Genomic DNA, 72,089 nt, shown 5'->3' with positions numbered 1-72,089 from the left:
GGTCTTTATCTAGTTAACTGCAAAACTTGGAAGTCTAAAAAAAATAAAAAGAGAGAGAGAGATTTTTTTTTTTCTCTCTTTAGAGCAACACGGCAAGAATATCAGTTGGGAGAATCCAGCCCCTCAGAGCTTCTCATCTTACCATGCCAGAGTTCTAACAGATCCCCCTCTTCATCCTGACCATGAATACCTCGGTCAGCCTCCCACCAGAGGAAAAAAAAAAAGCAAGGAGAAAAAAGATCAGGGAAAGCCCACACTCCTGCAAGTAGAAACTGAAGCTGCTCTGAGTGCGTGCTAAGTGAGTGAGCACAGTGACAGCACGGGATGCGATGCCTCGTGGCTCCATCCCAGACCTGGAGACAAGCAGAGCTCCAGGCATCTTCACATCCCTGGGTCCTCGCCTCCATGGGTGAGACATTCCATCTTTCCACAATGAAGTGCTTGCTCTCCAGGGAGGCCCCTGCTCTGCCCTGCACGTAACTAGACACTTCGATTAGACAGTTCTCAGTTTCGCTGGCGCAACAGTGTAGACTTTATGAGAAATCAAAATATAATTTTAAAAGGAATGTGGCAAAGACAACCAGATGCAGCCAGATTTAAAGTATTCAAACTAGATTTAAAATAAATCATTTGTAAATAACTCCAAAGAAACAATGTCCTAAATGAAGACACTTCTAAATATTCCTCAATTCCTTTTTCCCTCCAAAGGACGAAAGGGATAAACTCCAGCTACCCTAAAAAGGAGTTACTCAAGATGCCCAATTAATGGGTGAATTAAAACTAAGCATAGCTATTATTTATTGCTCTCAGTTCCAGGCACTGTGTCAAGAAGTTTACAGGCATCCTTTTATTTAATCTTCACACCAGTCTCATAAGATCCTTATTGCCCCCATTTTACAGATGAAGGACTAGGCTGAGGGACATGAGTGACTTATCACACATCAAGACTAGACTAGGGTAAGGGAAGTTCAGTTCCGTTCAGTTGCTCAGTCTTGTCCAACTCTTTGCAACCCCATGAACCACAGCATGCCAGGCCTCCCTGTCCATCCCCAACTCCCAGAGTTCACCCAAACGCATGTCCATTAAGTCAGTGATGCCATCCAACCGTCTCATCCTCTGTTGTCCCCTTCGCCTCCTGCCCTCAATCTTTCCCAGCATCAGGGTCTTTTCCAATGAGTCAGTTCTTCTCATCAGGTGGCCAAAGGATTGGAGTTTCAGCTTCAGCATCAGTCCTTCCAATGAATAGTCAGGACTGATTTCCTCTGGGATGAACTGGTTGGATCTCCTTGCAGTCCAAGGGACTCTCAAGAGTCTTCTCCAACACCACAGTTCAAAAGCATCAATTCTTCAGCACTCAGCTTTCTTTATAATCCAACTCTCACATCCATACATGACTACTGGAAAAACCATAACCTTGACTAGATGGACCTTTGTTGACAAAGTAATGTCTCTGCTTTTTAATGTGCTGTCTAGGTTGGTCATAACTTTCCTTCCAAGGAGTAAGTGTAAGGGAAGAGAGGGACCTAAGTGCAGAATTTAAGGAGGCACTCAATTTCAAGGTTTTACAAGTGCAAGGGTCATCGTCTGAGTGTGAGTGCCACCTTAAATTTAGATTCTGGAATCTTCCCTCACTCTCCTCTAACCCTGTCATCCATGAGCAATGCAACAGTGCTACACCTGAGATTCAAACTCATGGCTATCTGGTTCCAAAGCCCTCGCTTATATCATCCATCCCCTTGTAGAGACAAGCAACTCTACCCGTGATACTTTGTTCCAAAACACAAGTCTCTGCACAACCGTCTCTGAGAGCTGAGGTCAGCAACAAGCAGCAGGAGCCACAGGAGCCCAGTGGGGTCGCACAGTGGCGGGGCAGGGTCACAGCTGCCCCAGCCTTTAGTCATGTCGTAATCACGGGGCACCTCAATATCCTAAAAGACCGATCTACTTTGTAAGTATCCTTGATATGAAACGCTAGAGTACAAGCAGTCTGCTCTGTTTTAAACCTACGTCAAGTGACCGATTTGTTCTGGGACAGAGAACACAGCACATATTTTTCATCAATGCACAAACCAAAACCAGAGCTCTGATTAAATCCCATGACCAGTTCCCAGCCCAGGCTCTACCTTGCTCATGGCTTAAGCCGTATAACTTCTAACTGCTCACTAGGGGTGGAATAAACTCGTTTCTTGAGAGCAATAAGCTTGATGGCCATGAAGAGTACCATCATTTCTACCGGCTGGAAAGGGGAGACTAGCTCAGGCTTTTACCTTGTAGAAGCTCTCTTTACGGACCTGCCGGTGGTGGGGAGGATGCATGGGAATTCTACAATGCCTGCATTTGACAAAATTACCCCCAATTATGAGAGATATTACCCCAAATGACTCTTTTCCCTTGTCAGCCACGATTTCCCATCGTAATTGTCGTTTTCATCTGAAAAGCATTTTTACCGGAAATAAAATGGTATATTTTAGTTTGAAAATGGGTAGCTGCCAAGTGTTGGCCATGTGACCTGCCCATCCTAACTGAGTTGCTCTAACATGGTCTTATTTTTAAAAACATTATTTTTTCAGATCAGTTTTTTAAAATTTGCAACAAAATTGAAAGGAAGGTACAGAGAGTTTGCATAAATCTCTCTACCCCGCTTCACACACACAGCCTCACCCATTATCAACATCCCCCAACCAGAGTGGTACATTTGTCACCATTGATAAATTTACGCCAGTACATTATAACCACCCCAAATCCACAGTTGTATTCGGGTCCACTCCGGGTGTTGTACACTCTAAGGGTTCGAACAAATGTATAATGACTTGTACCCACCACCACTGTCATATAGAATAGTTTCACAGGCATAAAACGCCCCGCTGTGTTCTGTCCATTCATCCCAGCAGCTCTCCCACAGGATCCATTGGATAATATTGAGCTACCATAGGATCCAGCAATCCCACTCTTGGGCACACACCCAGAGAAAATCATAATTCAAAAAGATACACGCACTCCAATGTTCATTTCAGTGCTATTTACAATAGCCAGGACATGGAAGCAACCTAAATGTCCATGGACAGAGGAATGGATAAAAAAAGACTGTGACAGTGGAATGGGACATTCCATTGGAACATGACTCAGCCACAAAAAGGAAGGAAATAATATCATTTGCAGTAACACGATGGATCTAGGGATGATCATACTAAGTGAACTAAGCCAGACAGAGAAAGACAAATATGATATCACTAATATGTGGAATCTAAAGATAATGATACATGTGAACTTATGTACAAAACAGAAATAGACCCACAGACATCGAAAAAAACTTAGGTTACCTCCTTAGATGAATTAGGAGTCTAGGATTAACATATACATACTACTATATATAAAAAGATAAACAACAAGGACCCACTGCAAAGCACAGCAAGCTATACTCACTATTCTGTAATAATCTATTAGGGCAAAGAATCTAAAAAAGAATACACACACAGAATCAGTTTACCCATGCATCTGAAACTAACAACTTTGTTACTCAACTATACTGAAATTTTGCAAAAAAGAAAAAAAAAAAAAAGGCCAGTTCCCCCCTCACCCAGAATAATTAGGCCTTTTGTTCTACACATAGAGAAAGCTCAGAGTGCCTTTGGCCTCGGTGGAGGAACAAAGGTGGCTGCCTTCTGCAGGATGGAGGAAGAAAGGACTAGTCCCTCCCCTCTCCACCCAGCCCTTGAAGCCCGCATTCAGGCACAGATGAACGGATGGCAACCAAACCCATGAGACCCAGTGAGGACCACACGGGGTGAGCAGCCCCCTCCCTTGAGGAGCTGTCTGTCTCAAGTGAAAAATCTCACCTTTCCTACCACGGGGCACAGGAAAAATGGGGGTGTGCTGGAGTGTGAGCCGGAGAGGACAGCGGGCCTGGAGGCTGATGGAATGATGCCTTGCGGATTTCCTGCCTTGGAAACCAAAAGGCCATTGCGGGTTTAACGTCCTCCTCTCTGTAGCCATTGGTGGCTTAACATAAATGGGAAAGGGCAGATCTTTACTGACCTCAGGTGAAAGGCTGAACTCCAGATCTTCAGCTCTTGGCTTACTTATAAAGCCTTTCCTGCCTCTCGAGGGGGCACTTCTGTCCCTCCCTCCTTGATGTCCCTGCTGTACCCACAGTGGCGGCAAGTCTGTCACGTCATTGTACTCATTTTTGTTGCAAGTACAGATCTCATGAGAGTTACGGATGCCTATGTGCAGGAAACATGCCTTTCTTTTCTGGAATCTGATCTAATTCCTATTCTGAGCCCCTGTTCTCACCATGAGGCTCAGGTTAGTCAATATAAGGTTTCCCCACCCTCTCTGCCTGGCATAGAACCTGAGGCTGACATAGAACCAAGGCTATGAGAGCTATGTAGGGCTGGGAGAATGGCAGGGTGTTTGGTCTTCAAGTGTCACCTATATTTGCCTTCCTAGATGGCACACGAGGAGCATCCAGGACAACCCCCAGCAACTGGTTCTTGCAGGACTCTCCTGGCTTCATCACACGCTCCACCCTGAAAGTGATTTTCCTCTCCATCTGTGTTGCTCTATGCACACCGAAGCATCTTGTAATTGGTCAGCCTTGCCTCTGTAGGATCCTTCAGAGCCATCCCAGATCCCTCTGTCCAGGTATCCCACATGGCCATTTATTGCTGCTGTTTTTTTATCTGCTAAGTCCTGTTGGACTCTTCTGTGATCCCACAGACCGTAGCCCATCAGGCTCCTCTGTCCATGGGATTTCCCAGGCAAGAACACTGGAGTGGGTATAGATTTCCTCCTCCTGGGGATCTTCCTGACCCAGGGATCGAACTCGGATGTCCTGCATTGGCAGGCGGATTCTTCACGCCTGAGCCACCTGGGAAGCCCATAGCCATTTATACTCAACTTATAAAGCTTTTCCTGGAAATAATCTCCCGGCACAGGTATACACATGCATGCAGCCCTCAACACCTTTTACTTCTTCTCCAGTCAGGGTACAGCCAGCCAAGCCTGCCCCCTCCCAGGCCAGAAAAGTGAGTGCGTCCAGACAGGTCACATGGATAATCATTTAAAACTAATTACTTACTTGTGTCACAGAGATGGCCCCCTAACATCTGGTTCAGATAATTTTCTCCTCCTCTCCCCACCCTCGCCTGAAACGTTCTACCAAATGTTGCAGGAAAAAATACAACCTGCGCAGCATCGCAGCTGGTCGATGACCCAGCTCTGCAGGCTGACACCCGGGAACAAATTTGCACCCGGCAGAGAAGATCTGATTTCAGTGTGGTCATGTTCCATGATTCAGGGGTGAGCTCTATGACTTCCTCCCTCTCCATCACCCCAAGGGAAAAATTTCACCCTGAAATCAGACCCCAAACCCTAAAGAACTGCCCCAAGGGAGGCTGGCTCAGAGCCTTGTGGTACAGGCAGGTTTACACTTTTCATGTGATCCTTCCAAGGCACCCTGCTCCATCCGTTCGTTTATCCAGTAAACTTTTATTAGCATTCCCAATGCATGCCAGGCTTCCCTGGTGGCTCGGTGGTAGAGAATTCGCCTGCCAATGCAGAAGACATGGGTTCGATCCCTGGGTCGGGAAGATCCCCTGGAGGAGGACCTGGCAACCCACTCCAGTATTCTTGCCATGGGAAATCCCATGGACAGAGAAGCCTGGTGGGCTACAGTCCATGGAGTCACAAAAGAATCCAACATGACTTGGCAACTAAACAACAACAACAACGCATGCCAAGCTAATCCCAGAGCGACAGTAAAAATTTCAGGAAAGGTCTGAAAGATCACCTATTACAACCCTCTCTTGCCAAAGAGTAGTCCTGGAGAAGTCAGGTAGCATCCACGGCAACACAGCTACTTGGCAATATAGCCAGGACTCGTCCCTGGTGTAGCTGACCACTTTTGTTCACACTCATAGAAAACTGAGGCTCGCAAGCACAGCTGCCTGAGGAGGTCAGCTCCACTACACAGGCCTTCTCTCTGTCCTCTCTGAAGTTAACATTAGCCCATAAGACTAAGGAGAAAGCATCCACTTTATTTTGTGCTATTGCTGTTGCCATAGCAACTCCATTCATGCCAGCAAAGAGATCCTGGTGATTAATTTGGTTGCTCTTCAAAGGAATTTAAAATTTTCTAGAACTTCCAGGGCATCTACCACACTGAGACTGGTCTACAACTTCTCAGCCATTGTTACTTTGCTTCTTCCAATAAGATGATATCTGTCCACTAGGAATGGACTTGAAGACCACCCCAGTATTAGGGAGGACTGTGCCTTGTGCCTTCATTGTAATTCTGTGTGGCTTCTCCAAACTCTCTTATGTTTCATCATATTTACATCTATTCCCCCTCTGGGCCCAGAGTGCCATCCCTTTTCAGGTCTTGTTTCACACTCACAACCTCTTTACTCACACACCGTTGTGCTTCAGTTGCTAAGTCTTGTCCCACTTTTGGGGACCTCATGGACTGCAGCATGCCAGGTTTCCCTGTCCTTCACCATTTCCTGGAGCTTGCTCAAACTCATGTCCATTGAGTCAGTAATGCTATCCAACCAACTCATCCTCTGTTGTCCCCTTCTCCTCCCACCTTCAATCTTTCCCAGCATCAGGATCTTTTCCAATGAGTCAGTGCTTCACATCAGGTGGTCAAGGTATTGGAGCTTCAGCTTCAGCCTCAGTCCTTCCAATGAAAACTCAGGGTTGATTTCCTTTAGGATTGACTGGTTTGATCTCCTTGCAGTCCAAGGGATGCTCAAGCATCTTCTTCAGCACCCCAGTATCACAACAGTTTTCTAACTGATATCTTAGCTTCCATCTACCACTGGAATAATCTTTATAAAATGCCAGTCTAATCAGGACCTTTGCCCACACACACCCCACTTAAGTCATCCTCCTTATGGCTTCCTACAGCTGGGAATGTTTCTTTTTACAGTTTTACTATGTATTTATTTGCTTATTCACTTGTGGCTGTTAGTTCTTTGCCGCTGCTGGCTTTTCTCTCTGTGGCTAGTGGGGTCTACTCTCCAGTTGCGGTGCATGGGCTTCTCTTGTTGTGAAGCATGGGCTCCAGGGTGTGTGGGCTCAGTAGTTGTGGTTTCTGAGCTCCAGAGCACAGCCTCAATAGTTGTTGGGCAGGGGCCTAGTTGCTCCAAGGCATGTGGGATAAACCCCAGATCAGGGACCAAACCTATGTTTCTGTCATTGGCAGGCTGATTCTTTACCACTGAGTCGCCAGGGAAGTTCCTAGAAATAATTCTGAAGAACTTCATTGGCAAGACCTTCCATGTGAAGTGAAAAAGTGAAAGTGTTAGTCGGTCAATCGTGTCCGACTCTTTGCGACCCCATGGACTGTAGCCCACCAGACTCCTCTGTCCATGGGATTCTCCAGGCAAGTATACTGGAGTGGATTGTCATTCCCTTCTTCAGGGGATCTTCCCAACCCAGGGATTGAACATGGGTCTCCGGCACTGCAGGCAGATTCTCTACCCCCTGGGCCATTAGGGCTTTCCTTATGATGGTGCAAGACCTTCCATGATCTTGCACCAACTGCCCTTACCAATGTCATCTCTCCATCTGTCCTTCTTCTCAGCCCTATGATCCAGTAAACTGAATGCCATAGTGTTCCCCAAAACCCCTGTCCTGTTTTCTGTGTTTACACCCTTCCACATACCAGAAAAGCTTCCTCCCACACTTTCACTTGGAAATCTCCAAGTCACCCTCACTCAGTTGATTAACTATTCACCACTGTCCTAAGAAAGTGAATTATGACTTTCTCTAGTCCTGTGATACTGTACCCCTTTATCTATCAGACTGTGCACTTATGGAACTAGGTGTTAGGTATTGCTCATCATTCATTATTTAGTTTCCTAATATAGCAGTTGTAACAAATCAGTGACAAGACTTACATTTTTAATATCTCCATTTCTAATTTCTAACATAGTGCCATGGCATATAGTAAACACTCAAATTATATCTAAGAGAGTGAGAGAAAGAAGAAGATGAAGAAAGGAAAGAGGCAGAAGAGGAGGGGAAAAGAGGGGGAAGGGGAGGGAGAAGAACAGAAGGAGAGGGGGAGGATGGGGAGGAAAAAAGAAGAAGAGGAAAAGGGGAAAAAGAAAGAAATGCTAGCAGCCAAGCTCAGCTATACTGCCTCCATTTCCTATCCTTACCTGCATCTGACAGCAACCATACGTATTCATTGGGCCATTTCTTTACTTTGAGGTCTTCCAGATGAAGGGGCTGGAGTGATATTTGCAGTGCAAGGCAAAAAAAAATTTTTTTTTCCTATACACTCCCATTAAAGCCATCAATAAATTAGATTAGTGGTTTTGACATTTTCTGCCTACTTGCTGACCTAAGCCTCTAAATAGAGCCGCTATAGTCTTTTCTTACAGCCCATCTCAGTGTTTATAAGGTGGCAGAAGTTGTGGGACTTACCTGTCGCTGAGCCAAGGTCAGAGGGAGCAAAGCACAGCTTTATTACACTTTGGAAAATTTCCCAATAGGAGGCTCTTTCTCACACGTATATGTCGTAGCTGGTAAAATACCTTCCAGCAGCGTCCAACCCCGCTGAAAGCGTGGGCGGTGGCCAGTAACCCTCACCTAATATATCAACGTAAATCTTATTCCGATCACATTTTATTCCTTACTCTTTCTCTCTGCAGCGGAGCTGTATGAGGTCACTAGGAAATTGTTAGAGTTCCCTTCCCATGGGACCTAAGAACACATTTTACATTTCAGTTCTTGCTACTCAGATTCACTGCGAGAGGGGGTTGGGGGTTTATGTCAATGTTATAGCAGAATCAGAAGCTCCTAGAACCAGGGGTATCTTAAAAAAAAATCATCTATCTGGGTTTCTCACTTTGCAATGGAGGAAGGAGAGGGGTCTATAGGGGAATGACCTCTGCGCTGTCATTAAGCAGAAGTAAACTGGTTTAAAAAGCATCAGAAAGATTCTACCCACCTGGTTTTTCTTCCCCTGGACACCAGAGTCTTGACTGAAATATACAACTCCATTGGCAGAGTCAGGCACGTCTAGGGAATAATACCTGTGAAGATTTTTAATTCAGGACCTTGTGACATTAATTCACGGACTACGTGCTCTAAAACAAAAACAAGCTGCATTTGTCTCGAGTGATAATCTGAACTTGTATTCCTACAATACGAAAATAATCAACTTCTAGTTCTTGCTAAGAGATGGAGGAAAGTACTGAGCTACAAAGAGAAATGAAAGGCTCCCTGCTTTCGCCTGCCCTGGATTCTTTGCCTTCTTTCGGACGATGTCCACCCTCTTGGGGGCCCATACTGTTCTCCTCTCCTATTATTTTTACTTCCTTTCCTAAGTCAAGGTCATGCTTTTCAGCTTCACCTTGGGCTTTTCCCTAAACTTCTTTGCTATAGCAATAAAAGTCTAGTTTTCTATTTGACAACATTTTACATTGATGAGGCGGGGGTGGGGGGCAGGGGGCTGTCCAACATACAAATAGATTTGCTCCATGGGCTGGAAGCGGGGTGACTTGATATTTCCTGTGTAATATTAATAAACATTCTCTTTAAGTAGAGCAGACCAGGGTTTTCCTGATTAACCATTTCATGACTCTGTTCCACAGACATTGGCGGGGAGCAGTGAGTCCTTGGGGAGCTGTTGGGATTTCTTTTTTTAATATAGCTTGATTTGGTGCAATAATTTTCTGGAAAATAACTTACCTCAATTAAAAGACTGATTTTTCCCTGAACAGTGCTCTAACTCCAAGCCTAATGAGATTTGGTCCCTTTGAAAAATATCCAGTCTACCAAGTATTAGACTCCCAAAGCACTGAGCTAGAGATTTAGCATTATTTCATTTAATTCTCATGGCAATCCTGTGAGATGAATGCTGTTATCATTACTATCTTACAGTAAAGATGCTAAGACTTAAAGAAGTTAAGTTGTGTAGCATTAGGCACATATTAAGTGGCAGAATGAGATCCAGCTGATGTTATAGCCAAAGCAGAGTATTGAACCTCTGTGTCAAAACGCTCGGGTACCCATAGCTGTGGACAGTGCCCTGGGCTGTCTTGTTAGGTTCGCTTTTCAGGCACCCCATGTTCATAGCGGCATTATTTACAGGAGCCAAGTTCTGGAAATAACCAAAACCTTTTTGTCTTTGCAACCATGAGAGGACCTATGCTGTAAATACAAGCTAGTTTTCTTAGATGGCACTCTTCCTTGACCACCATTCAAGTACTATCCTCTTCAGAATTGACCTGTAATGTCAAGCATCCTTTCATCTCTACTATCTCTCAAACTTCTGTCTTCAGTCTTCCAAAGGCTCAACACCTTGGCAAATCCATTTCTTGGCAAAGCTGGAGATGACAGTAGACTGTATTAAGCCCAAGGGTTTACCTATGACATGGAAGGAGAGATCATGACTTGAATGACTGAGTGAGGATTAGATTTTGAATAAAGAGATTTATGCTGCAAACTCAACAGAGTGTCCTTAAAGTCTGATGCAGGCATGCGAATCCACTTGGCCTTTGTCATCTACCTTCGAGCTTAAGTGCACCTTGGTTTTCTGGTTCACACTGTCTATTCCCAATACCAGCTCTTTCTACCTTTTCTAATTCTGTACGTCAGACTTATTTTATTCTGCTGTTGTAGAGTGGAGTGTTCTTTAGTTGTCTGTTAGATCTAGTTGACTTGTAGTGTCACTCAAGTCTCCTATTTCCTTGGTAACCTTCATCTCCAACTATTATTGTTGACTTGCTTGTACCCTCCTTCTATTCTGTCAGTTTTTGCTTCTTGTGTTTTGGGCTCCCTTGTTAGGTTTACTTTACAAGCACCCCATGTTCATAGCAACATTATTTATAGTAGCCAAGATATGGAAGTAGCCTAATCACCCATCACCAGATCAATGGATAAAGAAGATGTGACGTATATATATAATATTCCACTGTATGCAATGGAAAGTTATACAGTCATAATAAAGAATAAAATTCTGCCATTTGTGACACTGTGGACAAACCTAGAGACTATTATGCTTAGTAAAATGTCACACAGAGAAAGACTCTATATTATCATTTATATGAAGAATCTTAAAAAAAAAGGAATGTATATAATTAAAAAAAAAACAAACAGAAACAGACTCACAGATATAGAAAACAAATTAGTAGTTACCAGTAAGGAGAGGAAAGAGGGGAGGAGCAAGCTAGAGTAATAAGATTGAAAAAGAAACTACTATGTGTAAAACAAATAAGCAAAAATGGTATTGTACAGCACAGGAAAATATAGCCAGTATTTTGTAATAATTTTAAATGGAATATAATCTATAAAAATATTGAATCACTATGTTGCACTCTTGAACCTAATATAATATTTTAAGTCAACTATGTGTCTATAAGTAAATAAATAAATAATCATCAGTATCAGTTCAGTCACTCATTCATGTCTGACTCTTTGCGGCCCCATGGACTGTAGCACGCCAGGCCTCCCTGTCCATCACCAACTCCTGGAGTTTACTTAAACTCATGTCCATTGAGTCAGTGATGCCATCCACCTGTCTCATCCTCTGTTGTCCATAGGCTTAATTTAATTATATGTTTATAATTGTTATATCTTCTTGAGAAACTGGCCCTTTATCTACATATAATACTGCTATTTGTCTCTTGTAGCATTTTTTTTAATTGAAGTCTATTTTGTCTAATATAGCGTAACCACTGAGCTCTCTTTTTGGTTACTATTTGCCTGATGTCATATTTTCAATCCTTTTACTTTCAACCTATTTTCTCTTTAAAGTGTGTCTCTTGTAAACAGCATATAGTTGAATTTTTTAATCTATTCTGTCCATCTCTAGCTTTTAGTTGGGTGTTTAATACACTTATACTTAACGTAATGACTGATGAGATAGTCTGTTATGTTGCTACTTGTTTTCTGTATGTCTTATGTCTTTTTTTATTTCTCCATCCTTAAATCATTGCATTCTTTTGTGGTAAGTAGTATTTTTTAGTCATATTTATTTCCTTTGTTTCTTTATTGTTTTTCAATCATTTTCTTAGTGGTTTCCCTTGGAATTATGTTTTTAACTTTATAACATTTTAGTGCAGATTAATACCAACTTATTTCAATCGTGTACAAAACTTTGCTTCTATATAACACCATTCCCTCACCCCTCCCTTGTGCTATTGCTGCCATACCAATTATATCTTCATATAATGTATGCCCATCAACATAGATTTATAATTATTGCTACATGCAGTTGTCTTTTAAATGAGGCAAGAGGAAAAAATTGTTACAAACAAAATATACATTTATACTGCTTTCATCTTTACCTATATGGTTACCTTCACTGACGTTCTGTTTTTCTCATACAGGTTTGAGTTACTTTCAGGTGCCTTAATTTCATCTCAAATGACTCTTTTAATATTTCATAAGGCAGATCTGCTAATGAAAATTTTTCTCAGCTTTGTTTATCCTGGGATGTCTTCACTTTACCTTCATTTGAGAGTTAGTTGTGTGGGATGAAGTAGGCTTGTTTGATATCATTTTCTTTCCATACCTTTAGTATGCCATCCCACTGCCTTCTGGACTTCATAGTGTCTGATGAGAAAACAGCTGTTAATGTTATTGAGAGTCCCTTATACATGATTTATCACTTCTCTCTTGCTGCTTTCAAGAGCCCCTCTTGGTCTTTGATTATACTGTGCAAAAAGTGTGTATCTCTTCAAGTTTAGCCTATTTGGAGTTAATTAAGCTTCTTAGATGTGCACGCTAAATTTTCTTATTACGTTGGGAAAGCTTTCAGTAACTACTTCTTCAAATATTATTTCTATCCTCCCTTCTCCCCAACCCTACACACTCTTTTGAGTCTCCTATTATGTGTATGTTGCTATGCTTGATGGTGTCCCATGGGTCTCTTAGGTTGTGCTCATTTTTCTTCTTATTTTCTTTCTGTTTGTCTATGTGGATAATTTCAGTTACCTAATCTTCAAGTTTGCTGATCTTTTCTCCTTGCCTGTCCAACTGATGCTAATACCCTGTAGTGAATTCTTCATTTCAGTTATTATACTTTTCAACTCCAGAATTTTTGTTTGGTTCCTTTTTATAATTTACGTCTCTTTCCCGTTATGAATTCGGTGAGACATCATTCTTATGCTTTCTTTTAGTTCTTTGGGTATGTTTTCCTTTAGCTCTTTGAATATATTTAAAACAGCTGATTTAAGTTCTTTGTCTTTTAAGTCTAAAACCAAGTCTAGTCTTCCTTGGTTTCTAATGACTGCTTTCTTGCCTGTATAAGGGCCATGTTTTCCTATTTCTTTGCATAGCTCATAAATTTTTGTCAAAACTGAACATTTTAAACAGTGTAGAAATTCTGGAAATCAGATTCTTTCTCTACCTTCCAACCAGGATTTGTTGTTTTGCTATTTATTGTTGTTGCTATTGTTTAGTGATTTTACTGAACTAATTCTGTAAAATCTGTGTATTTGAATGCATCAACACTGAAGTCTCTGCTTTGTAAGCCTAGTGATCAGCTGATAATTAGACAGAGATTTTCTTAAATTTCTGGAACCAGTAAGTCTCCCAAACTTTGCTGAAAGATCCTGTGTATGCTGACCATGCCCGCAACACTCAGCTAGGCAGTTAACAACTTCACATTATCTTTCAGTTTCCCCTGAGAAGAGCCTCAAAGTCAACCCCTGATGAGACCTTAGAGCCTTCTCAGGTCTTTCCTAAGTATTCACATGGGTCAAAGCTGCACACGGGTTTCTAGATTTTCAGGAATCAGTCAATGCTCTTCAAATCTCTGTATGGAGATGTATGTTCTTCTCAAACTTTTCCTTTAAGTTCTTTGGTTAGCCGATTATTTGCCCTGATTGGTATCTATTATCTCAGGCAACCATCATATTAAGCAATTGTCCTTCATTGTTTTCAACAAGTTCCCTTAAGGAAAAGACTTTTCGCACTAAGTGAGCTCTGACTCTAGTGGATGGCAGGCTGCTAGTTTTCACTGATATCACAGATTGTTGGTTTTCAATGTTCCCATGGAGCTAGAAGATTCCGGATAGCTCAGTTGGTCAAGAACCTGCCTGCAGTGCAGGAGACCCCGGTTCAATTCCTGGGTCTGAAAGATTCGCTAGAGAGGGTATAGGCTACCCACTGGAATATTCTTGGGCTTCCCTTGTGGCTCAGCTGGTAAAGAATCCACCCGCAATGAGGGAGACCTGAATTCAATCCTTGGGTCAGGAAGATTCCCTGGAGAAGGGAAAGGCTACCCACTCCAGTATTCTGGCCTGGTGAATCCTATGGACTGTAGTCCATGGGGTCGCAGAATTGGACATGACTAAGCAACTTTCACTTTCACTATGGAGCTAGAAACGAGAAAGGAAATAGGGGAAATTAAAGCTCCACTGTTCATATCAACTTCTTATACATAGATTCGGCTGTTTTCTTTAAATAAATGCCCCCAGCAATTTCCATAGTCCTGAAAGTGTTGATTCTGACAATTTTTGCCAGTGTTCTCATGGCTCCTATGGGGGAAAGGATCTTCAGAGGGTCTTCTTTCATAATTTTTACTGAAGTCCAACAGAACACTTTATATCCATGTTTCTTTGCTCTGTGTGGCCCATTTAAGTTTCTTGCTTCTCTGTTCTTATTCTTTCCCATTTCAGTTTCCTCTTTCCCCACTTTTAATCAAAACATTTTTTTCTCCCTCACACCTTTCAAATATTCCTTCATTTTCTTCTTCATTGGCCTTGCCTAGAGATTTTATTATTTATCAACCAGATTACTCCAGCTGTGTCCAAATTGGTCCTTTGCAGCGTGTCTTATTCTCTTCTGATTCTTTACTACCACACAGCTAGATTGATCATTTTAAAACATAAATTTAGGGACTTTCCTGGTGGTGCAGTGGATAAGGATCTGCTTGCCAATGAAGGAGAAATAGGTCAAGGAGAAATGGTCCAGGACAATTCCACATGCTGTGGCACAACTAAGCCCATGCACCTATACTGCTGAGCCCATGCTCTAGAGTTCACAAACCATAACTGCTGAGCCCACATGCTGCAACTGCTGAAGTCCATGTGCTGAGAGCCTGTGCTCCGCAATGAGAGAGCCCCTGCAATGAGAAACCCATGCACTGCAATGAAGAAGAGCCTCTGCTCACTGCAACTAGAGAAAGCTTGCACAAGCAGTGAAGAGCCAGTGCAACCAAAAATAAATATTAAAAAACATAAATCTGACTGTGTCTTCCCCTGCTTAAGCCCACCCATAGAGCCACATCACCTATAGGACAGACTCCAATCATTACCATGGCAGGGCAGAGAACGTCCTCTTGATTTGATTCTGAATCTCCATTCAGACCTTGCAGCTTTTGCCCTAGACATACATGAACATGCAATTCCATATAAATTCTACACTCTTTAACATTCTTGTCTTCTGTTTTCCTAGTGGTTTAACTAATTCATTCAATAAAATATTTTCTAAATACCTACCATGTGCCAGGGCTTCCCAGGGGATGCTAGTGGTAAAGAACCCACCTGCCAATATAGGAGACGTAAGAAACAGGGCTTCCCTGGTGGCTCAGATGGTAAAGCGTCTGCCTGAAATGCAGGAGATCCAGGTTCAATTCCTGGGTCGGGAAGATCCCCTGGAGAAGGAGATGGCAACCCACTCGAGTACTCTTGCCTGGAAAATCCCGTGGACAGAGGAGCCTGGTAGGTTACAGTCCATGGGGTCACAAAGAGTTGGACATTACTGAGTGACTTCACTTTCACTTTCAAGAAAAAGGGGTTCTATCCCTGGGTCTGGAATATCTGCTGGCAGAGGGCATGGCAACCCACTCCAGTATTCTTGCCTGGAGAATCCCAGGGACAGAGAAGCCTGGCAAGCTATGGTCCATAGGGTCACAAAGAGTCAGAAGTGACTGAAATGATTTAACACATATACACACCACGTGTCAGATCCTATGCAAGACACAAAGGAAAAGGAATTCAGCGGAATAGCCCGAGGTCCTCTTCCTATGGATGACACATTGCAGAAAGAAGCTGATAATAATTAAATTAACAAATAAACTGGATAATTGCAGAATGCTGAAACTGCAGTGAGGAACGATAGTAACAGGCAAAACCTTCCATCACTGGTTTGGGAAGTAAAGTCCTCTCTGAAAAGACATGTGTGAACTGAGACCTAAAGGATGACACAGAGTCGATAAGTCATGAGAGTCAAGAGATCCTCAGTGCAAAAGCCTGGAGGAAATGAAACCCAGAAAGAAATTAAAATACAGAAACATTATCCCAGAAGCCTCCACACATCCAACAAACACACACACACATGCTCACACATGCATAGACCTAAGTTCCTCAAGTGAGTAACTGCTGAACGGCCCAGCTGACAGATGGGAAATCCTTGCATGGAGCTATGACAAGGGGAAGTCTGTGGGAAAAGGTGCTGTTATTTAGCTGGCCCACCCCTGCTGAGTGAGTCCAAAGTTTCCCTTGGATTTATTCCCACCTGAACTTCCATCTTATGAGCTAAAAAGACCTTTAACATTCACGTTTTTTACAAAGAGATGAGGATTAAGTAGCAGCTGCTTAGGGTTAGGTGGAGCAAAGAAACATATATATGCTGGGTTGTAAAATGACTATATTTTGAAAAGAAACTTAAAACCTCCCATCCATGCTTCTCAGCGTTGTGATCCAGCTAAGGAGTGTTGGGTAAGCAAAGCCCTTCAGGGGAGATGGAGAGAACAAGAACGTATTCCACAAAGCGCGGTGTTGACGGAAGAGGTGACAGACTTGCCACTAACTGAGTAACCAGCCCACAGACACAGACCCTGCTGAGGCTGAGGACTTCTTGAAGAAGTAGAACCATGGCTGGATGGTCTTAGAAAATTCTTCCCAATGCTGGTACTCTCTGCATATATATATTTTGTAAATAACTTTTGTTGCTGTCCAGTCACTTGATCATGTTTGACTTTTTGTGACCCCATGGACTGCAGCATGCCAGGCTTCCCTGTCCTTCCCCATCTCCCAGAGTTTGCTCAAACTCATGTCCATTGAGTCAATTATGCCACCCAACCATATCATCCTCTGTCATCCCCTTCTATTCCTGCCCGCAGTCTTTCTCAGCTTCAGGGTCTTTTCCAGTGAGTCGGCTCTTTTCATCAGGTGGCCAAATACTAAAACTTCAGCTTCAACATCAGTCCTTCCAATGAATATTCAGGGTTGATTTCCTTTAGGATTGACTGGTTGGATCTCCTTGGTGTCCAAGAGACTCTCAAAAATCTTCTCCAACACCACAATTCAAAACCATCAATTCTTTGGCGCTCAGTCTTCTTTATGGTCCAACTCTCACATCTGTACATGACTATCGGAAAAACCATAGCTTTGACGGTATGGACCTTTGTTGGCAAAGTGATGTTTCTGCTTTTTAATACACTCTCTAAGTTTGTCCAGTTTTTCTTCCAAGGAGCAAGTGTCTTTTAATTACTTATAATGTGTCAAACCCTTCTCTAGGTTGAAAGATCCATCAAGGAACAAGTAAAGATTCCTTGTAGAATTGTAGTGGGTAGAAAGATAGACAACAAGTAAATAAACAGGTAACATACAGGTTGTGTCAGTGGTAGTAAGTGCTAGGGAGGAAAACTAAAAGAGGAAAGGGAATTAAGAAGTGCTGAGAGGTTCTGCCTCCAGCCAAGATGGAGTAACAGGAGCCAGAATTGCCAGTACCCTTAAAACAGTGAGAAAATCTGGGCAAAATACATAAAACAATGGTTTTCAATCCCTTGGATATCCGGTGATGAATGACAGATGAGAGACAAGAAATGAAGTGAGTTTACTGCCTGGAGAGAGGCTATTGTTAGTATAAGTCATCATATCAAGAATTAGTGGAGGGGCTTCCCTGGTGGTTCAGTGGTTAAGAATCTGCCTGCCAAGGCAAGGGACACTGGTTTGACCCCTGGTTCAGGAAGATCCCACGTGCTTGGGAGAAATTAAGCCCAGACACACAACTACTGAGCAGTGCTCCAGAGCTTACAGCAGCAAATACTGAAGCCCAAGCACCTAGAACCCGTGCTCAGCAACAAGAGAAGCCCCTGCAATGAGAAACCCGCACACAGCAACTAGACTCTAGCCCTACTCTCTGGAACTAGGCAAGGCTCACATGCAGCCATGAAGACCCACCACAGCCAAAATATTTAAAGAAAAAATAAATAAGTAAATCTTTAAAAAAAGAGAATAGAATAAAATTACATACTCATTTTAACAAATTCTTAAATAATGTATAATAAAATTCAAAATCCATCATTGTTTATTTTAAATCTTAACGCAAGCAAATAGACTATTTTCTTACCATGACAAAATATATTAAAAGTTAAAAATATCTAGAAGTTAACTGACAGAATTATTCCTAACTGTAGCATATCAGATGAATTCCTATGAAAGTCAAGGACAAGAACAATGGGGACCCAAAATTTTATCAGTCTTATGTAACTTCTGGATAATATATAAGATAAAATAAAAAAATAAGATTTTAAAATATCTCCTAAGTGTCTTATCAATAAAAGTTTTATTTATTTGGAGAGTATGTAGCTCTGTGTGTGTATGTTTGTGTAAGTGCTCAGTCATGTCCAGCTCTTTGAGACCCTATGGACTATAGCCCACCAGGCTCCTCTGTCCAGTCCATGGGATTTTCCAAGCAAGAATACTGGGGTGGGTTGCTGTTTCCTCCTCCAAGGCTTCTTCCCGAACCAGAGATTGAACCTGAGTGTCTTGCGTCTCCTGCATTGGCAGGTAGATTCTTTACAACTGAGCCACCTGGGAAGCCCATAGTTGTATACCCAGAAAAAAGCAAAAAACTTAAATGAAAATCTTTCAAGTTGATAAGGTAGCTCAATAACATGACAGCTAACAAATATATATCTTAACATAGTTTTTCCTATATGTCTAAAATAATAGATTATAAGGTGTGACAGAAAAAGATCCGTTTTACAGTAACAAAAATATTTTAAGTTCCTATGAGTAGACCTAAATAAAATTTGCTGAATTTGTATTGAGTACCTACATGCTACTTATAGAATTTATGCTATTTTGACATAAAAAAAAAAAGTGCAAATTAACACCTTGATCATGAGAGAATAGGAAAAGGAACAGTATCACAGGCTGGCAGGTCAATTGAGAGGCCAATGGTGGCTCAGATGGTAAAGTGCCTGCCTGCAATGCGGGAGATCTGGGTTCGATCCCTGGGTTGGGAAGATCTCCTGGAGAAGGAAATGGCAACCCACTCCAGTATTCTTGCCTGGAAAATCCCATGGGCAGATGAGCCTGGTAGGCTACACTCTCCATGGGGTCGCAAAGAGTCAGACACGACTGAGAGACTTCACTTTCTTTCACTTTTGGTATATTCTAGGCAAGAGATCATAAGGCTCTGAACTAGGACAGTAGCAATAGATACAGTTAGGAGGAGAATATTTTGTTAATACTTAAAATCTAGAATGAGTTAGAATCACTACATGAATGAGTTTTCCAACTTGTACCATTGACGAAGGTCATGAAAACCAAGACTTGGGAGTGCAGGATCAAAACTTGAAACAGGAAGTTTTGTTTTTGTTCCAAAAGTTTAGCTTGGAATATCAAGAGCCAGGCCCCAAAGGGTTCTGTAAACAAAATTAATACCATAAACTGGTGTTTTTCAAACTGCAAGCTGCACTCGATTAATGGATCATAAAATCCATGTGTAGATTGCAATATGATGTGTAGATGTATTAAATAAGAGAACAGAACAGAATTGTAGGACACAGTCTGTTACACATACAAGGACAATTCTCTTTTTATTTATTTATTTTTATGTACACTTTTTACTTTGTGTTAGAGTATAGCTGATTAGCAATATTATAGTAGTTTCAAGAGGACACCAAAGAGACTCAATCACATATTTGCATGTATCCATTCTTCCCTAAATTCCCCAATTCCCCTCCCAAAGGATAATTCCTGTTTCTTGATGTTTTTTGCTTTGTACATGGGTGTGTGTGTGTGAGTGTGGCCTCAATGTAAAATACATTTCTTACTGTGAGTTGCATCAAAGACTTGAAAAATACTGCCATAAGTTATAAATTTGGGGAAACGTTGAGAAAGAGTCCAATTGCCCAGCTTCTCAATAGACTAGATAAATGAGTCCCAACTAGGAAAGTGCATCAGCTCAGAGGTGACAAGTCATGAAAGAATTTAAAAGAAGATAAGAACTGCGGTGAAAATGCAGCCCCAGGCCGAGTGTTTCAGCCTGAGTTGGACATTCAAGAAGAGATTATTCCCAGGAAGAGAAGCAGCAAATGCAAAGATGAGAAAGCGGGAGAATATCATAGACATTCAGAGGATAAAGAAGAGGTCCATCTAGCTGCAGCCAAGTTAGACTGAGTAATGGAGAGCTGAGAGGGTCACACTGGACGTTTATCTATTAATAGTAGGAAGGTTGTTTTTGATGGTCCATAGGGTATCATGAAACATTTTTGCTCTGGTGAGTGATGTGAAGATAACAAGATGGCCTGGAAGAAAGAGGAACTGAGGGCAAGAAGAATTTTCAGAAGTCTCATAAATAGTTTGGTCCAAAGGAGTAGACAAGATTTGTGGCAAAGGCCATAAAAATAACAAATTGTGTGTATTCTAGGCTGAAAGCCTTAAAGCTCTTGGGAATAGGCTATGAGGAAGGAACAAGAGTTCTAAGATAAAAGCCTCCAATTCTTAGGCATTGCAAATAAGTCTACTTATTAATGTTGCTGGAATAATTAGTACTCTTACTATCATTAATAAGGACTTTACACTTCCATTACGCTTCATTACCTCAAAGTATTTTCACGCCCAATAGTTATCAGATTTTTGTAATGACCTTAAGAGGCAATGAGGGGCTATACCACTCTCTTTGTTTTAAAGATGGGAATAGGGTTTCCTGGTGGCTCAGTGGGAAAGAATTTGCCTGCCAATGCAGGAGATGCAGGTTCGATCCCCAGTCCAGGATGATTCCATATGCTGTGAAGCAACTATCGAGCCTGGGTTCTAGAGCCCAGGAGTCACGACTATTGAGCTCACGTGTCACAACTGCTGATACTGGAGTGCTTAAAATATAGCCTGTGCTCCACAACAGAAGAAGCCGCTGCAATGAGAAACCCACGCAGGGCAACAGGAGAGTAGCCCATGCTCGCTGCAACTAGAGACCCAGCACCACCAAAAATAAGTAAATAAACAAAATTATAAAAACAAAATAGACTTGGAGAAATTGGTCCTCTCTTGGTGGTCCAGTGGCTAAGACTCCATGCTAAGACTCCATACACCCAATGCAGGGGGCCTGGGTTTAGTCACACATACCACAATGAAGATCAAAGATCCAGAGAACCATAACTAAGACCCAACACAGCCAAATAAATAAATAAATACTAAAAGTACATATGGGAAAATTCTATTCCAAAGAGCTTATCTGGATTTCTAAAGATCACATAGCTAGCAATGGGACTGAACCCACCAAATCTTCTCATTGTTCTCCAGGAATGTCATACTAAACCACAGGCCACATCTCGAGTACTGTCAGTCTCTAATAGTAACCCATCAATCTGATGATAAAAATTACTCCAAGAATTGAATGGGCTCAATATTTCAGGGAGAAAGCCCATTAGAAAGGTCACTGTGGCTTGGTGTAAGTTTATTTAATAAATATTTTTCTTATTTGGAGGTTTTAATTTTAAGTATGTGGTCTACTCTTTTTGTATGATTATTTGCTCAAAAAAATTTTTAGTCAGCAACACACCTCGTAAAAATTTAATATGTTTCAGAGCTCTCTTTACCGTTTAAAAAAACACAAATCAGACATTCTTGCATTTTGAACGTGGTACCCCCATCACCGGGCTCTCCCTGAAGAAGGCGCTTCCCGACCTGCTAATGAAATTACTCTTTTTAAAAGAAAATTGCACTCGAATGGAGGGCTGTCTCAGGCGGTTCCTTCACTGACTAAGGGTCTGAACATCAACCTCTCAGATGGGTCCTGACTTCCTTGGTCACCTGCACACTTCTATCTTTAAATTTGGGGAGGGCCTGACCTCTGATGTGCCTTTGGCTTTTGGAGCATTAGAGCAGGACGATGATGACTCAGTTGCTCGAGAACCCTGGGTTGAAGTCACAGCTCTGGCTCTCCTGGGACATACCACCTTGGACAAGTTAACTCACCTCTCTGAGCATCATTTTCTCATCTGTCCCATAAAGTGGTTAAGCTTCGCATCTCAGGGATATAGCTTGGACATTAGAGAGCAAACTGGAGAACACTGATCCTGAAATGAGTCCTCACTGAATATGTATTATCCAAGGGCTTCCCTGATGGCTCAGTGGGAAAGAATCTGCGGGAGACGCAAAGGACGTGGGTTCAATCCCTGGGTCAGGAAGACCCCCTGGAGAAGGAAATGGCCACCCACTCCAGTATTCTTGCCTGGAATATCCCCTGGACAGAGGAGTCTGATAGGCTAGAGTCCATGGCGTTGCAAAGAGTCAGACATGACTTAGCAACTAAACAAGGGCCTCTGAAAGACATGGTTTGCCAAGAGAGTGGTTACTGGGTTCACAGCTTCACTTACTTAGAAAATTAGTACTTAGACTTCCAGCTCTTCCCTTTCACCAAGCCTAGAGATTTGTACCCCTGGGCAACCTCACCTGGTCATATTCCATAACCAACTACTTTGAACAACAGGTTAGCCAAATTTATTCATAACTGGAGAGAAATAGCCCTAACTTCTACAGTTCCTTTATCAACTGGGAAAAAAAAAGTACAACTTAAAAGTTGAGTATTCTGTTTTTCTTGGCAGAAAAAAACTGAGGACTTAAGCTCAAAAGACAACCTCTCAGATAGCTCTGATACACTGCTCTGAAGATGTAAGGGAGAGGCCAAGTTGTGCAGGAATTTCGCAACCAAAACCAGATACTCAGAACTTCAAAAGGGTTTTAATTTTGAAGTGAACTTCAAAATTAACAATTTCTTGTTAATTAAAGAAAATCAGAGTACTCAAGTTAATGAATTTAGCCCTTTTCTATTGGGTTCCCTCGTGACTCAGATGATAAAGAATCTGCCTGCAATGCAAGAGACCCGGGTTCAATCTCTGGGTCTGGAAGATCCCCTAGAGAAGGGAATGGTAGCCCACCTCAGTATTCTTATCTGCAAAATTCCACGGACTACAGTCGGACATGATTGAGCAACTAACGCACATGTATGAGAAGATGTAAGGGTCTGGGCTCATTGAGATCATTCCTTTGATCTGCATCCTGTCTAGAGCCGGCATCCTGTTCTTTCCCATCCTGAATCCCCTTGGGGTCCATAGTCAGGGCAACAGCAGTGTCTGATGGTCTGGTTGTCATAACATCCTTTGCTTACTGGTTTGGCAGGCAACATTCTTCTTGGATGCCTTCAATTAGAAAACATTTACTGAGCATTTTTGTGCTCAATTATACTGGAAAGTGAAGTTGCTCAGTCGTGTCCAACTCTTTGTGACCCCATGGACTGTATAGCCTACCAGGCTCCTCCGTCCGTGGGATTTTCCAGGCAAGAGTAATGGAGTGGGTTGCCATGGAAAATGCCTTAAATCATAGAGGTGCATATTGGAACATTTAAGGGGAAATGTCATGTCTATGCATCCATGCATGCTAAATCGCTTCAGTCATGTTGGACTCTTTTTCAACCCCATGGACTGTAGCCTGCCAGGCTCCCCGGTCCATGGGATTCTCCAGACAAGAATATTGGAGAGGGTTGCCATGCCATTCTCCAGAAGATCTTCCTGACCCACGGTTTGAACCCACATCTCTTATGTTTCCTGCACTGGCAGGCGGGTTCTTTATCACTAGAGCCACCTGGGAGGCCCCCATGATGTCTGCACCTTAAAATACTTAAGCAGAAAGAAAAGAAAGGAAAAGTGGAAAGCTGACTGCTAACCTAGAAGAGGAAAATATGCGTGTATATTTTTTCTGGCTTTCTATATATTTGAAAATTTTCATGATAAAAGTAGAAATAAAACTAAGTATCACAAAAGAGGAATATCTATCTGGGAAGATTGCTGGAGAGGATTAAGCGAGATACTTGGCACAGACCCATAATAGACGCTCAGGAACCATTAATTCCACTAACTCTTGAGTTCACACGAGTTACACACTCTTAGCCACATATACCTAGTTTCTTCACCTTTGAAAACATACCAAAATCTTCACCTTGGAGCAACATGATAAATCCTATAGCTTAATTCTGTCTCACAGCCTTGTGTGGGAGTTTTGTAACCAAGATCTCTTGAGCACAAAGACTGACTTTCGCGATGATGGGCCACCCAAGAGTTTTCCACTGACCATTTCTTTTTTTAACTTTTTATTAGAGTAGAATTAATTTACAATGCTGTGTTGATTTCAGGTACGCAGTAAAGTGAATCAGTTATACATGGACACATAGCCACTCTCTTTTAGATTCTTTGGCCATTTCTTTCTAAAAAGAAGGATAAGGTGGAGATAAAAGCTGCTCCTTTGAAGTTAGAGAGATGTGGACATGTCTTTACACCCACGTGGAATTAAAACTTGAACTGGGCAGCTGATTGACTTGGAGGACCTTCAGTATTTGCAGTCTCACAAAAGGATCATTGTGTCACCCATGGATATGCTCGTACACCACGGGCTATGATGGCCAGCACAGGATAGGTGGACTAGGCCAGACTACTGGAGTGGGTAGCCTTTCCTTTCTCTAGGGGATCTTCCCAACCCAGGGATGGAACCCAGGGCTCCCGCATTGCAGGCAGATTCTTTACCAGCTCATCCACAGGGAAGCCTATAAGTAGGTGAAGTGATAGTAACTGCCTCCCACCCTTCTGCCCCCACCCCGTCCCCAAAAGACACAAAGACCAAGCAGAGGGCCTAACTGGGGTTTGGATTTAGGCAGGGGGTGATTGTTGTACACAGTGGTCTTTCGTTGGCATCAGGTACTTCGCTTTCTTGAGAATCCCTTGGACTGCAAGGAGATCAAACCAGTCAATCCTAAAGGAAATCAAGCCTGAATATTCATTGGAGGGACTGATGCTGAGGCTCCAATATCCTGGCACCCGGATTCCAAGAGCCAACTCACTGGGAAAGACCCTGATGCTGGGAAAAATTGAAGGCAGGAGGAGAAGGGGACAACAGAGGATGAGACTGTTGGATGGCATCACTGACGCAATGGACGCAAGTTTGAGCAAGCTCTGGGAGATGGAGAAGGACAGGGAAGCCTGGAGTGCTGCAGTCCATGGGGTCACAAAGAGTTGGACACAACTCAGTGACTGAACAACAACTTTGCTTTCTGTTTTTATTTGTTTTCTTTTCATTGACACACTTCAAGGAGAAAATAAGAAATGACAAGAAGAGCTTATTTCAACAAACATGTACTTTTAGAACATGTGCTGGAAGCAGAACGCATTCAATCCAAAACTGACATCCAGCCCAAGTGGCCAGAAGGAGGGCTACTTGGAGGGCCTTGGGAGGGCCTTCCTTTTACAGTTAAGGAAACTGAGTCATCAACTGGCCAGAAATTGAAGAGTCCAGCCCATCCCTGGGGCACCATGTATCCGTCCACAGTGGCTGTTCTTGTCTGAACAAAAGGGTCTTGTGGCAGAGCTGAGAAGAGCAGACAGGACAAAAGAAAGCGATTCTTCTTTTTGCTCCTCCAGCCTGGAAGTGCCAAAAACCACAGCAAGGATAACATTCAACCATACACATGCCAGCAGAATGACGTGTCAAATGCACAGAGCAGCTGATTCACTGGGACAGGAGTTCAAGTACCAACTGTCCTCCAAAAGCCCAAGCAGAGTGGTGAGGCCTTGCTTGGATCTGCGAAGGCTCTGAAACAGGTCAACAATAAAAAAGATCCAGGACGCATGGACTGGAGCGCTGAGAAGATGCTGCTCAGAAAGGCGGGGCAGAGGGGACTTTTAATTGCTGACCTGTTGGGTGAGACGCCCGTACATGGTTTAAGGATGCGGAAGTGGGTGCGATGTGGTCGTGGGACACTCAGCTCACATCCCGGGTCTGCTTTCTGAGAGGAAGGATGCACCTGGCCCGTGTGTGTTCCTTCTGCTCCACTGCAGGGGCTGAGACCATGGAGGGGCTGGGATCCATGAGTGAAGTTCTTTCAAGAACCGTCAGGAAGTATCTACAAAACCCAAACAAACGATCTTATTCCAGAACCTGGAGATGAGCCCAGATAAGTGAGCACCTAACCTCCAGTGGCCACCTCTGACCCTCCCAGAGACACCAGCTCATTCATCCCTCACTCATCCTCACCACAAACATCCACGGAGCACTACATCACTCCAGGCAATCTGCCAGGCTCCAGGAGACTTGCACATTGCAGCTGATCTCCACACCATCGTTCATTCCTTCACTCATTCATTCATTCAGCAGACATTCCTGAGCGCTGTTCTGCATAGTAAGTTCTGGAGCTGCAGCAGGGAGCAAGACCGACCTCCTCCCTGACCTTGCTGGTAGTCAAATGGTTACAGGGCATTCAGGGAGTCAGGTGACCTCAGTTGACAGCCCCCGGACACATAGCTTGAGCCTCAACTTTTTCCCCCTGCAAAATGGGCATTATCCTGCTTTTCCCACAGGGTTGCTGTGAGATTCAGAAGTAAAAGAGGTGAAAACCCCACTCAAGTCCTCATACCTTGGAAAGTATTCTCAGGAAGAGGGAAGGTTTTGTTCATTCCCTCTGAGCCATTTACAGACAGACAAAGAAGGTACCAAAAATCTGTATCGAGTTACTGACTCATAAATGGGGAATTTCATAAAGAGACCACTGTGAGTGCAGTGACTTACTGAGAGCAGAAGGCTGTCAGGGCAGGGCCGAAATCACTTCCATTACATTCGAAGAGCACCGTGTGGTTCACAAAGGCGTTCTTGTAATGTGTAGAGCACCTCGGCAGGAGTTAGCCTTGCTCAGGTGGGACTCAGGCGGCGTGGGGGGCGGGGACATTGCTCACCTGGTTTGCCCACCCTGGAGGCAAGAAACTGAACTCCAGATTCGGTTAACATCTTTATACCGAGAATACGTTGAGAATAACTGAATCCAGACTATGAGATAAAGAATAATGTGCAGCTCTCTACCTACATGACTCATTGTGCAGAGTCATTGGAAAAGACCTTGATGCTGGGAAAGATTGAAGGCAGAAAGAGAAGGGGGTGACAGAGGATGAGATGGTTGGATGGTATCACTGACTCAATGGGCATGAGTTAGAGCAAGCTCTAGGAGATGGTGATGGACAGGGAAGCCTGGCGTGCTGCAGTCCATGGGGTCACAAAGAGTTGGACACAACTGAGGGGCTGAACAACAATTTAACAATCTACGTGACATACATCGATGGCACGCCCCAAACCCTGTCTGTGAGTTTTCCAACTTGCTCAGGCAAACAAAAGTTATGCCCATCGGCAATCTTCTTTTGCATGCAGTATTTCTTGGTTGGTTGAAATAAGGGGAGAAAAGGGAGTGGAGGGGGACTGTCACAAGGGAAAAGTTCATTGAAGGCATTTCCCCAAAATTTCTTGATGCTTATCCCTGCTTCCCCAAGGAGAGCATCACCGGAGGCTAGATGACAGCAGCCCTGTCCTCTGATTGGAGCCCGTTCAGGGTCTGTACCATCTGTGCTGCCCTGATAAGGCATCAGTTTCTAGTCCTCCCATTGTTCCATCATGAGAATCTGAGTTTAACCCAACCTGCATTGGAACACACATTTTCTCACTCTGGGACTGAATTGTCTAAGAAATCTCCATCTCATTGTCTACAATTGCTTTGTGTGTGGGGGGTGGAGTGGGGAAGGCAAGGGGGGACCTGGCTGAATTTTTATGGTCTTCACTGTTGCTTTCCTGACAGCCGTGTTGAAACTTGGGGACACCTGTTAGTCTTCCTCTAGACAGCTTACAGAGGTATCCCCTGAAGGTGTCTGTCACTGAGGATGACCCTGTCTGCTCGTCTCTGCAGGTTAGCAGTGGGAAGTGCAATATGGGTCACCTGATTATCAGCACCAGCAGAAAATTCTGCCCCACCCTGGGTATGTCAACAACTCTGTGTTATTTCCTGTATCCCAGAAACAAAACGAAACTAAAATCACGTCCTTCTCTATCTGAGGAAGCCTGTGGCTTTCTTGACCATTTTCCATTCACTCATGAATGGACCAGCCCTCTATAAGCAACATCACATTTGAGCCTCAAGACAATACTGGGTGGTGGCCAGAGCACATAGAGATATATCAGTTGAATTTTTTTCCCAAAGGAACATAGTAGAGTGGTCTTGTCTTTCATCCCTTCTAGCTCCAAACTGATGGACAGCTTCCAGTCAATCCCTTGACCTCTCTGACCCTCAGTCTCTCTGTCTGTAACCCCTCTTCATCCGCACAGGCTGTTTCTGCTTTGACTTTTGCTACAACTCTATGCAGGAATCAACTCCATGCCAGATTTCACAAGAAATCCAGTCACTGCAAGAAGTTCATGACTTCTAGAGATGGTAACTAAAGGGGGGGGAGTCCTAGAAGAAGGTCAGCTCATGCCAAGCACAGCAGCAGCAACTAAGGAGCCTGTGTTCTCCAAGTTTCCATCAAGGATGTCTCTCTCACTATTGCCCCTCCCCCGTGCAATCCCACCAACCTCTCCCCACACAAGACTTCTTCAACATCTTCCCTGCATAGGAGATGGGGATCTGGCCCTTTCTTCTGGAGATCTTCTCTGGTCCCAGCATCCTTCCCAGGTCTCATGTAAAGGTTTTTCCTCTAAACAAAGACAGTCCCTTGTAGAAGGAAGAGTTGAGGATCTAAGTCTCTCCTCCTCTACAAGAAGATTGTAATATAATAAAATGTCCTATCCCCAGCCCAGGTTCTCATGAGGACCAAATGAAGGAGAATGGGTGCAAGTAATCTTTGTAAGATGCAAAGAATTAACCAAATGTCAGGACTGATGGTGGTAGCAGTCACATGGCATTAGAGGTGGGAGAAGTGATACCCAGACCAGTATATACACCTCCCACACACGTGCCCACATACATGCGCACACAGACACACACACACACACACACACACACACACACAACTGAAATAAAGGCTTCACAAGGCAATATCTAGGTTCACAAGGCAATATCTACCCTACTGTGTGCGGTCTAAGTATTTACTCTCTTCCCTTCCATTGCAATTAAAAATGCTAATTGTGGCCCACAAAACTTCCCCAAACCCACCGATGAGTCACCAGCCTGACTTAGAAGTATCCTGATATAGTCCCAGCTTCATCGTACAAAGGTGAAGAACACAAGGCCCACTGATTTTCTAAAACAAACGTCTACTGCCCTCCCACCAGCTCACACAATGTACTGAACTGGGGGAATGCCAAGGCCATGTTCTCCTTGAGGACGTCACAGACCAGCAAAGGCCTAATGAAGAGGCAGGTCTGGACAATGATGAGCACAAGTTCACATGATCCCCGGACAAGGGCTGGAGTTAACGCTACACGTAGAGTTCTTTTCTTTAAAAAATCGCTTGCCTAGTATAGTTTTGAAAAGTAGCAAAGCTTTTATTCTAACTCTGTTTTTGAAAATTTCCATTTGCAACCCCTGTTGATGAAAAACAAAACATAAATGTTCATGACTTCTGCTCCGTGTGTATAAATCTGCCAGAGTCTGAGGTCAAAGCAGAGAAGCCTAAGAAGGAAGAGTAGGCCTTCAGGAGCCAAATAATACAAATTCTAGGCTTTTAAATCATTTTACAGCTTAAAATGCACTTCCATATAACATTGCCTGTTTTATTTCAATATTCACAATAATCCCATCATTTTATTATTCCCATTTTATGGGTAGAAAGCTGAGGCCCGGGCGGTGACTCACCCAGGATCACCCAGTCAGCAAGTAGCAGGAATAATAAATCTTTGATAAGTTGTAAGGGGAACAAGAAGGCAGCTCAGGTTAGGCACAGATTTGGGGAGGTCTGGGTTTCTCTTAAAATTACAAAATACCACAATCCCTCATAAATTCAATAAACGTCAAGTCATTATAAAAATCAACTATATATTTCAATATATCATAAATGCTCTGCATAAACGTTGCTTTATCATCCCTTTCCTGGCATGGACTTCTGTTCCAGGTGCCAGAAAGCAGAGCCCTAAGGCCACTCCCAGCTTCAATTCTCAATAAATTAAAAAAAAAAAAAGCCTCAGGACATAAGCCAAGAGTTCTTTGTCTCGGCCCCTGCTCCCCGTGTGGCACTGACTCGCATTCTCCACTCCCAGAGTGAGTTTCCTTCTCCAAACTGTTTATTTATTTCTAGAAATTCTCACAAGGCTAATGACGAAAAACTGACATTTGTCTAAAAGAGCTCAGACTGCGAGAAAATGCAAAGCCCCTGAAGGGACAGTTGTGTGAACTTGAAAGGGGGGATTTTAAACCCCACTTGCAGATCAGAGCCAGAGGTCACTGTGAGAACCAGACGGAAGACAGGTTCGAATGCAGTTGATCTTTGCAAGGCCTAGATACTTGCAGAAAAAAATAATAAATAAATAGAACATGTACTCCCATTTGCTGGGCTTACAGAAGAATTCTCTTTTTAAGTTTCTTTGCTCTGTCATTAACACACACACATACACACACATATTCACACACAAGCAGTACACACAGAATTTGAAATGAACTTCATCAAGAAAAGTTAACAAGTTTATAACGTAGTTTATAGAATTTGTCTCAAGCCCATGAACCTGTAAATTGTTTCTCATGTAGAGGTAGGTCCAAAAGTTGTTATTAAATGAAAAATTTTATTTATTTTTCGAATGTCAAATTTTCAGCATAGAATGCCTGAAAAGCTGGACAAAATTCGAATCAAAATATATTTTATATGGCACATTAAAGAAATGCCCCAAATCCTTCAAGCTAGTCTTCAGTAGTATGTAAACCAAGAACTTCCAGATGTACAAGCTGGGTTTTGAAGAGGTGGAGGAACCAGAGATCAAATTGCCAGCATTCATTGGAACAAGCAGAAAGGAAGGGAATTCTAGAAAAACATCTACTCCTGTTTCATTGACTACACTAAAGTCTATGACTGTGGGGATAACAACAAACTGTGAAAAATCTTTAAAGAGATGGAAGTACCAGGCCACTTTACCTGTCTCTTAAGAAGCCTGTATGCAGTCAAGAAGTAACAGTTAGAACAATGGACTGGTTCAAATTGAGAAGGAGTACGACAAGGTTGTATATTGTCATCCTGATTATTTAACTCATATGCAGAGTGAAATGCATCACTGGGTGAGGCCCAAACTGGAATCAAGATTGCCAGGAGAAATATCAACAACCTCAGATATACAGATGATACCACTTGAATGGCAGAAAGTGATGAGGAAGTAAAGAGCCTCTTGATGAAAGTGAAAGACGAGAGTGAAAAGCTGGCTTAAAACTCAACATTCAAAAAACTAAGATCGTGGCATCTGGTCCCATCACTTCATGGCAAATAGATGTGGAAAAAATGGAAACAGTGACAGACTTTATTTTGGAGGGCTCCAAAATTGCTGCAGATAGTGACTGCAGCCATGAAATTAAAAGATGCATGCTCCTTGGAAGAAAACCTATGACCAACCTAGATAGTGTATTCAAAAGCAGAGACATTACTTTACCAGCAAAGGTCCATCTAGTCAAAGCTATGATTTTTCCAGTAGTCATGTATGGATATGAGAGTTGGACTATAAAGAAAGCTGAGCACCAAAGAATTGATGTTTTTGATCTGTGGTGTTGGAGAAGACTCTTGAGAGTCCCTTGGACTGCAAGGAGATCAAGTCAGTCCATCCTAAAGGAGATGAGTCCTGAATATTCATTGGAAGGACTGCTGCTGAAGCTGAAACTCCAATACTTTGGCCACCTGATGAGAAGAACTGACTCATTGGAAAAGACCCTGATGCTGGGAGGGATTGAAGGTAGGAGGAGAAGGGGATGAGAGGCTGAGATGGCTGGGTGGCATCACCAATGTGATGGACATGAGTTTGAGAAAGCTCTGGGAGTTTGTGATGGACAGAGAAGCCTGGTGTACTGCAGTCCATGGGGTCACAAAGAGTCGGACATGACTGAGCGACTGAACTGAACTGAAATGAGTCACTGGAAGAACTGATGCTGAAGCTGAGCTCAAATACTTTGGCCACCTGATGGGAGGGGCTTACTCATTGGAAAAGACCCTGAGGCTGGGGAAGATTGAAGGCAAAAGGAGAAAGGGGTGGCAGAAGATGAGATGGTTAGATAGCATCACTGACAAAGGGCATAAATTTGAGCAAACTCCGGGAGATAGTGGAGGACAGAATAGCCTGGAAGCCTACAGTCCACAGGGTCCCAAAGAGTCAGACACTACTGAGCGACTGAACAACAACAACAGAAAGGAAATGATCCTGGAGGAAATAAGTAAGCATTGAAAGTTGTAAGCAATGGTAGTTGTATGATCCTATTTGCATTTCGAAAGGTTGCTCTTACAGCAGAGGAAGAATGGGTTGGAAGAGAGCAAGGCCAGGTACAGCCTGGCCAGATGAGCAGATATTACCATATTCCAACCATCAGTGATGAGATGAGGTTAGAGGAGACAGTTTTCCAGGAGTCTCTAATGTTTTCACATGTCTTGGGAGTGAGGCACTGATTTCTGTCTGTTCTGGACTATATCTCCAAAGTGAAAGTTGTTCAGTTGTGTCCAACTCTTTGCGACTCCATGGTCAATACAATCCATGGAATTCTCCAGGCCAGAATAACTGGAGTGGGTAGCCTTTCCCTTCTCCAGGGGATCTTCCCAACCCAAGGATCAAACCCAGGTCTCCCGCATCACAGGCAGATTCTTTACCAGCTGAGCCACAAGGGACCTTTGCCTATCCAACAGCCTTGGAAGAGACAGTGTCTCCCTGGAGAACAAAGAGGCTTGCTTATGGCAAACAGGAAGGAAGAACCGCTCCTCTGTCCCCTCCTCCCAGAGCACTAGGCATGCTTACTGCCCGTTATAGAGGATACGGGTTCCCAAGCTCAGGGTACTCACCATGTGTGCAACTGTCTTCTAGCTCACTGCATTATTCTGAGCGAAGTGAGGTTCAGGGAAATGGCAAGTATTCCTCACCCTCTGGCTACTGCTAATTCTGTGAGAAATACAATAATACTCTCCATACAAATGAGTTTTCTCCCAAGAACGTGTTCGTAAGTCCAATTTGTTCGTGAGTACCACAAAGTTGGCATAGGTACCCAACTAATGCAATCAGCTACATAGTACTATATATGTTTGTAGTATTGGGTTTATAATACTTTTCACACAAATAAACTTAAATAACAAACAATCTGAAAATAAAGGGAGCATTGTAAATCTTACAGTAGAGTGCTGCGAAAAGTATGATAGTACAGGACAACAGCTGGCATACAGGGACTGGCATCGAGGGAACAGGAAAGAAGAGTTACTGACCGAGGTGGGAGACGGTAGAGCGGAAGTATCGTCAGCAACAGGAGACGGAGGGCGAGCTGCCGTTTCCCTCACTCCTGATGCTGATGGAGTGTACGTTCACAGCTTTTAAAGTCTGCAACTTGAAGATTTGCATGTAGGGAATATACTGCACATCATCCTCTGTCTTTGCCCCGTAAGATTTATGTCTTCTCCTGGCATCAGTGAAACCACGGTAGGCTTAACTGTTCACTTACAATTAAGGGAAAATATCACACTATGGAAAATAGTGTGGAGATTTCTTTAAAAACTGGAAATAGAACTGCCATATGACCTAGCAATCCCACTTCTGGGCATACACACCGAGGAAACCAGATCTGAAAGAGACACGTGCACCCCAATGTTCATCGCAGCACTGTTTATAATAGCCAGGACATGGAAGCAACCTAGATGCCCATCAGCAAACGAATGGATAAGGAAGCTGTGGTACATATACACCACGGAATATTACTCAGCCATTAAAAAGAATTCATTTGAATCAGTTTTAATGAGATGGATGAAACTGGAGCCCATTATACAGAGTGAAGTAAGACAGAAAAATAAAGACCATTACAGTATACTAACACATGTATATGGAATTTAGAAAGATGGTAACGATAACCCTATATGCAAAACAGAAAAAGAGACACAGATGTACAGAACAGAATTTTGGACTCTGTGGGAGAAGGTGAGGGTGGGATGTTTCAAGAGAACAACATCGAAACATGTATATTATCTAGGGTGAAACAGATCACCAGCCCAGGTTGGATGCATGAGACAAGTGCTCAGGCCTGGTGCACTGGGAAGACACAGAGGGATCGGGTGGGGAGGGAGGTGGGAGGGGAGATCGGGATAGGGAACACATGTAAATCCATGGCTGATTCATGTCAATGTATGACAAAAACCACTACAATATTGTAAAGTAATTAGCCTCTAACTAATAAAAATAAATGAAAAAATAAATAAATAAATAAAATTTAAAAAATTTTAAAAAAAGAGAAAATATCAGGCCCTTCAGGGCTTCCCTTGTAGCTCAGCTGGTAAAGAACCATCCTGCAATGTGGGAGACCTGGGTTTGATCCCTGGGTTGGGAAGATCCCCCTGGAGAAGGGAAAGGCTACCCACTCCAGTATTCTGGCCTGGAAATTTCCATGGACTGTATAGTCCACGGGGTCACAAAGAGTCCGACATGACTGAGTGAGTTTCACACACACATACGTCAGGCCCTTCAGTTTTTGACACTGCGATATGCTTGTTACAACAGAAATGGAGAGAATGGAGTGTATAGGAAAGAAATTTACTTGGTTTTTGGCAATAAGGGAAGAAAAATATTAAATTAGAAATAAATTTATTTTTCCTCTTTTATACCCTCTCTTCGTTCCATGGATACATCCATGAATCTATCCAACTCTTGATCTTTTGTGGTGCTGAATAGAGGTATGGATTAGGAGAAAAATCTAAGAGGCACAGACAATTATGGGATTGATTTATATCAGAAAGTGTTCAGAGTAGATCGTGAAATTAAAAAAAAGAGAGAAGGGGAAATAACGGATCCTTAGGTTTGTAAAAAGTAGTGGTATTTGAAAAGTTTTTAGGAAAAAGCAGGAAGGAATTGCTCGGAGATAATTGATACATAGATAGATAGACAAGATAGATGGATAGATAGAGTGAATGAGCAATACCTAGAGACAGAGAGAAAGAAAGAGACAAAAATGCAGAAAGCACATTTCAGGTTTTGCTGTTTAATATGAATGGAACCTCTCTTTAAATTTATGTAGAATTCAGTAGAGGTTAGAATTATTTTAAATTTTCATTTTTCGTTGCAAACTGCTGGATTTTTTTTCCCTATGAATTCAAGCCAAGTTTAACTTCAGGGCAAGAGCCAGTAGACTAAGATATATGTAGGTTACAGGTGTAAGGCTTATGAAACAGCAATTTATTAGATGTGCCACTTTAAAAAAAAAAAAAGAAGGAAAACAGAAATCTGTGATAGCACTCAGGTTCCTGGGTTAAATATCTGGTTTTATGGGGTGCCATTTAGCACACTAGGTAATACAGGTGGGAGAGTAGGTTTGGGTGAAAGTTATAGGGTTTGATCTTGAATGTGTTGAGTTGGGAGTGCCGTAGGTGTGCAAGTAGGGGGGCCTTGGCTGGAGTTTGTGGCAATGATAAGGCGCCAGTGACAACACCATTGGACGAGAGGCTACTGCCAAGGATGGGGCCCTGGAGCACCCCACAAAGAGAGTGGGATGGCCCCAGGGGTAGAGAAAACTGGAAGAAGGGGTATTGCAAGAGCTCCAGGACGATCACACAACAACCATGTGGATCAAGTGCTGGTATCCAGGAAGAAAACCTTGAGATCGTTCCATTACTTCTCAAAGTAAAAAACAAATAAAAACCGCAGTGAGATATAAAAGACTTTTACAAAACATAGTCCTATTTCAAAACAAGGTCTAGAACCCTGCAAGTCACTCAGGGAAGAGAAACACACAACCATAAGTTGGGGAGGAAGCGAGACCCAAAGAAAGGTGAAAAGGTGAAGTCGCTCAGTCGTGTCCAACTCTTTGCGACCCCATGGATGGTAGCCCGCCAGGCCCCTCCATCCATGGGATTTTCCAGGCAAGAATACTAGAGTGGACTGCCATTTCCTTCTCCAGGGGACCTTCCTGACCCAGGGATTGAACTAGGGTCTCCCACTTTGCAGGCAGACTCTTTACCAGCTGAGCCAACAGGGAATCCCAAGACCTGCAGGCTCCAAGCCAAAAGCCAGCAAGGAACAGCCAGAAGTTCACAAGTGAGAAGGCAAGAGGCCCATGCCAGGCTCACTGCGGGGAACCTGGAGCTGAGAGAGAATCTTCCACCCATGAAAGGAGGCTGAGAAGGCTGTGGGGACTGCCCAGAGCCGAGCAGACTGTCACGAGGCCAGGTGGCTCTCCTGCACGTCAGCAGCGCCCTTTGTGCGGCTCTCCTCTCTGCAACTCAAATTCTGTCCACCTTGGCCTCCAGGACTCCCAGCTCTGTCATTTCGACTCAGGGAGACCCCCGACCCTTCCTGGCTCCCCCATCCTTGTGCCACACCCTGGAAACTCTCCGGACAGGAACCGGAGAAACCACAGCCAACGTCACGTGTCTGCCCACTCTTGGGAACCACTGCCCCGCACCGCCAACTGTTTCATGTATGAAGACTGTAATATTCAGATAGTCCATCCAGGTTTTTGTTTTCTCGAATGTGAGGGTAAATTTGGTTCCTGTTACTCCATCTTGGCCAGAAGCGGAAATTCTTCCTAAGACGTTAAGTGCCCTCTGCCTGGGAGCTGTAGAGTCCAAATTCACCCTTCCAGCCCTGCCTTCTCCCCACACTCCAGCTGCCTATCATCTCCTCTCTCTCTCTCTCTCTTTTTTAATTGGAGGATAATTGTTTTACAATTTTGTGTTGGTTTCTGCTGTGCAACAATGAAAATCAGTCATTATTATGAAAGTGAAAGTTTTAGTCGCTCAGTCGTGTCTGACTCTTTGCGATTCCATGGACTGTAACCCTCCAGGCTCCTCTGTTCATGGGATTCTCCAGGCAAGAATACTGGAGTGGGTTGCCGTTCCCATCTCCAGGGGATTTTCCCAACCCAGGGATCGAAACTAGGTCTCCTGCATTGCAGGCAGATTCTTTACTGTCTGAGTCACCAGGGAAGCCCCCAAACCACGTGGAGTAAATATATATATATATATATATATATCTCCCCTCCCTACTGAGCCTCCCTTCCACTCCCCCATCCCGTCCCTCTGGGTCATCACAGGGCACCAGGCTGGTCCCCCTGTGTTATATAGTAGCTTCCCACTAGCTACTTCACACATGGTAGTGTATACATGTCAATGCTACTTTCTCAATTGGTTCCATCCTCTCCATCCCCTGCTATGTCCACAAATCCATTCTCTGTGTCTGTGTCTCCATTTCCATTCAGATGGCTAAGTTACTCAGACATGCAATACCTACAAGAACCTTACAGATTTATTGCCCCACTCATGCGTCTGTTCCCCCTGCCCCCAGCCCTATTCTCCTTCCCTCAGCCTGCAGCATTCATGTCTTCTCACCTATGCAAGCAGTTCCTGATGCTTCTCGGTCTCTCAACAATCATTCCCCTCTCAAGCACAGACACACTTGCCTCCAAATAATCACAACGGCTTCTGTCCATCGTTCACCAAAACACTACCTATATCTGGCTCCAGCGCCTACACCCAGATCCAGACAACCAGCATCTCTTGCCTCTTATGTTGCAATGGCCTCCACGCTGGCCTTCTCTGTCCAATCTATACCCAGCAGGCAAAATAACGCTGTAAAATATCCACCATGTCACACCTCTGCATAACATCTCTTCATTACACTTTGAGCAAAATTTGAGGTCCTTCCATTCTGCAATTCAGGCCACCTTTCCCAGGACACATACTGCACTGGTTTCCGTTCTGCTCCAAGGGACATTCCAAGCCCACTCCTGCCCCAGGGCCTTCTCTTTTTTTGGCTAAGCCAGGACTTCATTGATGTGTGCAAACTTTCTCTAGCTGTAGCAAGCAGAGCTACTCTTCACCGCGGTACACAGGCTTCCTATTGTAGTCACATCTCTTGTTGCAGAGCACAGGCTTCAGGCACACAGACTCAGTCCTTGTGGTGTAGGGGTTTAATTGCTCCACTGCATGCAGAATATTCCCAGAGCAGGGGTCAAATCTGTGTCTCCTGCATTGGCAAGCGGGTTCTTATCCACACTGTACCACCAGGGAAGCCCCTGTTCCAGGATCTTCACACGTGCTCTTCCCTCCCCTTAGTTCCTTACCCATCCTCACTGCTCCGCCTTCCAGTCTGTCGAATGTCACCTCCTCAGGGACCTCTTCCTCATCCAATCGAACATCTAACGTGGGTCCTGCTCTTGCCCATTTGACATCTCAGCCCATGTTTGTTCCTCTTACAGCACTCAGAGTTTCCTGCTTCTTTCTGTTTCCACTTGTTCACGTGTCCTGTCTATCTCACTCACGTGGCCAAGCAGGAGGACAGGAAACACTGACTGCCTTGTTCTTCATTCTATAATCCCAGCACCCAGCATGGTGCTGGGATCTCTGCGTAATGAATCGACCGATCAATCATTCAAAACCTCAGTGAATTGATGAATGAACAAGAAGGTGCAACTTCATCCAGAAGGTAGTGTGCAACCATTTAAAAACCTTATGCAAAGAAAGGACAATCAGCTTCATGTTTGGGAATCACTATTGTGGCTATGACGTGGACAGTGATGGAAGGGGTAGGCAGCAGTGAGGCCAAATGAGGAGGGGGTAAAGGAGGCACCTCGTGCAAAACATTTAAGGAGGTGCTCGCTCTCATGGCCCTGCAAGGTTGGAGTCAACTCCCAAGAAAGAGGGCCTCATTAAATGTATGTCCTAGGTGCCTCCCCAGCCTCCCCCTGGTTCCAGGCCTGGGCAGCAGGGAGACTCTTTGGGAGATTATTGCAACAGTTGACAGCAACCCTGATAATAGAGTGGGTCAATCTGAAAGATACCAAGGAGACCTAGACACACCAGTGCCTACTCGCCAGCCAGCTCTGTACAGATCTCCTCATTCAATCTGTCCAAAGACACATTGAGGTTCCTTCTCATTTTCTTAACCTGTTTATAACACTTTTCAAGCCTCCAGAGGTAGTATCTTAGCCACCTGTCACCTCACGATCCACAAGTGGCATTTTGTGGTGAAAAGGGAGCTCCTAAAGGACATACTTCGGCCACCTGATGTGAAGAGCTGACTCATTGGAAAAGACCCTGAAGCTGAGAAAGATTGAGGGCAGGAGGAGAAGGGGATGACAGAGGATGAGATGGTTGGATGGCATCACTGACTCAATGGACATGGGTTTGAGTAAGCTCTGGGAGTTGGTGATGGACAGGGAAGCCTGGTGTGCTGCAGTCCATGGGGTCGCAAAGAGTCAGACACGACTGAGAGACGGAACTGAACTGAAAGGACATTAGGAAAGGTTTGCCGTTCATAGATTCAGAATTTGAAGGCATTTTAAATAGAAGAGAAAGGAAGCCATTAATTTCGTCTAGCTCTTTTTCATTTTAAATTAATTAATTTGGCTGTGCCACACCTTAGTGGCAGCACACGGGACTTTTGATCTTCACTGCAACATGCAGGATCTTTAGTTGTCGTATTTGAACTCTTAGTTAGGACATGCAAGATCCTGTGCTCCATGACAGGAGAGGCCACTGCAGTCAAGAGGCCTGGGTGCCACGGGTAGGGCATAGCCGCTGCTCACCAAAACTAGAGGGAGGCCCATGCCACAGCAAAGGCCCAGCAGAGCCAAAAATAAATAAATAAAGTTAGTTTTTAATAGCTGCTTGTGTTAAGGGATTAGAAGGCTTCAATTTTCTTAACAAGATGTGTGATCTTGGATAAGTTACTTAATCTTATGAAGTCTGTGTCCTTGCCTGTAAAATAAGACTAATAGTATCTGCCCCACCTAGTGACCATGGAGATTCAACTAAATAATCTCTGCAAACGGTTCCCCCACGCCTGGCATATGCTCAGTAAACATCTATTTTCTGTCTCTTGTGTTAAAGTTTTCAAAGCACTCTCATATCCATCATCAGGTCTGATCCTCATGCTGTTGTTGTTAAGCTCTTTGCGACCTCACAGACTGCAGCATGCCAGGCTTCCCTGTCCTCCACTGTCTCCTGGAGTTTGCTCAAATTCATGTCCGTTGAGTGGGTGATGCCATCCAACCATCTCATCCTCTTCCTCTCCTTTCTACTTTTGCCCTCAATTTTTTCCCAGCATCAGAGTCTTTTCCAGTAGTCTTCACGTGGCCATTGGAGCTTCAACATCAGTCCTTCCAATAAATATTCAGGGCTGATTTTCTTCAGGATGGCTGGTTTGATCTCCTTGCTGTTTAAGGGACTCTCAAGAGTCTTCCCCAACACCACAGTTCAAAAGCATCGATTCTTTGGCGTTCAGCCTTCTTTATGGTCCAACTCTCATATCCATACATGACTACTGGAAAAGCCATGACAAGCCTATAAGGCCGATAAGAGGGATGATTATTACTCAGCTTTACAGATATGGAAACAGAGGCTGGAGATTATTTGAAAGAGAGTTGCCCAATGCTATGTGGTTGGAGCCAGGTGGAAAGGGGACAGAAGAGGGTGAAATCCAGGCCGTGGGGCTTCAGACTCTACCCCTGGGCTATCTTGCCTTCTTGTCTTCTTCTCCTTCTCCCTCTCTTTCCTGGGGTCTCGTGTTTTTTTTTTGTTTTTTTTTTTTTTTCATTTATTTTTATTAGTTGGAGGCTAATTACTTTACAATATTGTAGTGGGTTTTGTCATACATTGACATGAATCAGCCATGGATTTACATGTATTCCCCATCCCGATCCCCCCTCCCACCTCCCTCTCCACCCGATTTCTCTGGGTCTTCCCAGTGCACCAGGCCCGAGCACTTGTCTCATGCATCTCGTTTTTTAAAAATTCACTTGTGGTGGGTGAATACGTAGGCATCTATCAAAGCGAACGACTGAAAAATAAGAATGTAAGCTTGTGAAATGTGGACCAGGCCAGCAGACATAACACCTGTGTTAGCAGACGCCAGTGGAAAGCCTCTGGTCATATTTCTGGAACGCTTTCCTAGCATGTGAATGAAAAACTCGCTCAGGCTGCTCAAGGAAGACAGACATGCCCGAGGACTTCAGGGGCTCCCCGGGTGAGATCATAGCCTCCAAGAAAGGAGGCCCAGGAGACAGGGAAGCGTACCGTTGTGGTTTCTGTTCAGGCCTGCATGCATTGCTGCGTTTGATAAACATTCAGCTATCGGTCGTGTAAAAAGATGAGCTGTGCTCAAAGGCTGCTGGAAACACATGCAACGCAAGTGCTTTTGCCTCTCTGCCTGAGACTGAGGGGAGGCTGGTTTGGGGTCCTGAAAATGAAAGTTAGAGTAAGCACTGTCGTCCAACAAAAGGAAGAGTTCAGAGCAAACCCAGAAGACCAGTGCAAGCTTGGTTGCCACGTCCCGCCAGCCCTAGCCAACTCCTTAGGGAGGAGGGTCTCTGGCTCAGAGCCGAGAAGGAATTAGGGCTCTTACCCTCCAGTCAGGGTCTAGCGGATGCAGAGAGAGAAGTAGGTGGGTGGTTGCCATACTGGCCATCTGCACATCCTGAGGAACAAATTCCATCTCCCTTCCCAGAGCTCTGGAACCTTCCAGAAATCCATCTCTAGAACCTTGGCTTCCAGCCCTCCTGCCCTGAGAGCTCCCGCCCACCCTCATCATTTCCTTCTGCCTCACAAGGACCTCACAACAGATCACTGCTGTCTCTCTGATCATTTTAGGTGTGGTGGAATATAGAGAAACGTTTGAGCCTCTGGGAAAGGCTAGGCGGCAAGTGAGGCTGAGCCTCGAAGGAAGGGAACTTGACCTTTGTGTTGGGGGTGGGGGCAGGCACAGTGGGGAGCAGACACACCCAGGGTGGGGGATTTGGAAGACAGCTGGGTGCTGGGGAATAGAACTCTTGTCCTTCACTCCCTAATATTTATTGCTGTTACTATATTCACCACACTTACCCATAGTCATAGATTTTGGGGGATAAATAAAATGGCCAAGGGGACATGGTCTGCTTCCCAAGTGGCCCAGAGCCAGTTCAAGATGGGGCACCAATTTGCAGTAGCAGAAAGAGAGGAGGCCAAGAGGAAGGAAAGTGAGAATTTGTGGAAATTGCAAGGACTTTGGATTCTTACCACCAAAACCCTGGGGGTTCGAATTAAGTCTACCTGAAACCTGAAGGGAAAGCTGAGTGACTCTTGCCTTTCTGTCTGTTCAGTGTTCCCACCTGAGAATAACTGCACAGTGTCACCACCACCCTGATGCCTTTGCATACAGTCGGAGCTTAACCATTGCGTTAAGTTGTTTCACAGTCCCCTCTACACCCAGACCACCCAGGGCTCAGTCGTTCAGTCGTGTCTGACTCTGCAACCTCCGTGGACTGTAGTCCATCAGTCTCCTGTCCATGGAATTTTCCCAGGCAAGAACACTGGACTGGGTTGCCAGTTCCTCCTCCAGGGGATTTTACACCCAGCACAGCACTCTAAAGGCTAGATCACAGACTGAAGGACAGCGTGACAGCAACCAGATCCTGAACTAGGAGTCTGAAGGGCTTGAGTCTTCATCACTGCTTGGCGGTTTGCCAGATTTACCACCAGGACAAGGTGAATGCCTAGCCCCTCTGGGCTTCAGATTCCACATAAGTAAGATGGGCATGAAAGTCTAACCGAAGGGCCCTGATATTAGCTACTCAGTGAGGTGGTGATGCAAAAAATGTACCTAGAAGAGACTCATAAATGATCATTGTTACAGAAAAACTTTTTAAAACCTTCTTACAGTATTACTGATACTTTGGGACTATAACTAGGAAAGAAATGAGTTTGGGGACGGGCCACGCATGTCTGAGCAAGCACTACCACTTGGACACGATAAAAACCATCCTCTGAGGGACCTGCCGGGAACACTCCCTGCCCACCACCCTTCTGACCTCTGCCTGTCTTGCCGGCCACCGTGTCTGTCCTGGTCTCTGGGGGTCTTGGTATCATCTCTGCGTCTCTACGCCTCTGTCTTTCTGTCTGACTCTTCCATCCACGCTCCTGGCTACAGTATCACTCTCTGTATCTCTCTGTTTCTAGCCTTGCTTCTTGCCCATCATCTCCCGTCCCTCCTTTTGGTCTTTCTGTCTCTCCCTTCCTCTCTCTCTCAGCTGGTACTTCCTCCTCCTGTTCTCCTCTTATCTCTTGCTGTCTGTCTCTCCCCGTCTTTCTTCTCTCCCCATCTTTTTCTGTCTCATCCTCTCCTTCTGCCTCTCCTTCGTTCCTCTCTGTGCCTTTGCCTTGCCTCTGGAGTCTCCCCTTCCCCTGACTGTTTCTGTCTCTCTGACCGTCTCTCTGTCAGGGTCCATCTCTCCCCTGCCCCGTGTTTTCTTCCGTGAAGCTCGTGGGGACCGAGGTTGTGTCCCTGTCGTGACCTCTCTCAGCAGTCTCTCCCTCAGCATCCCACACTCATCGTGACCGTTTCTCATCAGAGCCCCCAGGTCAGTATAAACCCCCCTGGTCTCCTATAGGCCGCGATGGTGCTTGTGCGCAGCCAGGCAGCAGAGGCTCCTGTCCAGACCCAGGGGGAGGGGAGGCCTGAGCCTGGTGTCAGTCTGTCCTGGGGAAGATGCCCGGGGCTCTCCTGCCCCGCGGGAAATCTGTTCAGGGTACATCCCAAAACAAGGCCCCCCTGAGGCCCCACAAAACATGGACACAGCGTTCTTCTTTCATTAGCCTCAAGGCAGTTGTTCTTTTGTGTTTTTCTGATTGTCCAAATTATAGGTGCTCTTAGCAGAAAATTTAGATAGTATGAGAAACAGTAAAGTTGCAGAGACATTACTTTGTCAACAAAGGTCCGTTCTAGCCGAGGCTATGGTTTTACCAGTGGTCATGTATGGATGTGAGAGTTGGACTATAAAGAAAGCTGAGCACCAAAGAATTGATGCTTCTGACCTGTGGTGTTGGAGAAGACTCTTGAGAGTCCTTTGGACTGCAAGGAGATCCAACCAGTACACCCTAAAAGACATCAGTCCTGGGTGTTCATTGGTAGGACTGATGTTGAAGCTGAAACTCCAATCCTTTGGCCACCTGATGCGAAGAGCTGACTCATTTGAAAAGACCCTGATGCTGGGAAAGATTGAGAGCAGGAGGAGAAGGGGATGACAGAGGATGAGATGGTTGGATGGCATCACTGACTCAATGGACATGGGTTTGGGTGGACTCCAGGAGTTGGTGATGGACAGGGAGGCCTGGTGTGCTGCGGTTCATGGAGTCGCAAAGAGTCGGACACGACTGCCCGACCGAACTGAACTGAACTGACAGATGCAGAAAGGAAAGTCACTCATTATCTGACCACCCAGAGGCAGCCATGGTTGTCATTTTGGCATATTTTTGTCCAGAATTTTTCCCACACATTTTTTCTCTCTCTCCCCTACCCCACTCTCTCCCCTATCTCTCGTCTACATGAGGATACAAGAAGAAGGCACCTACCTGAAAGAGGCTCTCACCAGGACACAAGCATGCCAGCTCTCTGATCTTAGACTTCCAGCCTCCATGACTGTGAGAAGTAAGTATTTGCCACTCAAGCCTCCAGCCCATGGTACTCAGTTACAGCAGCTGAAACTAAGACGCCAAGTAACTAACTTCCAGATAATATTATCTTGTGATTGCTAAACCAACCCTCATGAGATAGGCTCTGAAAGCTGTAGAGGAAGTGCACACCAAGTAATATCACAAGTGCAGGCAAACAATAGGAAAATGAGATCCTGGTCTCATTTCTTTCTCTCTGTACAAACTCGTGCTGAGCCACGCCATAGAGGTAAAAGTCAATCACGGCTCAAGGAGGTCGGACAGGGAGTGAACCAAACATTTTTGAAGATGTCAAGAGGACTGTTATGTGTTGAACTGTGTCCCTCCAAAATCATATACCGAGGTCTTAATCCCAGCACCTCAGACTGTGACCATATTTGGAGACAGGGTCATTTCAGAGGTGACTGAGTTAAAATGAGGTCATCAGGGTGGTCCCTAAACAAGAGACGGATGTCCTTACAGAAAGGGGAACTCTGGACCCAGAAACACACACTATGGGAAGACCATGTGCCCCCACCACGTCAACACCTGCATCTTGGATTTAAACCTCCACAACTGTGAGAAAACAAATTTCTGTTGTTTAAGACACCCAGTCTGTAGTACTTGTTTTATTTTTTTTTTCATTTATTTTTATTAGTTGGAGGCTAATTACTTTACAATATTGTAGTGGTTTTTGTCATACATTGACATGAATCAGCCATGGATTTACATGTGTTACTTGTTTTAAATCTTCATCCTAGCATATACCTCTTTTTCTTTCTTTTTTTTTTTTAATAAGGTCTTTTAAATTTTTGTTTAATTTAGCTTCTTTTTTTTTTTCAGCTGTGCTGCACAGCATATGAGATCTTAATTTCCAGACCAGGGATCATACAGGTGTCCCTGTACTGAAAGCATAGAGTCTTAGCCATTGGACTTCCAGGGAAGCCTCGAATCTGTGGTATTTTGAATAGCAATCCTAGCAAACTAATACATATAGTTTATCAGTTTAAATATATATTTATCATCATGTGTTAAATTATGTGTATATACATATGTGTGTGTGTGTGTGTGTGTGTGTGTGTGTGTGTGTAAGCTCAAATAATTTTCCTAATAGAGCTATCCAATCAGAACATCTTTCTTGGCTACATTTCACTTCCCATGAGAGCCTATTCTCTGTAGGTTTCTCAAAATAAACTCTTATCATTGGAGTAGCCTAGATGGGTCTCTGTCTCCCAAAACTATTAATACCTGGTTAAGACCCTGATGCTGAGAAAGATTGAGAGCAGGAGGAGAAGGGGGAGACAGAAGATGAGGTGGTTGGATGGCATCATTGACTCAATGGACCTGAGTTTGAGCAAGCTCTGGGAGATAGTGAAGGACAGGGAAGCCTGACATGCTGCAGTCCATGGAGGTGCAAAGAGTGGGACACGACTGAGCAACTGAACAACAAGACTCTCATCCATCCCAGGTCCTTTACCCCAGAGAGACACAGCGTTCAAGTCCGGGACTTAACGTGGACTTCACCATTCACCAAAGGGTGGCTCAGATTAGTGATTTTTTTTAAGAACAAGCACATCTCACCCAACTCATAAACGAAGATTCCAACTTCAGCTGGTCTATTTGACAGGAACTGGTCAATGTGTGGCTATGATCAATCTGACTCTCAATTTAAAATTAAACAGCTTACTGACACATGTATATGGAATTTACAAAGGTGATAACGATAACCCTATATGCAGAACAGAAAAAGAGACACAGAAATACAGAACAGACTTTTGAACTTTGTGGGAGAATGTGAGGGTGGGATATTTCAAAAGAACAGCATGTATCCTATCTATGGTGAAACAGATCACCAGCCCAGGTGGGATGCACGAGACAAGTGCTCCGGCCTGGTGCACTGGGAAGACCCAGAGGAATCGGGTGGAGAGGGAGGTGGGAGGGGGGATCGGGATTGGGAATACATGTAAATCCATGGCTGATTCATATCAATGTATGACAAAACCCACTGGAAAAAAAAATAAAAATAATTAAAAAAAATAAAATAAAATAAACATTTTAAAGATCTGAAAAAAAAAAAAAAATTAAACAGCTGCTGCTGCTGCTGCTGCTAAGTCTCTTTAGTCGTGCCCGACTCTGTGTGACCCCATAGATGGCAGCCCACCAGGTTCCTCTGTCCCTGGGGTTCTCCAGGCAAGAATACGGAAGTGGGTTGCCATTTCCTTCTCCAAATTAAACAGAAGTTAATTTTAATAAGTTGTCCAGTTTTCATTTCCCTTTTGTCCTCTATAATGTATGGTTCTCATCATATTTTGTAAAAGTTTTTTAAAAGCCCTGTAGTATCAACCTAGTCTAGGGTGAAACTATTGATAAATTTCAGACAATCACCCTTCCAAATGAATTAGTGAAAATGAGGGGAAGAATTTTGAACAGATATGATAAATTGCTGTTTTCATTGCCATAGCTACTATGAATCAAGTCCTTCCTGTCTGCCGGGGACTGTGTTAAATGTTTTACAATAACATGATCTCAAAAATCCTGATTCCAACCCCATAAAGCAAGGAGTGATGGCATCAGGTGATGTCATTCAGGTGAGGAAACTGAGGCCCAGAGTCACACGACTGCTACATGGAAGAGGCATGGTTCTAACAGGGCCTTGCACTCTTGGGATATCCCTGGTGGTCCAGTGGTTAGGACTCAGTATTTTCGCTCTAGAGGAGGCAGGTTCAATCCCTGGTTGGGAAACTAACAGCCCACAAGCTGCACGGTGCAGCCAAAGTAAAAATAAAATAAAAATAAATAAGTAAATAAAGCTGTGCTCCTTTGTCTGCTTTCACAATACAACCAAAACATGCATGTAGACAGGTAAATTTCACACACTTCATACAGACCTCAGGGTCAAGTTCAGTGGTTCTCAAACTTGTTCAGGCGTTATTGGAATACCTAAAAGCCAGGCAAGATACCAGGAAGTAGTTACACAGTTAATTGGATTTTTGGAGTAAGAGCAGTTTTAGGAGCAGAAAAATATATGTGTTTATGACATTCAGTCTCATTCAGAACAGGGACTCATGGAGGGAACAGGCTGTCACTGAGCCTGAGAGACAGGAATTTCATCCTTAATTAATTCATCCTTCCCGCCTTCTCACTGGTTTTGCTAGTTGTAAGGACTTGCAAACAGATATCTAGGGAAGCAAGAGAGTTTTAGGAACTGTTATGGGAGACGGGGGCTTCCCAGGTGATGGGAGCGCTAAAGAACTCACCTGCCAGATCAGGAGACATAAGGGGCACAGGTTCAATCCCTGGGTAGGGAAGATCCCCTGGAGGAGGGCGTGGCAACCCACTCCAGTATTCTTGCCTGGAGAATCCCATGGACGGAGGAGCCTGGCGGGCTACAGTCTAGAGGACTGCAAAGAGTCAGGCACAACTGAAGCAACTTAGCCCACGCACGCTCAGGAGAAAGACTGAGAAAGGTCCATCCAGCGGACCCCAGGGCTAGAATGAGACCTCCTGAACCCCAATCCTCGCTCTACTCTTTTCAATCCTTACCTTACAGCTCAGTCTCCTCATCTGGGAAATGGGGATAATATCAGCAAATACCTCCATGGTGATTGTTACATGTAACGCACTAGACAAAGCAGTTTCTTTTTTAACCTAAAGAGTCAATAAATAGTAACTATTATCCCCATCATCATGAAATTGCTTTCCCAGAAGAACTGGAAAGGCTGCCTTTATTTCGGTTTCCATCAAACATCTGTTTCCTGCAGGAACATACCTGATACCATTGATCCAGCTTAACGTGGCTAAGCTAGTACCAAGGACTGCATTGACTTGACACTGATGATCTCAAAGCTGTGAGACTAAAGAAGGGGATGGGGGCAGGGATCTGAAATTTTTCTTCCAGTAATCCTATTTTTGGGTGTGTTGAAACAGCATAATCACAGTTATAAATTGTTTTATCTAAAAAAGTAAAAAAAAAAAAAATCAAGCTACCATGACTTCAAACATCAGAAAAATAAAATCACAACTTCCTTTTCCACCCCATCCCATATTCAATAAAGTCAGGGTTTGGGTCTATGGAGATGGGAGAGAGGATAATCATAAGAATGATGGTGAAAGCCCAGGGCAATGTGCAAAATGCATAATCTCAACGAGTTCATTTAGAATTCAGAGAGTACATTTCAAGATATAGAAACTGTATTCCTGTTTTCGCAAAAATCAGTGTTATAACAATAGGACAGGACGTTCCAGCCTGTTCAACCCAGGGCTTGTGTTCCTGCATTTTCCTTCTGATCGGCAGGCTTTGCCTTCTAGCTTCCTTCAACCCACCCCTCCCCACCCCTTTCGACACCCTCCCCCACCCCATCCCTGCAAACAAGCGGGTGAGGGAGGGAAGGAGCCCACAGCACATGGGAGGCGGAGGACAGAGTTCATCCTGAGAAAAATCATTAATCATCTGGAGGTCACCAGCCCTGCACACGTTTCCTTCTCAAGCCTGTCCTGTGGGCGATCTGTCTCCTAACAGGTTTTGTGACGCTGAGTTGTAAAGCGTTCCTGATGAATTATTATTGGCACTCAGTCCAAAGGCTTGAAGGCTCGAGTCCACGAGAAGAAAAAGCAGACTCTCTCTTGTGCCTCTTGTCGGCAGGGCCGACCCAGGACTCTCATTGCATGTGCTGCTGGAGAGTCTGGGGTCCCTTCAGCTTCTCCAAGAAGGGCCTGAAACAGACTGGGGTTTATCACTGCTCTGGGAAGCAGGCGTGTGAGGGGGCAGGTGGCAATCCACTCCAGTGTTCTTACCTGGGAAATCCCGTGGACAGGGGAGCTTGGCGGGCTACAGTTCATGGTGTCACAAAAGAATAATCAGACACAACTTGGCAACTACAACAGAAAAACAAATCCTAGGCCTCACCCTGGTGTAGCCCCGCTCAGGGTAAGGACAGGATTTATGGTTCCCCTTGACAGATAAGGAAACTGAGGCCATGGCTATGATGTGAACATGTCCAAGGTAACCAGGCTACCTTGCAGCAGAGCCACGATTAGAACTCGGGTATCCAAAGTGCAGAAGCGGGGTCGCAAAAGAGTCGGACTTGACTTAGCGACCAAACAACAACAAATCCAAACTTTCCTTTCCTCCGCTCTGCTTGCACTGGCCGTGTCTCTGTGGGACATCATCCCACAACACCTCTGCCTCATCTAAAGCCTCTGGTCCAGCCCTCCGTCTGCCAGATGTTTGCTCCCAGGGCCCCTTGCCCACCTGCTTCTGGTCATCCAGGGCCAGTGTAAGGTCACCTGTGCAGAGATGCTGCCATAACCACCCTGTCTAAAACAGCCCTGTCACTCTTGATTGTAACACCCTACAGTACCTCTTCATAGCATTCATCACCTTGAACATCATCTTGTTCATTCATTTTTTTTGTTGTTCTCTGTGCATCTCTGTTTTGCTTCCAGCTCCAGCTCATCCAGAGCGTAAGCAGTCATCACGGCGGTCTGCTTCTCCACCGTGTGCCCTGCACTGGGTACAGTACCTGGCCCCTGATGGGTGCTCCATGAACATTTAGTTACATGATTAATCAGTAAATGCAGATCATTATCAATGTCTTACCTTCATATAAAAACTTTGTGAATATGGATGTTTATGGGCTTCCCTGGTGGCTCAGCAGTGCCAACAGGAGATGCAGGTTCAATCCCTGGGTCAGGAATATCCCCTGGAGAAGGAAATGGCAACCCACTCCAGTATATTTGCCTGGGAAATCCCATGGACAGAGGAGCCTGGTGGGCTATAGTCCATGGGTTTACAGAAGAGTCAGACATGACTTAGTGACTAAGCAACATGGATATATATAAGGATATTTAAATAGACATTCCTAAGATTCCCAAAGCATTTTCACAAGTAATATTTTTCTGTCACCTATCCCATGTGAGGTGGGAAGAACAGGCTTTCTTACAAACATTTTATAGACAGGGAAACTGAGAGATTTAGTGACTTTTCATCCTGACCCTAATATTAGGAGCCCAGGGCTCCCCTACAGGTCACTTGCTATATAACATTAGGAAAGTCATTTTTTTTTCCCCTCTGCGGGTCTCAGTCTCCTTTCAATGGAGGCTTGTAAACTCAAAGATCTCCAAGGTTTCTTCCAGGAATGATATTCTAGGATGGTGGTTCCCAAAACGCAGGATTGGAACCCTAGCATCTGAGGAGGTATCCCAGGGAACCACTTGGGAAACACTGTGTTAGTACTGGCTCTAAGGTTATGTCACAGCAGGTACTGAATCCCAGTGTGGGTGAGAAGCATCAAGTCCTGGTGCAGAGAAGGAAGTGGAAGGAACGAAATCTGCCAGCCTCTGCACTGTGCCAGGCGTGTCCTGAGCACTTCCTACACGTCTCCTCATTTGATCTCCAAATCTCTAGGGAGTAGGCAGTCTTCTTACTTCCACTTTATAGCTTGGGAACTAAATAAAACCGAGGAAACTCAGAAAGATGATGTATATGGCAGAGGATGGTTGCTCAACCAAATGACCTCAGAGTCCATTCACAAAACTTACAAGATTGTAAAAGCTTAGCTGTTATTTATTTTATTTGCCATCAGCTATGGAGAATTGTTGCTTCACTTTCACCTTCCAGATGTCCAGTAAGGGCACCTATCAGCTGAACCTAAATGGCATCTAGAGCTCTAGCTGCAAGGGAGTCTGGGAAATGTAGTTTCCTTAGCTTTAGGTGCTCTGCGGGACAGTACACAGGAGAGTGGTAATCATGCAGAGTGCCAAGGACCACATTCATCCTTCATCCTATGTGAACTTGCTTATCAGGGTCTCTTCCTGGACTCTGGGTGTCTGAGATGTGATCTGAGATCTAGGGAGGGGAGACGGAATTACTGCAGCAATAGACTGGGGGTAGGAGTGAGGGGATCATCAGAGTCCAAGATAAAGACACAAAGCTCCTAGGGAGTTTCCTGGTGGCCTAGTGGTTAGGATTCCAGGTTTTCATTGCTGTGTTGGGGGTTCAGTCCCTGGATGGGGAAATGAGATCCTACAAGCTGTGCTGCTGTTGTTCAGTCACTAAGTCATGTCCAACTCTTTGTGACCCCATGGACTGCAGCACTCCAGGCTTCCCTGTCCTTCCCCATCTCCCAGAGCTTGCTCAAACTCATGTCCATTGAGTTGGTGATGCCATCCAACCATCTTATCCTCTGTTGTCCCCTTCTCCTCCTGTCTTCAATCTTTCCCAGCATCAGGGTCTTTACCAATGAGTCAACTCTTCGCATCAGGTGGCCAATGTATTGGAGCTTCAACTTCAGCATCAGTCCTTCCAATGAATATTCAGGGTTCGTTTCCTTTAGGATTGACTGGTTTGATCTCCTTGCAATCCAAGGGACTCTCAAGAATCTTCTCCAACACCACAGTTCGAAGGCATCAGTTCTTTGCTGTTCACCTTTCTTTATGGTCCAACACTCACATCCATACATGACTACTGGAAAAACCATAGCTTGAACTATATGGGCCTTTGTTGGCAAAATGATGTCTCTGTTTTTTAATACACCATCTAGGTTTGTCATAACTTTTCTTCCAAGGAGAAGGCATATTTTAATTTCATGGCTGCAGTCACCATCCACAGTGATTTTGGAGTCCAAGTATATGAAATCTCACACTGTTCCCACATTTTCCCCATCTATTTGCCATGAAATGATGGGTCCAGATACCATGACCTTCGTTTCTTGAATGTTGAGTTTTAAGCCAGCTTTTTCACTCTCCTCTTTCACCCTCATCAAGAGGCAAGCTGTGAAACACAGCCAAAAATAAAAGAAAAAAAAAAAGCTGCTGCCCAAAATTACAGCAAAAACAAGAGAAATAAAAAGAAAGAAAAAGGAATGCAGCTGCAAAGAGCAAAGTGTTCATTTTCTCATATTGAAGCCACCTCGTGTGGTTCTACTCCCGTCTTCTCCCATCCTCACTACACAGTTTTAGACACATCCTCTCCCTCTGAAGAAAAACACTTCTCATCACTTTTTTTTTTGCCTCTAGTTTGAGGAGCAAGTGGACCCTCAGACCCACATGTGATGAACATGGGATGCAGATTCGAGAGAGATCATGATGCTCTCCCAGCCAGAAAAGTCAAGCAGCTTCACCCATTTGCCTTTGAAGTTGTACTCATTCAACCTGGAAAGTTCTGTAAGTGGCAGAGCCACCTTTCAATGGAATTTTAATTCAAAGGAGTAGGGCTTCACCTGCTGTTTATTTTATAGGAGTATATTTCCAAGAATGAGTATATATTACTTCTACAATCAAGAATAAGTAACTTAAAAATACAAAGTCTTTTGGTAGGTGCAGATGGGAGGGATGAAGAGGTAGAGCACAGAGGATTTGGGAGCAGTGAAAACATCCCATAATGATGGATATATGACATCATACATTTGTGCAAACTCATACAATGTATCTCACCAAGGGTGAACTATAATGTAATCTATGGATTTTTGGTGGACTTTTCAAACCATGAGTCAATGTAGATTCATAAGTTTCATGTACATTCTGGTGGGGGATGTTGATAATGGGAATGGCTCTGCATGGGTGGGGGCAGGGGGTATACAGGAAATCTCTTCCCTTCAGTTTTTCTGTGAACCTTAAATTGTCTTCATTTTCTAAAGAACACAATGTCTTGATCAAAATAAAATAAAAGGCCAAATTAGCACAGGGATGGGAACATCTGATTAAACATATGAAAAAAGGAAAGAACTCCCATTAGCAGAAGGCAAATCTAGCATGGTCATACCTGAATGTTGTTTCATTTTGTTTTGGTTAAAGAATACATAGGTATTAAAATTTATTTTAAAAAATAAAATGCAAAACTGTACAATCTCTCATACATACACACACAGACATGTTTTTCTAGTCACAACTGTGACTTAGAATTTAGTTCCGACTGTGGGATTATAGAATGTTTGAGTCTTAAAGGACCTGAGAAATCACGTAACCAAGTGGTAACAAGCCATGTTCTGAGATGATCCACAGAGATATCTGAAGGATTCCAAGAGCAGAGGAGATGGTGGTGACCAAGTACTCCCTCCAGCTTGAAGCAAAAGGACTTCCCTTTCATCTATTTTATACTTTGGACTTGCCTACAGGATTCCATTTTTAATACTCTGCAATGATTCTATATGGGAAAAGAATTTTAAAAACAGTGAATATATGCATACTTGTAACTGATTCACTTTCCTGAACAGCAGAAACTAACACATTATAAATCAATTATTCAGTTCAGTTCAGTTGCTCAGTTATGCCTGACTCTTTGAGACCCCATGGACTGCAGCATGCCAGGCTTCCCTGTTCATCACCAACTCCTGAAGCCTAAAGCCTACTCAAACACATGTTCATCAAGTCGGTGATGCCATCCAACCATCTCATTCTCTGTCATCCCCTTCTTCTCCTGCCTTCAATCTTTCCCAGAATTAGGGTCTTTTCCAATGAGTTAGTTCTTCTCATCACGTGGCCAAAGTATTGGAGTTTCAGCTTCAGCATCAGTCCTTCCAATGAATATTCAGTACTGATTTCCTTTAGGATGGACTGGTTGGATCTCCTTGCGGTCCAAGGGAATCTCAAGAGTCTTCTCCAACACCACAGTTCAAAAGCATCACTCCTTCGGCACTCAGTTTTCTTTATAGCCCAACTTTCACATCCATACATGACTACTGGAAAAACCATAGCTTTGACTAGACAAACTTTTGTTGGCAAAATAATGTCTCTGCTTTTTAATATGCTATCTAGTTTGGTCATAGCTTTTCTTCCAAGGAACATGCATCTTTAATTTCATGGCTGCATTCAACATCTTCAGTGACTGTGGATCCCAAAAATATAAAGTCTTTCACTGTTTTCTTTATTTCCCTACCTATTTGCCATGAAGTGATGGGACCAGATGCCATGATCTTTGTTTTCTGAATGTTGAGTTTTAAGCTAACTTTTTCACTCTCCTCTTTCACTTTCTTCAAGAGGCTCTTTAGTTCTTCTTCACTTTCTGCCATAAGGGTGGTATCAACTGCATATCTGAGGTTATTGATGTTTCTCCTGGCAATCTTGATTCCAGCATGTGCTTCATCCAGCCTGCCTGGCATTTCCCATGATGTATTCTGCATATAAGTTAAACAAGCAGGGTTAGAGTTGATTAAGATTTTTAAAAAAATTTTTTTAAGAAATTTTATAGCAACACACATAGGAAATCAAGGAAATAAGCTCAAAGTTGTTTTTGTTGTTCTGTCCTGTTGACCCTTTGGACCCCATGGACTGCAGCAAGCCAGGCTTCCCTGTCCTCACTATCTCCCAAGGTTTGCTTAAACTCATGTCCATTGAGTCATTGATGCCACCCAACCATATCATCCTCTGCCTCTGCCTGCTCCCCCTGCCTTCAATCTGTCCCAGCATCAGGGCCTTTTCCAATGAGGTGACTGTTCGCATCAGATGACCAAAATACTGGAGCTTCAGCTTCAGTTTCAGATGGGAAGCTGAGGCCAAGAGAGCTGAAGAGACCAGGTACCATCCTGCAAGAAGCAGAAACACAGGGTCTGGAACTGGAAATCTGATGCCTCATCTGTTTTGCCTCCACATCCACTGCAGGACTCCCAGGCTGAGTGGCCCAGACAGATGTGGCTGGGATCCAAGGGTCAGATCATTGTTGGTGCTGTTTGTTTGCACAACGTAGAACATTGTTTAAGACCTGAAGCTGGGAGACGTCCCCTGGCGAGCCTCTCTGAGCTGGAGCCCAGAGGAGAGCGTTTCGAGAGCTCGTGGTCTGGGACCCAGCGAGCCCCGGAGAAGACCGGCCGGCTCTTCCAGGGGGCAGCGTGCTCTGCTGTTCCGCATCACCTCCCTTCGCGGAATTGTAAACACCAGTCCACTGTATGTTTTTAAAACGTGAGAAGAAGCAGGATCCTGCCTGCGTGTTTTGACATAAATTGTAAGGAGGGAGAATGGGACCAGCGGATCTCGTCTATGCAGAATGTCATTGTCTCCCGCACCTGATGGTTAATCTCAGGCCTCTGGGCTGAGCTGTCTGGACGGTCCCTCCACCCCGCTGTCCACACTCACCCCGGCACACAAAGCAGAAACCTGGGACGCATACTCCACTTTGTCCTTCATGGGCTATGGGCTTTTGTCCTTGGTTTCCTCACCTGAAAAATGAGACACGTGGCCTAGATCATGGTTTTCAAGCTATCAAAGACACTCACTTTGGATGCATTTTACAAAGTGGGTGTCCTGGTAAGATCTAAGTTGAGGTTTCTGCTACTTAAAGGAAATTGGAAGTCCGCTGGATTAGATGCTTCTAACACCTCCTTCAGCTCTGAGATACGGCAGTTCTCATTTTTGCTTCTCTTTAAAGCGCTGGAGGAAGTTTCACTTCCACCCAAAAGAGATCAAGAATGCCCCCCTCTGTCCTGTCCCTGGATGGTTAGCTGAGGATCTCAGGGTCTGGGGAGCTCAAGCATGTGGTCACCTCCTAACTCATCCCCTCTCATCCCCAGAGTGAGTGACTCCCTACTCGGGCCCATGTCAGCTCCTATGGCTTGTGCCAACCACGCTGCCACACAACTGCTCCCTTCTTCTGTCTGCCCCTCCGACCACTTCTGCCTCCTCCCTTCCATCCCCTCTCAGCCACCTGAGGGCCATGAAGCGAAAGTCGCTTGGTCGTGTTTGACTCTTTGCAACCCCATAGACTATACAGTCCATGGAATTCGCCAGGCCAGAACACTAGAGTGGGTAGCCTTTCCCATCTCCAGGGCATCTTCCCAACCCAGGGATCAAACCCAGGTCCTCCGCATTGCAGGCAGATTCTGTACCAGATGAGCCACAAGGGAAGGCACCTGAGGTCCACAGATGTGTCTTATTCTGGCCTGAAATCCCAGCACCTGGCACAATACCTGGTATATTGTAGATGCTCAATAAATGGATGCTGATAAAGCTAGAGTTGCCCTATGAACCTGCAATCACACTCCTGGGCATGTATCCAGACAAAACTAGCGAGGGAGGAACGGACTAGGAGTTTGGCATCAGCAGGTACAAACTCTTATATATAGTTCAGTCGCTCAGTCATGTCCGACTCTTTGCGACCCCATGGCCTGCAGCATGCCCGGCCTCCTGTCCATCACCAAACTCTGGGAGCTTGCTCAAACTCATGTCCATAGAGTCGGTGATGCCATCCAACAATCTCATCCTCTGCCGTCTCCTTATAGAATAGATAAAAAACAAGGTCCTACTGTCTGGCACAGAGGACTACATTCAATATCCCATGATTATGAGAAAGAATATATAGGGACTTCCCTGGTGGTCCAGTGGCTAAGACACCACACTCCCCATGTAGGGGGTCTCAACTAAACATCTTTCCACAGCTAAGATCTAGTGCAGCAAAATAAATATTTCAAAAAAGAATACATATATATGATACATATATGAACATGTAAAACTGAATCACTTTCCTGTACAGCAGAAATTGACACAACATTGTAAATCAGCTGTGCTTCAATAAAATAATTTTTTCTAAATGCATGTTGAATTGCAGTCTGAACAACTGGACTTCCTTTCAGATTCGGCCATCTACATCCAACCTTTCAATGCGTGCAGTTTCAAGGAACACTTTCTTGCCTGGTGTAGAAAAGAGTATCTATTCACTCAGCACATGCTGAGCATCAACTCTAAGCCAAACACGACTCTAGGGCCTGCAGACACAGCGGAGACTAAACCCCGCTCCATCTCTGGTGGAAAGGTACCAGCCTCACGTGATAGAATGGAGTCTAGCGCGAGGGCTGGGAGGGCCTCCGTTCCCAGAGAATGAATCTTTCTGTTGTCACGGTCATGTGTGAAAGCTGAGGCGTAATGTGTGAAGTGGGAAAAGGAAGTCACCAGCGCTGGTTTCCTTCCTGAGAAAGGAAACCAGGAGACTTGCCGAACAGAGCACAAAATACCAAACAGAGTGCGGAGGAAGAGAGCGTCGAGAGAGACACAAAGCAAGAGGGGAAGGCCGTCTGCCTCCCTCCCCACGGTTCCTGACCCGAAGGCTGTAGTGTCTGAAAAAAGTTTAGGATTTGCAGTGCTGGGTTTGAATCTCGACACTGTTCCTTGCCATTGCTAAGTGATGAGAGGCAGGTTGTCCTAACTTTTCTGACAGTCTTGGGAGAAAGGCCATGACTTTGAATGGTGATGTGTTGAGTTGCAAGTGACTTTGGGATTGCCAGTGGAGGGTCCAGAAGGTGCCTAGACACTGGGTCTGGAGTTCTGGGGAGTGGTCTGTGCTAGGAAGAGGTCTTTGGGGTGAAATTGTATGTGTGTGTTCTCTGAAGCCCCTGATCTATTTGACAACACCCAAGGAGAAGGCACAGGAGAATGGGGGGATGGTGAGGAAGGAACCCTAGAGAACACTCTGATTAGAGTGACCCAGAAGCTAAGACCTCTGGGAAGTAGGTTTTCTCCTCCGAGCTCTCCAAGGACTTGCTCAGGCAGTCGTTTTAGGTCCCAACAAACTGCCTATGCAATCTCTGCTGTTTCCCACCCAATACTGTGATCTCTGAGGACAGGGTGTGTGTACGGTGAGTCATTCAGTCGCAGCCGACTCTGCGACCCCCTGGACTATATAGCCCACCAGGCTTCTCTGTCCATGGGATCCTCCAGGCAAGAATACTGGAGTGGGTTGTCATTTCCTCCTCCAGGGGATCTTCCCAACCCAGGGTTCGAATCCTCCTCTCCTGTGTCTCCTGCATTGGCAGGTGGATTCTTTACCACTGTGTCACCTGGGAAGCCCTATCTTATTTGCTCAAGTTTTAAATAGTGAGGTCCTCCAGTGAGTGCTTTCGAAGAGAAAGGGGAGATCATGTGGGGCTTCCTCAATGGGAAAGATGTTTTTTTTTTTTTATTTTTATTGGAGTATAGTTGATTTATAATATTGTGTTAGTTTCAGGTGTACAAAAAAGTGATTCAGTTATACATATACCTATATCCTTTCTTTTTAAGATTCTTTTCTCTTACAGATAACCAATAGGAAAGATTTTTACTTTCTTGAAAAATGCCCTTAATTTTCTTAGTATTCTATGGGTTGCTTTGTAATATTCAAACAAGGAGAGATAGGCAGGTGGGGAAGGAGAAATAAGCCCCGGTGATGTGAAGCCCATTGAGCTTCTTCTCTTGATCATTGTGAGTTCAGTTAATCCCAGTATTAATGCTATTAGGTCGGTGTGGGTTTTCCCTGGACCAACCCTAGAGTCGTTCTTCTCTCTCCTCTCCAGTAAGAGCATCCCCAGAGATGCCTCCCTAGCACAGGAATGAACTCTCAGGGGTCCTGCCCTCTGACCTCCAAGAGCCCAGGAGCAAGGTGGACTTTGGCCAATCACACAGAATAGCCAAGGGACTATGCACCAATTCACCATTAATGTCCTCCCAGAAGAAAACATAAGCACCATTGATTACCTTCTAATAACCGTTTTATTACACATTTTATATTTATGAAAGGGCACTGCAAGACGACTGTTATTATTGCTCTAATGCAAAGCAGATGGGCCTGACAGAGGTAAATGGGACTTTCTGGGTGTGGCCCTCAAAGTTTGTGTTTTCCCGGAAGGTTTTGAGCCAGAGCCAAACCAGACCCAGAAGTTCCCATCATCCACCCCTGTCTCGACACATGACTTTCATTAACAAAATTGCATTGCTCTTTTCTGCAGAAAGTGGTACCATTACTCTAATAAAAACATGTCCATTATGGATCAATTGCCACCTACGTGGTGGTGAGGAGGACTCAGAAGTAAGAGGGTAGGAACGGGTGAGAACAAAGGGAGGCTGGTCTTGCAGAAGGAGGCCCAAGTCACTGGGCCTCCTTCCCAGACCTGGGGCTGGACGGGAATCAAACTTGCATCTCCAGCACCATCACCCTGGGCTCATACCCTGCAGACAGGATTTGGCTCTGTTCCACTCATTCAAACAGCCCAGGCTGTACATGCCTGGTCAGTGGAGGTCGACACAAGCCCAGCAGCCACCCTCCCTCCATGTTCACTCTTGGGGCTCATCTTAGGCCATCTGACTTTACCCTTGACTTTGCTTCCTTCCCCCATCCCAGTAACTGCGCCTCCAATTGCTGCCCCATGCTTACTTTTTAAATTAAATTTGGATTTCTTGGCTTGGCCATGGTCATGAACCTTCCAGCCACAGGCTCCACCCACTCCTGGTACATTCATGTTGACCCCTGTCTCACCAGTGTCCACCAGGACCCACTCAGATTCTGAGACAGCTTACATTTTTGACACCCCAAGGCGTGTCCATCTTGGTGTTTGTGCTTTTCCCTATACCTCTGATGCTCAAGCTTTTAGGTGCATGAGAACTGATGGAGGAGAGGCAGAAAAATGAATTCCCGAGTCTTATCTTCAGAAATGTAGATTCTGGAAGTCTGCAATGGGCTACGAACCTGCGTTTCTTATGGTGGATGAATCAAAAGGAGGAAGACCCTGGGGTGCACTTTGAAAAGCACAGCCTGAAACTGCCCTCACATGCCTTAGCCAGTAGGTACGTGACCATTTGAAAAAGTAAGGACATCTTGCATCCACATGATGTACAAACTGTTCATGGGGTTCTCACGGCAAGAATACTGATGTGGTTTGCCATTCCCTTCTCCAGTGGACCACGTTTTATCAGAGTTGGTGATGGACAGTGAAGCCTGGCGTGCTGCCATCCGTGGGGTCTCAAAGAGTTGGACGTGACTGAGCGACTGAACTGAACTGATGCACAAACCCTTTCAAGCGCTTTCATAGCCACTTGTTTTCTATCCCCTCTGGCTCTCTCTCCATGAGTAAACCAAGAACAACGTGGCCTTGAACAGCACTCTCCCCCACCTGCTGTCTCTCTGCCACTTTAATAAGGGCAGTACCCTTCCCACTGCCCTCTACTCAAAACAGATGCTCAGAAAGGAATCTGCGCTGAGCCCTTGACTGTGGGCCAACTGGGGACAGAGACCATGGGTCAGTGACCTCTGTATCCTTCCCGGCATCTGACATGAAACCCAGCCCCCATGACATGCCTGATAGCTCCATGGCAAAGTGCTGAGGCGGATTTGGGGAGAGTTGTTTGCACTAAAATCTGGTTTCTGGCTCTAAATGAAAACCTACTGTTGGGAGATTTTTCTAGCAGCAGAGAGCAGGTGGGAGGTGGCCCTACAGTTATGTGAGAGATAGCTCTTGTTGGGCCCCACAATGAGCTCAGAAAAGGTAAAGAATGGTGTGGCCCCAAGAAAACAAGCTTTGGAGCCAGTGAGGGTGTGTATCCTGGGTCTACCTACTTTCTCTCTTGTCACGTTTACAGGCAACTTCTATCCCCCTCGGTTTTCTTGTCTGTAAACAAGAGGCAAACACGCTTCCTCACAGGGTAGTTGTGAGCATTAGGAAGTGAATTTTCATTCAGACCTTGCACCCAGTAGGCATGTTATCAATGATGTACATGCATGCTAAGTCCCTTCAGTCCTGTCTGACTCTTTGCGACCCCATGGACTGTAGCCCACCAGGCTCCTCTCCATGGGATTCTCTGGGGAAGAATACTGGAGTGGGTTGCCATGCCCTCCTCCAGGGGGTCTTCCCGACCCAGGGATCAAACCCGTGTCTCCTGTATCCCCCGCATTGGCAGGTGGGTTCTTTACCATTCGTGCTCCCTGGGAAGCCCCTTACCAGTGGTAGTTTCATCAAATGCTGGTCCCTGAATTTTAAAATATAATCTCATTAGAAAGAGAAGACTAACACAAAGGAAAAATGTGAGTCTGGGTTTGAGACTAAGCAGAGTGGAACTCACCAAAGAGCTGGAGAAAGCTGGATAAGGGTGGCAATCTGGGAGAGCTCTTGGAGGACACGGCACCTCCCTGAGCCTCAAAGGATAAAGATCTGGGTGCCAGAAAATGGGAGAGATACTGGCCTGGGTGGCAACAGGGTGGCATAGTGATTCAGAGGACCACTGCGGGAAGAGAGTCCTTTATTTTTAAATTATGCCTGCTTCAATACAGGCTTCCCAGGTGGCGCTAGTGGTAAAGAACTTGCCTACCAGTGCAGGAGACATAAGAGACGTGGGTTCAATCCCTGGATCAGGAAGATCCCTTGGAGTAGGAAATGGCAACCCACTCCAGTGTTCTTGTCTGGAGAATCCCATGGACAGAGGAGCCTGGTGGGCTACAGTCCATGGGGTCAAAAGAATCAGTCATGACTGAAGCGACTTGATACCCACACTGCTTCAATACAGAAAGGATGTGGGGGGAAAAGCTGGGCCAAGAAGATTAAATATATATATATATATATTTTGCCTGGATGTCAAGACCACGACAGGAAGTGGAATCACAATATTTAAGTCATTAAGGCTACATCCCAGGTCTTTGAGGGCCATAGATATTTTATTCCAAGTGTCCTGGCAACCAAAGGGGAAAAGCAACCAGAGGCGGGTCTGTAATTCCTTCTGTCAGAGAGGAGGAAGAGATACATTTTGCTCTTCAGAAGATGGAAGACTTTTTCCTAGTGCTGGACTGTGAAGGAAATTTCTCATTGGACTTATTGTAAACAATGCTTTATGTCTCGAACCAGCTTCATTGTATATAATGAGGTCTCTTAGGCTGTTACTTAAAGTGTCCCACTGTCAACGATGGAAATACCACTCACAATCCAGGAGGACAGAGAGGACAGGCTAACACAGCCTCCGCACATCTCTCTGATGCTTGGGTTTGAGTCCCCCGGGAGCCGGGCTGTCTCCATCTTCCCCTCATCTGTGAACACTTGCTGGCCACCAGCGCTGAGTGTTTCAGTGGCTTCCCATTGCTCTTCCAAGAAAGTGCAACCTCCTCACTAGAGTGTGCAGAGACCACCACCATTCAGCTTCACCCTACACCCCAGGCCCCGCTTCCTACTCCACACCATGACATTCCAGACATACAGGCCTTCGAGAAGGTGCCACTCTCTCCTACCGACAAGCCTTTGCCCTTGGGCACTCCATGCAGATGACTCCACACACTGCTTCTCACGTGCGGTAGTTGACTTCCTACATTTTGGGTCTCAGCCTACAGACCCTTCCTCCCATGGCTCTGCCCTGCCAGCCCCTCCAAACCAGGCGTCTCCAATCATTCTCCACGTCCTCCTTGGTGTCTTTCCTCCACAGCACCAGTCACTATCTATATGCAATTTCCTCCTGCCTTGACTGGGATATTGGTGTCTTCCCTCTAGAATGAAAGAGGGTGAGGATGCTGCCTGATTTGCTATCACACCCTAGTGCCCAAGATAGCATCTGGCACGTGGTTGATGCCCGACCTCTATCAGGTGAACAAATGGAAAAAAAAAAAAAGTGTTCTTTAAGGAGAGCCTGGTGGGTAGGCTTTTCTGCATGAAATCCTGGCTTAAAAGATCCATCTGTTCAAGCAACTTCCCAGGTGGTCCAGTGGCTAAGACTCCATGCTCTCAAAGCATGGTTCCCAATCCCTGGTCAGGGAAACTAGAGCCCACAGGCCACAAGTAAGAGTTTGCAGGTTTCAACTGAAGATCACGCGTGGCTACAACTAGACCCGGCACAGCCAAATAAATAAATACTTAAAAAAAAAAATGATAATCTTGCTCAAGAAGATATCCTTCCACAGAAATCAAGAAAGCCCAAACAACCTTCACTCCCAGAAGAGCCAGTCAACCAGCTCAGACAGCTCACACCTCTGCAGACAAGGTCAGGTTTCTCTTAACTGGTTCTGAGGGGGCAGGCTTGTTCTCTGCTGCAGTCTTCCCCAAGAGTGAGGTGGGAGCAGAAGGCTAATCGGATTCTTTTCTTCTATCCCTTTCAATCCAATCCCCAAAGAGAAGTCGCCCCCCGCCACCCCGCCCCCAGTGAGATGAGAACAGACCTCCACCTCGAAGTCACTAAAGAGTGCTGCACACTGGAACAAAATTTGAAAAAAGAGACACTGTCCGGATATGAGCGAAAAAAATGTCTTCCTTGACCCTTTGCTGGTAGCAGGGTCCACTTGCATCAGTTCGCAGCTAAGGGCGGCTGTCTGTCTTGAGTGATGCTCCTCCACCCCCCCCCCCGGCCCCCCGCGGAGAGTAACCAGGGCGCGGCCACCCACCGCCGCCCAGCCGTCTGCAGCCCAGACCTAACTGAAGGCTTATTATCACGCCCTGGGCCTCTCTGTTCCCTTTGGTTTCCTCCTTCTTTCCCACACTCTTCTCCGGCTCCAAACAGGCCACCTGGTGCCCACACCCAAATTCCTGCCTCCAGCCTGTCCTTCTCTACAACCTCACGGAGCTGGAGATGCGACCCAGAAATTTCCCCAGCTGGAGTCCAAGGTGGTCAGAGACTTCATTCCTGCTCAGCCACCCTCAAGCTGTGTGAACTTGAGAAAAACTCCTCCTTGCTTTGGTTCAATCATCCGTGAAATAAGCAAACTGTCCTCATTCTCGTCCTACCTTCATGATCTTTACCATGGCTTCATTTTAGCTCTTCTATTCCCTTTTTTTTTTTTTTTTTTGTCATTTTGAACATAACTTTATTTTTTTAGCCATGCTGTGTGATATGCAGGATCTTAGTTCCCCAAACAGGGATCAAATCCATGCCCCCTGCGATGGAAGTTCAGAGTCTTCACAACTGGGCAGCCAGGAAAAAGAGCCCCTGTTCTATTATTTAAAACATGATTGCCTCATGTTTGCCTTTATACTCACTCACTTGTCAAGCAACCATATCTTGGGTGTTCTATATATATTTTCCTAATGTATAGTCAAAATAAATAACTGTTTAAAAAATTCATCTGTCTACCAGTAAAAGTCATCTTACATTTCATCAGTCCAACATAAGCACACTTCTAGAAATATTGGATTAATTAACTAATCTCTGGTATATTGTTCCTACAATGTATGATTCTCAGGACAATTCTAGAACATAGAACTACTTTGACTCCTGAGAGCACAAACACTGTGGCTTGCATTTCATCACATCCAGGATGGTGCGTCCTCGGCTAGGTATTCATGGAATCCCAAACCGACTGTTGATGGTAATAAGCCCCGAGAGTGAAGGTTCTATTCTTAGCATAACTAGATTTTTTTTTTTTCATGCATTTAAGTCCCTATTATGTGCCATGTCTGATACTAGATACTTGCAGAACAGAAACAGTAGAAGACATAGATCTGTCTTCATTAGGTCTGGCAGGAGGCAGCCATGGAAACCAGAAGCTCCGCTAAAGTGTGGTAAGAAGACCAGGACTGCAAATCCCTAGAGAAAGAAGACTGAATCTTACTCACCTGTGAGTCCTGGCACCTGGCACTGCACCCAGCACATGGTGAAGGTTCTAGAATGGGGATATTTATTCACAAAGTACTCCCGGGGATCAGGGAAGTCAGAGATTCACTCTACATTGGAGCATCCCTGAGGGCTCTGCTGAGCAGGCTTTTGAAAGGGGAGGTGTTCTCTGGTGAGGAAATCCAGACAACATTGCCTAAATAAAGACCCAGAGGAGAAGCACAGAAGGAAGTCTAGAGATCTACCAGGTATTAAAAAGGGCAGGACAGTGTCTCTTTTAAAGGGACTTGATGAGAGCTGAAGATATCCAGCTAAGCTGGCCACATGGGAAGCAATTAGGTGAGCCAAGAGCATTGAAATTCAACTGTGAGCAGGTCGTTAGGAGTATCGGGATGCAGAGAAGAAGGCGGACTGACTAGAGACCTCAGGTCCTCAAGGACAACATCCCAGTAAGGTCCCTGGGTTTTCCGTCATTCTAGACTGGGTGCAGAGAAGCCAGGAACTCCATATCCCAAGAGGTGCAGGGAAAAAAAAAAAAACCTAACCAAAGGACCAAGTAAAGTGCAACCTAACAAGACAGGAAGCTTCCAGATGCTGACTGTGCCATTCTAGACAGACAAACCAGTTCTCCACTCGAACCACCACCACGAAGTCCAGGAGGGGAGCCTAGATTTCCATCCTCACCGCTCAGTCACAAGACACCCACCTCCTCCACCAGAATGGTATCAGAGAAGGCAGCTTAGAGAAGAGGGACATTGATGTCTGCTGGGCAGGAATGAGCTACAGGAGCCCAAAATCCCACCCGTACCTGGCAGAAAAGAGGTGCCCCTCTCCAGCCCTGCTGCTGGGAATCAGAGGAGACCTCATAGAAAGCCAAGCCTTCACCACCATCCAGCGATAACACAGCCACTCTGCAGTGTCAGCAGAGGCTCCGTGATGAGCAGGAAATGTTAAGCACCCTACCTGTCTCAGCCAGGATGGTATCAACAGAGGCTGAGTGGAAGATTCGGACTTCCACACCCACCTGAGACCCAGAGGAAGAGTCTCTCCTGTCCCACCAGAGTGGCTTCAGTGGAGGCTGATGACAACAGAATATTGAAAGAAGATCCAGGTGCTCGTAACGTAATTCCCAAGTTCTCTGGGTTTCCATCAGAACAACCACCCTTTCCCTCAAGAACCAGGAAAATCTCAACTTAAGTGAGAAGGACAGTCAACAGATTCCACACCAGATGACACAGATGATAGAATTCTGTGCCCAAGATTTTAAGGCAGCCATTGCAAGAATGGGCTTTCCAGGTGGTGGTAGTAGCTGGAACCCACCTGCAATGCAGGAGATGCTCAAGAGATGCAGGTTTGACCCCCAGGTAGGGAAGATCCCCCAGAGTAGGAAATGGCAACCTGCTCCAGTATTCTTGCCTGGAAAATTCCATGGACAGAGGAGCCTGGTGGACTCCAGTCCATGGGGTCATAAAGAGTCAGATACTACTGAGTGACTAAGCAGCAAGAAGGCTTCAGTGAACCATTACAAATAGCCTTACAACAAATGGGCTTCCCAGATAGCTCAGTTGGTAAAGAATCCGCCTGCAATGCAAGAGACCCTGTTTCAACTCCTGGGTCAGAAAGGTCCCCTGGAGAAGGGATAGGCTACCCACTCCAGTATTCTTGCACTTCTCTTGTGGCTCAGCTAGTAAAGAATCTGCCTGCAATGCAAGAAACCTGGGTTCATTCCCTGGGTTGGGAAGATCCCCTGGAGAAGGGAAAAGTTACCCACTCCAGTATTCTGGCCTGGAGTATTCCATGGACTGTGTAGTCCATGGGGTTGCAAAGAGTCGGACACAACTGAGCGACTTTCACTTTCACTTTTAAAACAAATGAAAAACTAGTCTCAGCAAAGAAATAAGAATCAAATGGAAATTTTAGTACTGAAAAAAATACAATAGCAAGAAGAGAACGGAAGAATTCAAAATCAATGATCTAATCCAGGGCTCAGCAAACCGCGGCCTCCAAGCCAAGTCCGGTTTGCTGTCTATTTTTGTTAATGGTTTTATTGGAAGGCAGCCATGCTTATTTGGTTAAAAATGGCCTATGACTGCTTTGTGCTACAATGGTAGTGGTGAGTAATTGCAACAAAGAGTATATGTTCTCCAAAACCTAAGTATTTACCATCTAGCACTTGACACAAAATGTTTGCCAACTCCTGATCTAAACTACCACCTCTAGAAACTCAAAAAAGAATGAAACCCGTATAAAATAGGGAAGAAGAAATAATAAACATAATAAATAATAAGAGTGATGATGGAACTTTCAAGAGTGAGAAAAATATTCTTTATCTTGACTTGGGTGATAGTTTCATGGATTTCACAGTTTTCAAAGCTTATCAGATGATACTCTTCAGATCTATGCATTTTATTGTATGTAAATTTGCCTCCAAAAATAGCATGGGTCAGATCACATCACTCTTTAATTCACAGTCTTCTGATGGCTCTTCTTTCCATTCAAAGTAAAAGTCAAAGACCTTTCAGTGGCCTCAAAATTTCTGCATGAACCACACACCCCACCTCCCACCCCCCACAGTCTTCACTGCATTCTGTTATTTCTCTGACTTTATCTTTGGCTCTTCCCATTGTTACTTTTCTCCAACTACATTACCCTCTTTGATGTTGCCTTGAAGATCCTAGACACTCATCTGTGTCAGGGCATTTGCACTGGCTGTTCCCTCCACCTAGAATGCTGTTCCCTCAGATACTCCAGTCATCACCTCCTTCACCTTTTTAAGTCTTTGCTCATCTGTCATCTTCTCGATAAATCCTACCCTGATGAATATATTTAAAATAATAACTCACTCACCCCCATATCACCTTGAGGAGGTCTGAATCCCTTTAACCTGCTCCACCTTTTTCTTCTCCTGCAGTATCATCTTAAACACAACTTTATAAGTTATTTATTTCCTATGCATGTTGTGTCTTCTCCCTCTGTGCCAACACACGCTAGCATGAGAGCACAGAGGAGGAGATGTTCATTTTGCTCTGCTCATGGATAAGACACAGCTACTTATAAAAGTTGTGTAATATACTGGATATTCAAGAAATATTTGTTGAATAAGTAAGTGAGCAATAGACAAAGCTCAAACTACTGCACAATTGCACTCATCTCAAATGCTAGTAAAGCAATGCTCAAAATTCTCTAAGCCAGGCTTCAGCAATACGTGAACCAAGAACTTCCAGATGTTCAAGCTGGTTTTAGAAAAGACAAAGGAACCAGAGATCAAATTGCCAATATCCGCTGGATCATCAAAAAAGCAAGAGAGTTCCAGAAAAACATCTATTTCTGCTTTATTGACTACACAAAAGCCTTCAGCTGCGTGGATCACAGTAAACTGTGGAAAATTCTGAAAGAGATGAGAATACCAGACCACCTGACCTGCCTCTTGAGAAACCTGTATGCAGGTCAGGAAGCAACAGTTAGAACTGGACATGGAACAACAGACTGGTTCCAAATAGGAAAAGGAGTACATAAAAGCTGTATATTGTCACCCTGCTTATTTAACTTATATGCAGAGTACATCATGAGAAACACTGGGCTGGATGAAGCACAAGCTGGAATCAAGATTTCCTGGAGAAATATCAATAACCTCAGATATGCAGATGACACCACCCTTATGGCAGAAAGTGAAGAGGAACTAAAAAGCCTCTTGATGTATATTCTTGCTTCCTTTGTCAAAGATAAGGTGTCCATAGGTTCGTGGATTTATCTCTGGGCTTTCTATTCTGTTCCATTGGTCTATATTTCTGTCTTTGTGCCAGTACCATACTGTCTTGATGACTGTGGCTTTGTAGTAGAGTCTGAAGTCAGGCAGGTTGATTCCTCCAGTTCCATTCTTCTTTCTCAAGATTACTTTGGCTATTCGAGGTTTTTTGTATTTCCATACAAATTGTGAAATTCTTTGGTCTAGTTCTGTGAAAAATACCGTTGGTAGCTTGATAGGGATTGCATTGAATCTATAGATTGCTTTGGGTAGAATAGCCATTTTGACAATATTGATTCTTCCAATCCATGAACACGGTATGTTTCTCCATCTGTTTGTGTCCTCTTTGATTTCTTTCATCAGTGTTTTATAGTTTTCTATGTATAGGTCTTTTGTTTCTTTAGGTAGATATACTCCTAAGTATTTTATTCTTTTTGTTGCAATGGTGAATGGTATTGTTTCCTTAATTTCTCTGTCTGTTTTTTCATTGTTAGTATATAGGAATGCAAGGGATTTCTGTGTGTTAATTTTATATCCTGCAACTTTACTATATTCATTGATTAGCTCTAGTAATTTTCTGGTAGAGTCTTTAGGGTTTTCTATGTAGAGGATCATGTCATCTGCAAACAGTGAGAGTTTCACTTCTTCTTTTCCTATCTGGATTCCTTTTACTTCTTTTTCTGCTCTGATTGCTGTGGCCAAAACTTCCAACACTATTTTGAATAGTAGCGGTGAGAGTGGGCACCCTTGTCTTGTTCCTGATTTCAGGGGAAATGCTTTCAATTTTTCACCATTGAGGGTGATGCTTGCTGTGGGTTTGTCATATATAGCTTTTATTATGTTGAGGTATGTTCCTTCTATTCCTGCTTTCTGGAGAGTTTTAATCGTAAATGAGTGTTGAATTTTGTCAAAGGCTTTCTCTGCATCTATTGAGATAATCATATAGTTTTTATCTTTCAATTTGTTAATGTGGTGTATTACATTGATTGATTTGCAGATATTAAAGAATCCTTGCATTCCTGGGATAAAGCCCACTTGGTCACGGTGTATGATTTTTTTAATATGTTGTTGGATTCTGTTTGCTAGAATTTTGTTAAAGATTTTTGCATCTATGTTCATCAGTGATATTGGCCTGTAGTTTTCTTTTTCTGTGGCATCTTTGTCTGGTTTTGGAATTAGGGTGATGGTGGCCTCATAGAATGAGTTTGGAAGCTTACCTTCATCTGCAATTTTCTGGAAGAGTTTGAGTAAGATAGGTGTTAGCTCTTCTCTAAATTTTTGGTAGAATTCAGCTGTGAAGCCATCTGGTCCTGGGCTTTTGTTTGCTGGAAGATTTTTGATTACAGTTTCGATTTCCTTGCTTGTGATGGGTCTGTTAAGATCTTCTATTTCTTCCTGGTTCAGTTTTGGAAAGTTATACTTTTCTAAGAATTTGTCCATTTCATCCAAGTTGTCCATTTTATTGGCATAGAGCTGCTGGTAGTAGTCTCTTATGATCCTTTGTAGTTCAGTGTTGTCTGTTGTGATCTCTCCATTTTCATTTCTAATTTTGTTAATTTGGTTCTTCTCTCTTTGTTTCTTAATGAGTCTTGCTAATGGTTTGTCAATTTTGTTTATTTTTTCAAAAAACCAGCTTTCAGCTTTGTTGATTTTTGCTATGGTCTCTTTAGTTTCTTTTGCATTTATTTCTGCCCTGATTTTTAAGATTTCTTTCCTTCTGCTAACCCTGGGGTTCTTCATTTCTTCCTTCTCTAATTGCTTTAGGTGTAGAGTTAGGTTATTTATTTGGCTTTTTTCTTGTTTCTTGATGTAAGCCTGTAATGCTATGAACCTTCCCCTTAGCACTGCTTTTACAGTGTCCCATAGGTTTTGGGTTGTTGTGTTTTCATTTTCATTCATTTCTATATATACTTTGATTTCTTTTTTGATTTCTTCTATGATTTGTTGGTTATTCAGAAGCGTGTTAACAAGTGGTGCTGGGAAAACTGGTCAACCACTTGTAAAAGAATGAAACTAGAACACTTTCTAACACCATACACAAAAATAAACTCAAAATGGATTAAAGATCTAAATGTAAGACCAGAAACTATAAAACTCCTAGAGGAGAACATAGGCAAAACACTCTCCGACATAAATCACAGCAAGATCCTCTATGACCCACCTCCCAGAATATTGGAAATAAAAGCAAAACTAAACAAATGGGACCTAATGAAACTTAAAAGCTTTTGCACTACAAAGGAAACTATAAGTAAGGTGAAAAGACAGCCCTCAGATTGGGAGAAAATAATAGCAAATGAAGCAACAGACAAAGGATTAACTCAAAAATATACAAGCAACTCCTGCAGCTCAATTCCAGAAAAATAAATGACCCAATCAAAAAATGAGCCAAAGAACTAAACAGACATTTCTCCAAAGAAGACATACAGATGGCTAACAAACACATGAAAAGATGCTCAACATCACTCATTATCAGAGAAATGCAAATCAAAACCACAATGAGGTACCATTACACGCCAGTCAGGATGGCTGCTATCCAAAAGTCTACAAGCAATAAATGCTGGAGAGGGTGTGGAGAAAAGGGAACCCTCTTACACTGTTGGTGGGAATGCAAACTAGTACAGCCGCTATGGAAAACAGTGTGGAGATTTCTTAAAAAACTGGAACTAGAACTGCCATATGACCCAGCAATCCCACTCCTGGGCATACACACTGAGGAAACCAGATCTGAAAGAGACACATGCACCCCAATGTTCATCGCGGCACTGTTTATAATAGCCAGGACATGGAAGCAACCTAGATGCCCATCAGCAGATGAATGGATAAGGAAGCTGTGGTATATATACACCATGGAATATTACTCAGCTGTTAAAAAGAATTCATTTGAATCAGTCCTAATGAGATGGATGAAACTGGAGCCCCTTATACAGAGTGAAGTAAGCCAGAAAGATAAAGAACATTACAGCATACTAACACATATATGTGGAATTTAGAAAGATGGCAACGATAACCCTATATGCAAAACAGAAAAAGAGACACAGATGTACAGAACAGACTTTTGAACTCTGTGGGAGAAGGTGAGGGTGGGATATTTCAGAAGAACAGCATGTATACTATCTATGGTGAAACAGATCACCAGCCCAGGTGGGATGCATGAGACAAGTGCTCGGGCCTGGTGCACTGGGAAGACCCAGAGGAATCGGGTGGAGAGGGAGGTGGGAGCGGGGATCGGGATGGGAAATACGTGTAAATCTATGGCTGATTCATATCAATGTATGACAAAACCCACAAAAAAAAAATAAATAAAATAAAAATGTAAAAAAAAAAAAAAGCCTCTTGATGAAAGTGAAAGAGGAGAATGAAAAAGTTGGCTTAAAGCTTAACATTCAGAAAACTAAGATCATGGCATCTGGTCCCATCACCTCATGGGAAATAGATGGGGAGACAGTGGAAACAGTGTCAGACTTTATCTTTTGGGGCTCCAAAATCACT

General features: G+C 44.2%; 1 long non-coding RNA gene and 1 other non-coding gene across 2 annotated transcripts; one reads left to right on the top strand and one right to left on the bottom strand.

Moving 5' to 3' along the window:
* The first annotated feature begins 15,541 nt into the window (after nt 1–15,541).
* Nucleotides 15,542–15,613, top strand: TRNAF-GAA (transfer RNA phenylalanine (anticodon GAA)). Its single transcript has one exon. It is a non-coding gene; the product is annotated as a tRNA-Phe (tRNA).
* A 9,670-nt stretch (nt 15,614–25,283) lies between these two features.
* LOC133058459 (uncharacterized) lies at nt 25,284–44,757 on the bottom strand. The gene is made up of 2 exons (XR_009693338.1): nt 44,528–44,757; nt 25,284–26,151 (listed from the first exon to the last, which is right to left on the bottom strand). It is a non-coding gene; the product is annotated as an uncharacterized LOC133058459 (long non-coding RNA).
* Between the last annotated feature and the right edge of the window lie 27,332 nt (nt 44,758–72,089).

This window comes from Dama dama, chromosome 6 (genome assembly GCF_033118175.1).
Source record: "Dama dama isolate Ldn47 chromosome 6, ASM3311817v1, whole genome shotgun sequence".
In the NCBI taxonomy this organism is placed as follows: Eukaryota; Metazoa; Chordata; class Mammalia; order Artiodactyla; family Cervidae; genus Dama; species Dama dama.
Note: the sequence above shows the minus strand (reverse complement) of the source record. Positions and strands in the feature narration are given on the sequence as shown.